Source organism: Meleagris gallopavo, chromosome 2, assembly GCF_000146605.3.
Source record: "Meleagris gallopavo isolate NT-WF06-2002-E0010 breed Aviagen turkey brand Nicholas breeding stock chromosome 2, Turkey_5.1, whole genome shotgun sequence".
Lineage (NCBI taxonomy): Eukaryota > Metazoa > Chordata > Aves > Galliformes > Phasianidae > Meleagris > Meleagris gallopavo.
This window is the reverse complement of record NC_015012.2, coordinates 58539724-58600342: the sequence shown is the minus strand read 5'-3', so window position 1 is coordinate 58600342 and position 60619 is coordinate 58539724. Positions and strand designations below refer to the sequence as shown.

Genomic DNA, 60619 nt, shown 5'->3' with positions numbered 1-60619 from the left:
AAAAAAAAAGAAGAACTAGAAAAGAACCATTTCTGAGTATCAATTTGGGCAAACAGGTACTACTAGTCCTTTAACAAGACTTTTGTTATAAGCATAATGCATGCTTAGAACAATCATTTCTTTTCATTTACAAATAAGTGTTCTTAGGTGGTTACCAGACTACCCTTGCCAATAAGAGAATGTTTAGATTCTGTCAAATCTAAGATGACCTTTTTCAGACTGTAAAGACCTTAGAACTTCACATATAAGATGAACAAACAGTTGGACAGACTTCATGTACAGGGAGGCTTGGCTAATAGTCTTTTCCAGTGTTCCATAGTTTTAGTTTGCCTGATTGTCCCCAAAATCCCTTTAATAATTCCTTCTCCTCTTTCAAATCAGTACATTCTCTACAGATCTCTCACAGTCCTCTATCTCTGTGATATCCAGCTTCCCCCATGCATGTTTTCACAAATTTGCCTACCATTGTCCTGTGAGGCTTGGAGGGTGTATTGGTCTAACTGTGCGCATACATGGTGATATGGGTGGCTACTAAACTAGGACTTCTAAGCTTGGTTCAGAACATTAGGTGTGAACCTGTTTGTTCTGTTTTTTAAGCCTTTCAGTAAAAACAAATATACAACGTAACAACAACAGAGACATCCTATGTAGAGATTATCCCCTCCTCCTTATGCCTCTGTTTTCCCCACCTAAGCCAAAAAATGTTAACCTTTAGCCGTATGTTCAGCTGGATATTTATCTTTAAAAAATTCCTATGCTGTCTATTTCCCAAGGTGCCCTTCTCAACTTTCTGACCTGCTTTTCTTCATCTTGCTATCCTTGATAGTCCAAATCCTCTACTGCCAAAGGATGAGGTAGATTCATATAGCTCTATAAATGGATTCTTGCCACATTACAATGGCAGTGAATCCAGCCTGTCAAGTCTAAAAATGTTCCAGGTTCACTATTTCAATTACAGTCTCCCCAGAGATGAACAATCTGGAAAAAGCTTCTTTCAGTTTTACTGCATGATGCCACAAATGATCGTCAACATTTCGGCAGCTTTTATGGAATTCATAGCATATAGAAAACTTGTGACTTGATGTCTAAGAGACATAGATATTTATAGAAATTTGCTGTATTCCCCAGAAATGCCTCACAAGTTTTTGCATAGGTTTTGAACTAGTTTTTAAATCCTATCTCCTTAAATATCTTAAGAAATCCCCTGACAATAGCCTGTCATAGTATCTTGAAGTGACAAATCAAAAAGAAAAATGCACTGCAAGACATGCTCTTCCAGATATGAGAGAATTCTTCTGTGAAACAATAGGAAACTCTTAAAAGGGCTGTTTTCTTTGATGAAGTAGGTATTTTTAATGCATTTTCTCTTGTACTGATAACCTACATTTAAATCCAGAAGCCATTTGAGATTGTCACATTATTCTTGCTCCTTTGTAAAGTTATATTCTTCATGGCATTGTGTCAAGCTGTAAGAGCTTTTTATTCTCTGATTCCTGGAGTAGGTAAGGGAGGGAGTTATCAGCTTGGATTTAATCAGTTTTTCTTTCAAGACATTAGAAACTTACAGTGAAAAATGCTGTAATATTTCTTAAAAATCATGGTGAATGGAGAAAGTAAGTTATGATTGAATAATGACAGTATACTGAGAAAATGTGCGTCCCCGCCTGTAAAACTAAAAGATAGCATTATATTTATTTATTTATTGCTGTGCTACTGTATTATAAAGGAATTTTAAACCATCTGTAATGAGACTGCCTGCTAATTAATTAGAAAAAGAACCACACTGAGCTCCCAGCTGGTTTCTTGCTCACTGGAATGGAAGAAGCTGAAAGCATTTACAGGGTGGTATATGTGTAACCCATGGGAGACATAAATAGGAAAGGAGAGTACAGTCTCACAAAAAGCAATTTAATTTGCCAGTAACTCTCTGAATCTCAAGGATTATTTATAAAATCTGTTTGCGTTTTAAACTAAGTTTTCTGTCTCTCATTGCTCACCTCAATGTGGCAGTGAAGCTGTTTTTTAGTGAAATTCCACAAAATTCCACTTTGTTGTCCTAGGTGAGATGTGATATCCCAAATTCAGTACTACATAATCTGCTGCACACAAAGTAGCAAGTACAAAATGACATTTGCTTGAAGTATATTTTTTTTTTTTTTTTTTTTTAGATGGCTTTGTGCAAAATGTTACTTGACATGAAATACTGCCAGAGGAGAGCTGAACATACCCATGTTGTGTGCTGGCCTCCTCTGCTACAAAGAGCAACCAGAGACCTCAGCTGCCTTGAAGGTAAGAAGAGAGAATAACGCTTGGCATCATATAAGGAGCTCTGACGTATCCCGGGTAAAATCAACAGTACATAGGAAAGCATGACAGCTAGGAGAAAGGGGCAGTTATCTTTATCATCTCAGTAGGTACAATCCCTTTTGCTCCTAAATCTCTCTTTCGGAAAGAAACAACAACAGCAACAACAACAAAAACGTTATAAAATCAACTGGGGTTTAAAATAGAAAGGAAACTGTGCAAGTTGAATGGAAAATATGTTCTACTGCATATTAGTAAGTTGAATAAGATCAAGGCAACTCTCTCTCCCAAAAAGCATGCTCTGCAAGCTAGGAACTGCTGCGGTATGTATCTAGATAGCTACCTATATGCTGCCTACAGCATAATAAAAGTTAATTTCTACAGTATGATCTGGGTATGAACTTAATAATTAAATCATAATAGAAATAGTTTTATTCAAATTAAAATTAAGTGGAAATAGTTTAATTCTGATAAGACTGGGAGATGAAAGCTGTTGCCTGTTCTAGCTAAAACAAGCCCTGCTTTGTCTCTCCTGGACTCTCCCAGACAAGGAAGCAATAAAGGAATCACACAGTGATTTTATTCTGAGGAAGTGGTGATAAGGTAGTTGCTTCCATCTGCCCAGCATGCCAGCCTTCCTCTTTCTGAAGTCATTCATTTACATTTTTAATGTTTCCTTTGCTTTTGGCTAAGAAGATGCATATTTAATTCAACAGAGCCTCTTAAAAATGTCAACAGTACAATTTAAATCTCCGAACTTCTAAAAGGACACTTCAACAAACATTTAATCAACCATGTCTACACCACTCTGCAACCTTCTAATTGTGCAATATCCAAAGTACATTATAATGAAGATTTTGTTTCTAAGGCAAGTATTTATAGTGTACTTAACTTTTTCTCTGTATATTAGAGCAACTACACTTGTTTTCACTGTTACAAAAACATACTTTGTACATTCAGCTGTCATGCATTTTTTAAATTAATGTATATAATCCAAATGTACAGTTTCTTCAGTTCAGAGCTCTTGTGATATATCAAAACACAGCATTTCCAAATTCTGCGTGTATATTAAAAATGTATATTATTCTGTCCTTATCAGGTGCATAGATGGCCAAGGAAATTTATGGGGCAGCCATATGGGGCAGCTTAGTGGCCACAGTCAGTTCCAGAGCTCCTCAGCATAGCCAAGAAGCAAAGAACAGCAGAGCCTCTCAACTGCACAGTGCACAGCCAGTACAGGTGTCACCAGTGACAGAAACATGAGGTCACCATTACTGCAGCAAGGACTTTAAACATATTTTGCTGGAGGAAATGCTACTCGTACAACAGTTGTTTAGGAAAAAAAATCGTGCTCCCATGTATATCGCATGTATATTGCATGTATACCACAGCTGTGGTAGCCTTGAATGTTTTCACAGGCAGTCTTGTGAGCAGTAAGATTTGGCTTAGGTACTGGAAGCAGGAGTTACCATTCTCTTCTGCCTTCTGCAGTAACATAAACTAAGGGAAAGTAGGTTTTAGAACAGTTATAATAATGACTACATATAAAAACCACAGCTCACCATTTAATGTTGGCACTGATGTGTTATACAGAAGAAAATGGTCCTCTATGACTGCTACCTCACATAGGTAATGCTCATATTGTCTTTTTCCACAGAAGCGTAGGATAAACAGGGAAGCAATTACAAATGTAACAAACACATTTGTACCTTTAAAAAATTTGCAGTGTGACTGAAAAAGCTTTACAATATTGAAATCTGTGTGCATAACATAAGCCAAGTGGGTAATAGGAAGAACCACATCTGATCATGGGGGATGTCTCAAATGGCAGTATGTGTAATTCTTGCTCAGTGGTCTGGAGGAACTTGTACTGAATTTCAGCATGACTTTTTTTTTTTTAAACAAGTCATGATGCTAAAAATTTTGCTTTCACACATGGGTAGTAAGTCATACTTTTTAGACATGTTAAATCACCTTATATTCACAGTTGTGAAACTTACAGTTGTCTTACAAACTACAGTTTCCACAGAAGTAAAAATTCAGTCTGGGAAAATACTTTTCCTAGTTTTGATATACAAACATACACTATGTTCATACCTATATTCTAAGTGAGTGCACGAAGCTCTTGGCTTGAGATTTGATAGCTGTTCCAGTAAATAGACAATTGTTTGTACATACAGTTAAGAGGCAGGGAGAGAGGAAAGCAAGACAGTAGACCTGCATAACTAATTCTTCTCTATGTTGGGCAGAGCAAAACCTTCAATTTTGTGTTTACAAAACAGCTGACTTAATAAGCAGTCTGAGTTTGGAACAGAATCCACATTTTTTTACAAGAATTAATATAAAAAATTGTCTTATTATTTCTAAATTTATTCCACTTCATGAAGGTTAGCACTTGCCATTACTTTGAAGAGCTTGGAGCCCAGGCTGTCCTCAGAGACATCTCAGACAATTCCTCCCAGTGTTCATCCCTGACAGGAGAAGGCAACTGACCAAGGGGATGTTGTGGTAAGCAGGGACAGCAAACATGCAGAGTGGAGAAATGAGGAGTAAGTAGACAACAGGACAAGAAGGAGCAAACAGAGATATGGGAAGGTGCTAGGGAGAAGTTGTAAGAGAAATGAGTGAGAGAAATTAGAAGATTTATCTGAAGTCTAAAGGTAGAGTACCATACACCTCAGAAACCACAATATTGGCTTGTATTTGACTTAGATGTTCTGAACAAAAATTTTAATCCACGTATTTCAGTCACATTTTGCAATTTTTTCAGAGTTAGGAATAATTTTTTTTTTTTTTTTTTAATTTCATTTCTAGATCCCATGTGCTGGAGTTTTATAAACACTGAGTACCCAGTACCACAAGAGATGATGACTCTGGTAGGTTGGTGACTTTAACGTGTTACTCAACAGCTCTCAAACATTTTCAGTTTCTCCGTAGTACTTCTGGTCCATAGACCAGGGCTGTGAATGAAAGATTTACTTGCCTAAGGGACAGGTAGGTGGCATATGGGATGTGGGTTTTTTTTCTTTTTCTTTTTGTTTTGTTTTGTTCTGTTCTGTTTCTGAAGTATCTACAAGCAGGGTATTCCCAGAGCCCAAGACAGTCACCAGTAACTAAATGCTTTAAAAAGTTCTAATCCTGGGTGATCCTTGGCATCCTAGGGCAAGCAGAGCAGATGGCTAGCTGCACATCCCCAGAGTTTCAGGTCAAGACTTCAATCCCTTTAGCCCTGAAGGCTCAATGCCAAAAAGACAGCTGTGAATGGAGAGTTAAAAATTGTGTTTGAGGAGAGCTTTTGCTTATTAGTTTGCGTACATATGCCCATAAAATGATGAGGCCATTCCTGAATATGTTATGAATAGTAGTGAATTGACTAAAATAACTTAGCACAACAGCTTTAGAAGGCATGGAAGTTCAGTGAGCCCTGCTCTGTGATCAGTGGTTCTCTCCAACCCTCCCTCCACCTCTTGGTTGTGGAGTCTTGTTTTCTGGGGACAGTCTGTCCACACAGGGCTATCATGCAGGCTGCTGGAGGCACCTATACCACGAGCACTTTGCAGGTGATGAGGAAAGGGGAAACCCACAGATGCACCCCCCCTTTGGCCAGCCTGTGCTGGCTCAGTCTGACTGAAGGATGCTGGTCATTTCTGGGGGTGCTGATGCTCCTGGGGGTGCTGATGCTCCTGGGGGTTCCTGCAGCGTGGGGATGAAGGAAGCAGCCTAGAAATCCCTGTCACAGCTGTCATTTTTTACTCCCCACTTACTTCTCTACTGAAAATCTCAGGATTAGTTTCCTCTGGTTCTATCAAAAAGCTTCTACAAGAGGCACAGAGCAGAAGTGGAAATTCTTAAACATGCTAGAAGCAGTAATTCGTCTATAAATAGCCCAATTCTGTATGAAGGGAGGAAAGAAGAGAATGAGGCCAGTGTTTTCACTGGGTTTTATTTATTGAATTTATGCCTCTTCAGCATCTGGGATAATATGGTCACACTGTCCCACCATTTAACCAACCAGGCTAATTTACTAAGCAAGACCTCCCCAGTGGCATGCATAAAGCCCAGCAGAGTTGCACACCCACTGCTCTGCTGCTGGTATGTGTGTGGATCTACACACATTCAACTTAGAGGTCACCACACCCCAGGGACCAGTGGATGGACATGGGCTTGTGCAATGGAACTGGCAGAGGAGATGCAATCCCCAGAAGGTACAAGGAGTTACATAAACTCCAGTTGCTATCTTCTCAGTATTCCTGAATCATGGTTTCATGATAAACAGCCAAAACCTCAAGTGGTTGTTTGAGCCACATGCTCATAAAATGGAAGCTCCATAATGGATAAAAAAAAATAATAAGAAGAAACAAAGGGAACTAAGTAGTATAAATTGGGTAGGTAGACAGACAGACAAACAGGCAGACAACATACAGGTGATGGGCAGCTTGCCCATTATACAGTGAATCTGATTCAAGAAGATAGGGACTTTCAGCTGCTGTTCCAGAATGTAACTTCCAGCCCAATGCATTATTTATATATTTAGTTTCATGCTAGAAACTCATAATGCATTTCTTCACACAGGAAAATTTTGGCAAAAATTCCAAGGAAGGTATTATTTACTTGTTTCACGCTCATTAGCTCTAACTCATTGATCTCCTGGTGTGTACTCAATATCTTTTCTTACATAGTGGTATACTTGGAAATTATTTATTTACTTTTAACTGTTATGAAAGCTTTGGGTAACTATACAGTTCAAGAGCATGTGCTTTAGCATAGGACAATATTGAAAGTAAACCACAGAAATCTGTGCCTTAGAACTTTTTCATGTGCAGTGTGATCTGGTGACTGTTTGCACCACCTATATTTACTTCAGTGGCATAGAGCTAACTTGTAGCATTTCACACTTTATCCTTGTTTTGAGCTTTGCTCGGTTTTAGACTTTCAGCATTTATTTTCTTAAGTTTCTTTCATAATGTAATGTGCTTTTATTTGTTTTAGATCTCTTATCTGCAAGTATCCCAGAAGTCTATCACCAGTCTCTATTTTTATCTACCTGTGAAGCAAGATTTTCTTTTCTGTTCCTCAAGAAGTTATAAAACAGTTGTAGGTTAAGTAAAAATGAACCCTTAGTATATAAGGGAGTATATGTAGTATATATAATTGCTGATAACAGTGGCAGTTAATTCTCACAGACATGCTTTACATCATCTCATGGCACACTCAGTGGCAACAACAAATACCCATTTGTTCACATGTTATTAGGATGGGTACCCATGGAAAAGAAATTCCCATAGACAAAAAATAGCACCAAATCAGAGAATAGCCAAAGTGAATGGAAAGTAACCCTAGATCTGCTTTATCTTAATTACAAGTCAAGTCTACATAGGACTCATGCTAGTAGTCCAGAGGAAGCAGCTGCGCAACAGTGATAAAGAAACTCCCCAGGATTTGGTGGGAGTTGCTCTCCTACTCCAAGTGCAGATTGCAGCATCAGGAGGATTTAGCGGGCCCTATGAGCCTGTCTTCAGAGATGATTTTAAACTCTCTTTATGCATACATTTCATAATGAGATTGCTATAGCTCTTAGAAATTTAATCTAACATTGATTAATTCTTTCATCTCTACTTCAGGCATTAGTATCTTCAATGCTTTTCTTCTAAGAAGACTTTCACACTAATTGTCATTTTGGCTATCCACAAATTAGCTTTCCCAGCTTTGTGATGCTTTCCTTCTCACTACTCAAACACAAAGAAGACAGATTCCAAATTCCCTCCTTATTTTCCTTCTGATATGACAGCTCTTTGCATCAGAATAGACTACTCTCATGAAGAAATTTAATTTCACAAACAAGTGCAGGTTTTAGTGGTTAACATCCCATGACCCAGAAAATCAGTTCACCCGAGTTCTTGATCTTCTATGGACTGAGGATACTGCAGCACAGTGCTCAGTGACATAGAATGTGCTTAACAAAATCTCTATGTAATAATGTCTACAGAGGTTAGTTGTAGTGCTGGTGCTGCAGTGGTTAGGGAAGCACCCTAAACATCCAAAAAAACTTATTTTCGTAGCTGAACTCCAGTAACATTTAGGCTGAACTGTGGAAAATGTATATAACTGAAGCTACAGCATGCCTATAGAAATGAGGGCTTAGGGATGAAGTTCTTTTCCAGTGTGTTGCATAATTTCATTGGGAAACTATTAATAATTAGGTATTTTTAGGAAGATTTCTCTGCTGAACAACATCTGAATAAAGAAAACACAGATTTTCACATTAAAAAAAAAAAAGTACATACACAAGGTGTGCGGTATGCAAAAAAATAAGCTCTTTATCAACAGTTTGGCATATCAGGATGCTTGGCATGTGCTAACAATAACTGCTGGCAGACTTGGACTCCCCTCTCTGTGCATACCAGTGCCTGGCATTGAGACTGATCTTCACCACTGCTGCTGTATCGAAGTTGTGTACAACAAGGATGTGCTAGCCTCACCAAAGCTCTACTTGGCCTACCCACTACCTTAAGAAAAAAGAAACACTGAACTGTCAGGGACTGAGGAAAAGATGAAGAGAAGAAAGGAGGAGAGAAACCCCTGGTTAGCCCGGGACTCCTTGTACAGGAATCTGTATGGGGAGGTTTGGGGTTTTGTCCCAATTTTCATGCATTTAAAAACTGTGGCAACTTGTTTCTCTTAGGAGGAGTGACCAGTTGCAATATATTGCTCCTAGAAATGTTCCCCTGAATAAATCCTCCCTGTGGCTTTACTGCAGGTGCCAGTCAGACATATCCAAATACATGTTTATAGCAATAACGTCTTACCCTGCACGTGTCAAGAACCAAGACAAAATAATACAGCATACTCCAGGTGGAATGTGGTTAACTAAGTTTCTTTTAGTTTATTAATTTCACCCATATACATAGTTGGTTTTGAAAACATGATGTGAAGAGCCAGGACAAAGTGTAACAAAATGGTATGTGAAAAGGTTTCAATATGCAACGTGCCAGTGTACCTACTGTGTTTTGTATATACTTTACATTGAAAACAAGTAAACGGCAGTTTTCAAAGGAAGTACACATTTTATTTTGAACTAGCAAATTTAGTTTATTAATATGTAAAAAAATAAATCTACAACAGCAACAGTGCAAACACATCAGAACTTGCATGGCATACAGAACACAAATGAATAAAAATTATTGTACAAAGGGCCCAAAGTTTCCTATGGTACTGGATGTGACATGTACCACAAACAACAGAGTGAAGGATAAACTGCAAGGTAAACAGGAAGATGAACTGCATATTACTGGTTCTGTCTTGTACGGTCTCTCTATTTCAGGAGGAAAAGCTGTCATGCCTTGGAACTGCAATTAAAATGAAAAATTATCAGTTTAATCATATGAGATTAGAAATCTGTCAGAGCTTGCATGAGAATCTGTTGTTAGTTTTGTATTGCAGTTGTGACTCTTACTGTGAAGACATCAAGTTCTGTAAAAATATATTACACGCCAAACGATCAGCCAGTGTGTGGATCCATTGTTTTCAGCTTGGGAACAGCTGCATACACTGGCATCCACTCCAATAAACAAGGTCAGGCTTTTGTTGATTGATCTGTATGACTTTGTTTTGTTTTGTGGGATTTTCTGGCTGGTTTGATTTTTGTTTTCATCTTTCTGGAAGATGCTACTGGGATACTGGATGATATCTGAAAGTATTCATTTGCACATACAAAGCTTTTACTTACATGTAGAAGGCAGTTGATGGGCACACATTTTATCACTTTAGTCCCAGAGAATCACAGGATGGTTGAGATTGGCAAGGACCTCTGGGGGCCATCTGGTTCAACTCTCGAGTCAAGCAGGGCCACCCAGAGCTGTGTCATGCTTCTATATATTGGGCATTTTTACTCTTCTCTTAGAACTCAGTGCAATTTTTATGGAGTATGGCATCTACCTGTCTGTCCTGGCTTTGGCATGGAATCAGAGAGATTTTGGTGCACTGCTTAGTTATGAATTTCCTAAATCTACTCCACGCTTACACGGTTTAATTCCTGAATTAAAAGAAACACTGTCAGGCTTATGTTGAAGAAAAGAAGTTCTGTGAAAAGTGAGCCCCTGGGCACAAACATTTTTGAAGGTTTGAATGTCCACCTGTACAATATTATGCGTGGCGTTTTTCTCCATGTTGCAATTATCCTGCACTACAGAGAAAGAATAATCCAAATACTGACTTATTCCTACTGAATACAACACAAAGCTAAAACTGATCATTAGGCTATCCCTACAGCAGGATGAAGGTATTTTCAATTCACTTCCTCAACTTCAAGTTTTACCTTCCTGTGACAACTCACCGATTGTTTAGCCTTTCAGGTTAAATCTGGTTCCGATTTTGATGAGTACAGCCAATTACATGTAATATCACCACTTAGGGAAGAAAAGAGTCCTAATCTCAGCTTTGAAGAATATGCCTGAGTCATTCAAAATAGGAAACTAATGATAAAGAGAGCTAAGTACTGCCGGTTCCAATGAACTCACTGTTTGACGATGTTAAGACCTAAGTACTGTTCCTTCATCCTGTAAGATAAAGTGGAACAGCATTTTCCTGAAAGCAAATCATTCAAAAAATAAAGAAGCCTATCCCCTCTTGATAAAAATTCTGAGTGTTTTCCATCTTCTTTATATGTTTTCTCACTAATAATCAGTGAAAAAGTGGCTAAGCAGTTGCTACTGGCTAGCAGTTTGTCAAGAATCTTACCCCAAACCAATGAAGTCACTTGTTCTATCACCACATGTATTCAATACCTACTTTTCACAGAAAGTCTGCAGTGGAGAAAATATTAAAAAAAACATATATCTGAATCTCTTTGATTACTTATAGCTCATAGTATTTCACTGACCTCCATTGGGCAGAACAGCTCAATGCTGGAGAGACCTGAGAACACTGCTGCTGGAAGGGAATTTCTCCACTACCTGAAACTACTGTGTGACAGCTCAGAAGCAACAGAAGCTTTTCTGCAGAGTGAGGATTTCCTAGGACCTATCTCATGAGTAGTATTTAGCATCAGCTCTGTTAAGGCAGCCTAAAATCAATTAGGAAACAAAGTAGCACAATGAGACAATTTCCCCTTCTCGGGAGAAAAAAGTCAAAAAAGTAAAATCAAATCTTGAATTTGGAATCTGTAAAGGAGTTCAAGGAGCAATGCATGTTTTCCAGTGGATGATACTTTATCATGCTAGTAGTTATGTATCAACATTAATTATAAGAGTTTTTCCCAGAGGTCTCGGTAATATACCAATAGTATTTAGAATAAATAATAAATTAATGGGAAATTATTTTTATCTTACAGTTTTTTTTCATCAAAAGTACAGGGAAAGGAAAATCATCGAAGTTAAAAATCTTCCAAGAATGTACAAAAAGACAGGCAATGCTTGATGCATTTTTGTGGCCCACTACTACAGATATCTCTAAGATACAATACCAACAGAAAAGTGAGAGATGTTGGAAGACTCTGTATAGATTTTAGTGGTTTAGATGTCTGAATTAAAAAATCAGATTCTTGAGGCTTCCTTATGTAGCCAATACAATTTCCCCTACAGAGTGATTAAGAGAAGAAATCTGATTTACAAACTTTGAATCTTCCATTACAAGACTCTAACATAAGTCCCTGACAGTGGAGGAAGCCAATGGAAACTTGATGCCAACATGGACGCCTTATCTGAGTACGTGGTTATTCTTTGATCTGAGTCCTAGATACAGTAGAAGAGACCATACTCTTATTATTAATCCTAAACCTGCTCAAAGCTCCAACTTTTCTATTCTTTATAAACATTTCCAGATCTTGAGTTCATGAAAACATTCTCATAATTTTTTACTGCAGATCTTCAGTGAACATGTAAACAGTTTGAGGCCAAGTACTTATTCATATTCAGTCAAATACTGTTTCATGGCATAGTTGCCTCCTTTTTAACATTTAGAAAACTTAGATGGGAATAGACTTACCGACCATTCTGCATTATCCGTTTTTGAACATCTCACATTCATTGGTAGTTTAAGCACAAGCTCGTTATAGGAGAGACCCTCTGATTTGGACCACTTAAACTTGTTCATTGCATCCATAAAAGATAGGTTTTTATATTGCTTAGGACTCTTGATAATAAAAGGCCAAGTCCTGAAGAAAAATCGATAAAAAGAATTTTAAAACATAAACAAACACCACCAAGTCAGAACTGATAAGGGAATTTACTTTTGGGAACTTACTAAGAAAACAAACATGCTATTAATATGCATACATACATATATATATATAAAACTCATTTGAAATCTCTGCTAGTGAAAACTGATACAATCAGTTGAAGTCACTGAGTTCAACAGAACTAAGAAAGTTTGTCATCAATTTAGGAGTTGCTGCCAGACGCTTTTAGAAGTGAAGGATTTTCAATTAAGAATTACATTGCTATTCTCTCATCTACAAACTGAATACACAGACAATCCAAAGCAAATTTTCTATTGTAAGTTCCCCTAATGCACTAATAAATACTTAAATACATAAATACATAAATAAATAAATAAATGTTAAATAAATCATGCCTTCTGCAAGACTTGACAGGCAGTGTTGTAAAAGCAGTTAGAAAGCTGTTTCCAAATTGCTCTGCCAAGTTCTGGCCATAACTCAGATAATAAACCTCAGCCTAGCATAAGGTTCCTAGGTTGACAATGCTGCCAGAAAATTGAATGAAAATATCCAGTGTTTTGGACGTTTTCTTTTGGCATGTCTCAGTGCTATGGCTGCAAGGGAACTTTTGGCAAGAGGTAGGTTAGAGATCTGCTGTGCTGCTGTAGGAGAGCTGACGTTTAGAAACCCTCTCCACGAACAAGTGGGCTTAGTCTCATTCCCCACCACCTCCCTGAGATGGAGGAGGGAAAGAAATGACATCTCATATCTTTCATTTAGTAGTAGAAAACTCAAACATAGTAATAACAAAAAATAAAATTTAATAATGAGCAAACAAAAAAATAGCTAAAGAAAAGCTTTTCTACTTTTTTTTTTTTCATTCTTTTCGTTTGAATCAAGTGAAATGAAAGGAAAAAGCATGGTGAATGGGGCAAGTTTTTAAAAACAAAGTCAGATACACCTTGTGCAAAAAATAGAGTGATAGAAACTTAATCTAACTAACCTAATATTTTGTTCTTCTTTTTTGGATGAAGTGTGTATTATACATTTAAAACATTTTAGGCAGGCCTGTATTTATCTTGTAGTACACTGTCTCCCATTTCTTTGGATAAAATGCTGCCTATGCCAATTTCAGCTTCATTCAATATCTACGCATGGAGGATGTGATTTTAATCAGACATCTATTTTACACAATTGTAGCCCAATCATTTTAATCTCAACTCCTCATTATTTATACCGCTGTCCATGCCACCAGACTGAGGGAAAAACTGAGTTTTGAAGTGTGCCACCACTGCCTTGATCCTGCATCCAGTTGCCTTTATGTCTAAGTCAAGAGACTTTAGAGGAGGCAGTGAAGCAATTCCAGTGTAAAACTGACACAAGAGAGATGAGCATCGGGTCATATAGCCTTAGGCTAACAGAGCTTAATGAAAAAGAATTGTGGATTAGGTCATAAATACTAGAGACATTAACAATCTCTTCTTCTAATTACTCTTACATTTGCAGCAGACAGTCTGCATACATACTCTATTCAAAACATCTTTATTTCCCCAGGCCAAATGTGCATTTTTTTTCTTAAATACAGTTATCATGAATGAACCCTCAAGACAGCATACATTCGTTAGAATATTTTCATTATAACCTCAGAAAGAGTCTTTTTCCTAGGATTATCTTAGAAACTGTGCTCTCCCTGTATTATGAGAGACTGTAAATAGCAGTAGCGTCAAAATGAAGTAGATACTGGCTGCATTCTGACTTTCTTTAAAATATCCAGTCTTGGATATAAACTACAGAACAAAGACCAATAAGTCTGTACATTAAATTGTTTTGCGATAAGTTTTATATGGTTTTATGCAGACATATTGCATAAGGAAAGCCAACTTATAAAAGTTAAATAAAAGGCCATGCTAGTCGTCTATCCATTTAATTTTAAAATCTGTTACCTTAGTTTATTGCAAGAAATTTTGCAAGTGCATTCCACCTTCACCACTAATAAAGCATTCCGCTTTATATTATTTGTTTTTCTGTATTTTGTTCATTTTGGAACTGATCTTTTAGTAGCTTTTTAGTAGCTTAGTGGTAGTAATGGTGATGGGAGGACGGTTGAAGTAGATGATCTTGTAGGTCCTTTCCAAACTTGTGATTCTATGATTTTTCAGACATCCTCAAACTATGATTACAGTTACTTACACCACTGATTCTCTGCTGTGATGCTTTCATTTTGAGCATTAAAAGGAACATTTAAATCTAAAATAATGCACTACTCATTGATTTTTAGATCTGTGGTCCTCTTCCCATCTACAAAAACCTAAACTTTTTATTAACTCAGAAAATCACCCTTGCTATAGAAAGTAACATCACTGTGCAGTTTAACCTAGTGACATCACAAGGCAGAAAGGTTAGATCCAACAACTCAGTGGGAAGTGTGCTGGTTTTGCCTTGGACTCCATGATGAAGGCCAGCAAGAGTTCTGCTGACTTGAATAAATTCTAATGCCTAATTTAACCTTCTCCCCATGCCATACCTTCTGCAAATTTGCAGGCCAGCAGCCAGATGCCAGCTGAACTGCATGAGTCTTCATAGGGCGTATTACAGATACTGAATTGCACAGTGGACACTGAATTAGTCAGATCCTGCAACAAAATGCAATCTGAGCAGCTGGGCAATATTGAGCATTTTGTGGGCTATTTCTGTTAGAAAGAAAAAATGATGATGGAGCTAAGGGGTTTTCTTTCTGATGGAATCCTGTTTACCTCTCAAAAATGTGCAGTGATCTGTTTCCCTCAAAAGTGGAAATCAAAGTCTCAGAAGACAGTGTTTGCTCAACTTCTGCAGTTAGTGGTTAACCAAAAGCCTCTTCTTCCTCTTGGCTAGATTTCTACTGCTTTATCTCCATTTTTTTCTCAACTTACTTTGCATACCATCTTCTGACTTGTAATTCTTTCAAAACTCCAGTTGCCTCTTTTTTCCCCATTCATGATGCTTAACTACCATTTTATCTCTTATCGTGAATTTAATATTCTCTCATCCCCTCCATTTTCTTTCTTACTTAGAACTTTTTCCCATTTTATGTGTTCTTGTCAGTGTCACTGAAACAGTGGTGAGCTCCAGATGTGAGCATCGGTTCTACAAGGGCTGCTCTGAAATATCTCCTATTTTATTATGCTGGCCCATGACTTCAGAGGCAGATGTTGGCTCTACGGCAGTAGAAGTTGAACCCTCCAGCCAATATTCCAATAAATTTTGTTGCCATGTGACAGATGGCAGCAGAGGACCAGTCTAACCAAATGGCATCTGACATGGAAGGGCGTATGAAGCAAAGGTGTATGAAGTATGAAGCACTGAATTTCTCCATCTGGAAAAACTGGCACCCTCTGACATTCATTGATTCTTGCTGAATATTTATGGATACCAAACAGTGGATGTGAGTGGTGCATTTCAGTGATGACACTGTCAGAACAGCTGTGAATCAACTTCAGCAGAATTAATGTCAGCAGATCTACATGGACTAATTCAATGCTAGTGCTCCTGAAGTCCAACTTTTTCAAAATTATCTATATATCTTTTAGTCATATCAGTGTTTCACTGATATGTCTTGATAAACTAATACATTTGAAGCATTAATATGATATTTATATGAAGTTTTATTTCTCTAGGTGGTTGGTGGTGAGGTACCTCCTGCAAGAAAAATAATTTTTTAACAGAAGAAAATGTTTCTCAAATAGTAAAAAAAAAACATAATAAAAAACAATTTGGCCAGAGAAACAAGTAGCTGCAGAGCACAGGTTATTCACCAAAATAAAGTGTCATGAGTGATCTTACAACAGGTTGCACATATTCACAAACATTTCACTTGCCTGACTGGTCTGTAGATTTCCTTAACACCAATGAACTGGAGTTGCTCCATGATGTCGGGAATACTTGCGCATCGGGTGAGGTTGATTCGTGGGTAATAGAGCAGATACGACAGGCACATTTCATTCCTGGTGCTCAGACCACCCTGAAAATGGGATTTTTCTTTAAATCAAGGTAGCAATGGAGCTCCACAGATAGAAACACTGGTTAGTATTTATATGCTAATGAAATGTGTAGCAGGAGGCCCAAATCAAAAGGTTTACTTTGCATGTTAGGTGATCAGGTAACAATAAATTATTATGTAATGAATTACAAAATACACTGCAAGCTCAAGCAACAACTCCTAAACTGAAGAGATGTCAGAAGGAACAACGCTCAATAAAACAAGCCACTGTTATGTTCAAGTTTGATCTGAGAAGTTCAGGTTTACTTTTGGCTGTCTCGAACATACTTATATCTACCATGATTCAGAACTGGTGTAGGAAAAATCTAATAGGATAATTAGTCCTCTTAATAAGAAATTGCATGAGCTCTGCCTAGTAAAATGGAAGCTGGGATGGAATATGTTTCTATATGGACTATATAGACTTAAGAACAAAGGAGCATTAACTTACTTATTATAAAATAATAAGTAAGATTTTTAGCTTTCAGAAGAAACATGCTCTGAAATAGTCTTCCACCGAGAATCTAATTTAAAATTAATATAGGTAAGTATGGACAAGTTTATGACCTTTATGTGTCCCTAAATCCTGTGGACACACTTCCATTAGTCTCACAGAACCACAAGTGATAGGAATGTAGAACATAAAATGCAAGAACTAAGGTGCAAGAACTAGTGCAGTCACCACACAGGATAACAGGACAAGTATGACAGGACTGGATAATTAAAACCCAACCACTTGCCTCCCACTAATAAACATTAGTAGCAGAGTTTATTCAGTGTAAGGATAAAAGTTTTGACAATCTTTTAGTTTGCTCCATTTTGTCATATTCTGCTTTGCTGAATTTTTTAAAACTTCATGCCAAGCATCATGAAATTCTTTCCCTACCAGTATTCTAATCTGTGCTCTTTCTGAAATATTTATTTCAGTGCCCTGCTACATGCTATTACACGTATCAGTTTGTGAGGTGTCATACAACTAAAATTACAGCATTCAGCTATTTCTCATCTCAAAAGTAAGCTAAGAGCTCAAACCACAGATTTACTAATGTGTTTACTTCCATATTAATAATATAATAATAATGTAATAATGATAATCTTTACTAAAAGATTTACTTCTATATGAAGAGTGCTTTAACATGGAAGCACATCAGTGTGGTGTGCTTCACCACTCACATCGTCTTGAGTGTGTTTAATTGTTTCTATGCTGGTATTTCACTCAACTAAGATGCAGCTAGCACAACAAAAACTAAAATGGCTTGATTCTTGCTATTTTGCTTTTCTTCATACATCTTCTACATATGCCCACAGCAAAGCCATGATTCAGCAAGAGCTATCCCTGTGCTCTCTGAGTGTCATAACGAGGTCTTCCTTACTGAACAGATCTCAACTCCTGGAGATCTGATCCAGGCTCTTCTGAGGATGAGGGATCAGCTCAGCACAGGATGATGCCTGCAGCTGTGCCCATCCCATACATGTTATGGGTCTGGCAACACTCCCTGGTTTCACTGTCAGCTGGCGCAGTCCATCTGCTGCATCAGCTGCAAATGCATTCAGGTAGAACACCCTCTCCTCCTGCCCTGCACAGGAACAGCAGCTGCCAGGGAGCCCCTTTGCAGCCCCTTGCCAGCATGCTCAAAGTAACAGTTTGAGCACTTTGCTGCTGTGTGAGAAAGGTAAAACAATGATGTGGCTGTTCCCAGCCACCTTATCTGTCATGCCTCAGTCCTACCTGAGGTACAAAAGCAAGTAGTCTGATCTTCGTCATGGCATAAGTGAAAATAAACTCATAATTACAACTTCAGTGAAAAACAGGTAGCAAGTCCATAAACATAATTCGTTAGAATATGCAGAATTTACATGTTAATGCATGTTATGAAGAAAGCACTCATTTTTCAGTATCTGTTATAAAATGGCTTGCTTATTTTTATAAACTAGTCATATGAATGCTTTATGCAAGAGATCAGACTTTAATCATAACAGTCCTTATGACTTTAAAACCTAAGAAATGGCATGTGATTGTGTAATTAAGTACACACATAAATTACCAAGTAATCTCACACTTTTTAACTGCATCTTATGAAAAAGATTTTCTTACCCATGTCATGCGTATTCGGTCCATAGTGCTGTAGTGACATTCTGTGATTAAATTATCCCCCTGAAACAGACAATTTAAGAAATTCAAGTTATCAATGCTAACTTCAAGTAACTACAGATGATGGCAAAAACTTAAGAAAAAAGGATCAGAGCAGTGGATATGAGCACTTAAAAGAGCAGAGAATTAGGCAATTTTTCTATGCCAAAATTTGGCACTTAACATTCATATTAGCCCAGAGCCTCAAAGGATCTCCCATGGGTTTAAACAGAGCCTTCTTATGAGGGTTTTTTTTTCAAACAGCAATGGAAGTGCACAGTTAAAAGCCTATTTTCAGGAAAAATATATAAGTAGACAATGCATACACATGATTCTTTCTCCAAAACTCTTCCAATGCTACTTTGCATATCTTTTCCCAGGCTAATTTATCCTGCCAACTTCTATAGAATTACTTGACAAATCAGGAAAATAAGGTTTTCCACATCACAATAACAGCTATTTATCTGCCAAGTCTGCGAGTAGAGGAGTGGCAGGCAAAGACTTAGCTGCATTGACAGATATGTATGGGAAGGGCTGAACACTTACCTTCTCAACTACGTGCAATTAACTTTTTGCTGTCTTGACAGTGTTTTTAAATAAAAAGGCAGGACCTTTGTTCCCTGTACCTAATCAAACACGTGTCTCAAAATCACTATGATGATCAACAGAAACAAAAATACTGAAGAATATAGAACATACTTCAAAAATCTGACATGCTGGGGCAACTTCATGTCACAAGGATGCCAGAGGCTTACTTGCTCTGGTTTCTTTCTGTTTGTTATCATCTTCCCTTATCACCCATTGTATCAGTCTTCCTGGAAGAAATCAGATTACCCCCAAAGGCTGAGAATTTCTCCTTCCCTTTGGGTTTTACTCCTGCCAGGTCACTACACTACTAATTGTAGTTCTGGGCTACCAGAAAAAGGTACGTCAACCTTGCATTGGTCAAATGAAGCCTGAGCCTTCTGAGGGATCTTGAACAGGCACAGCATCACTGCTCCTCATGGCGAGAAGCCAACTGGCATCAGTGAGAACTCTGGCTTCCCTAGTTGAAGCTGGATCATATTCACTAAAAGTTTTCCACTTGCAAGACTAGATCTTTTGGTTCTAAATTCAGAAGGTGGTACTAGTATACAAAGAAAAACAAATCATCTGGACTCCACAGCTTAAAGAAGAGATATCAGGAGAGAATAATAAGAACTTCTATGATTTTTTTTCTTATATTATTATTAGCATTATTAGTTAATCGATTAGTCTTGGTTAGAATTACACCAGAATGGTATATGAACAATAATACTGGTATTTTTTGCATGAGATGAAAACAATTGAAAGGCATGGAAAAGACTCACTTCAGAGAAAGAATTCTAGCTTCTACTTTAGCTGTCTGTTATGTTGATGATACTATCAAATACCTCATCTAGCCTTTTTGCTGTCTACTCCCTTTTGTTCTTGAATTTTAAGAGGCCTTCCTCTATAATCTACATGGATTTTCCTGAAAGTATTACGGTCTTTGTAAACCTGTCATCTTCTGCCAGCCCTCTTCCTAAACTCTTCAACATTTCTTTCCTGGAGGAGGTAACATCAGTTTGTCTTTGAAGTCCTCGTGGAGTACAAGCAGTTGGACTTCAAAGAATAGATGCTGCACCTGAGCATCGAGACATTACATTCTGAAGTTAACATTTTAGCTTATTGAGTTTCAGGGACAAATGTCAGAATATCCCACAGAGTAAGAAGAGGCTGAAAAAAACCCTAGAAGATCAAACCATGAGGATCCTGGCTACAATTGAAATTCAGTCATTCCAATGGCCTTTACAGCTCCAGTTATAACTAAAATGCAGTTGTCCGACATTTTGCATCCAACCAATTTCATGAAGTAATGGGCTTGTTCATGTGCACCACAACAAACACATCTCCACCTGCTCTGCTAGTTGGAACTGGAGTATCCAGCCCTTTGTAGTGATAAGCTTTCTGTCGTCAGGCCACAGCTTCAAAAATAGGTGCCTGCTTGAACTAAAAAGAGATGAATGAATAATTTTTAAGTTAATGACTCACTCAAAAAATAAAGATTGCTTTCATGAAATACCGGGGGATAACTACTGGTTTAATTTGAAGCTTTGTAATATAAATATATTTCGGACTTTTAAAAAAGTATATTACAATATCACAAAACAGCAGATAGACTCGCATGATTTCTTCTTCCCCAAAATTTTGTTTACTCAGTGAAATCTCATGCGGAACACAAGCTTATAATTTTATTCCTAACAATAAATTAAAATGTGAAACAAAGAAAAAACTTGGCTGATTCATAAACACACTTGCAAGAGTGAATACTTGCTGTGCACAAATGTTTGTGATGTGCTACTTAGTTCCAAGGGCTCATTAAAGCCCCATGGTGATGTTTCCATCCTTCATCTGGTTGGATGCACAACAAAGGCGCAACCAGGAACACCTGTGATTTTATTTTCTGCTTTGTTCAAGCATTTGTAATAGCAAAGCTCAAATCGAGCAATTGTGGACATCAAACACATCCAATGAATGAACCGATGGTCCAGGTCAGTTCTGTAATGAACCAGGTGGATACTCATGAGACACAACAACTTTAATGCATTCATCTATTTACAGTAACTGGAAAAAGGACCAAAACATCAAAGGAATTCTGTAGCAAAATTAATCCTAAGTGTGAGTAAACGTTAGGCAAGTGATCTCTTAAGCAATTTCAGGAAAAGAATTAAGAGTGCCATACCGGCATGATGGTTCTTTCTTCTTCCAGATACTGAAACTCTTGGAAGTTGAAGTCAAACTCATCATCATAAGCAAGCAGCTTCTGCTCCTCACCATTACGGAAGTGACGCATCCTGATGGCTCTGCCAGCAAGGTGAGCGTGAAGGAGGACCGCAAACACATGAATCCCACTAGGCCTCTCAGCACCTAGAGCCTGCCATGGGGAAATCAAGACCATCAGTATGCCTAGAGGTAAGGTAGTGTAATGCAGAGTGAAGATATATTCATTCGTGCACTTCATGTTTTACAGCAAAATGCAGCTTGGAGCAAAATTAAATCAGAATGGGAAATAATGGTTTAATATGCAAAAACGTTGATTTTGTCCTGGGGATGTTTTTTTATTTTATTTTAACAAAAACATGTTTTCACTCCTAATGCACTCAGCTTTTATGAAAATCAACTGAATTGCCAATAATTCTCAGTATATTAAGACTTTTAAGAGTATTATATCAAAACCAACACATTATGTTAGTGTTCTTGGCAAATGCTACTGAATATGGATGTCCATTATTATATACATATATGCAGCTGTGAATGAACAATGTGCCAAGAGAAGCCCCTTATATTAAGAGGCTACAATTACAATATGTCATACTTCCCATCTTCAAGCCAATGGGTAGTGAAATACTGTACGTTTACATCTGAAACTTTTTTTTGCTGGTTGGTCTAACTACACTTTTCAGACTTTCACTTTGCTATTAGAAGCCTTTTGCACACACATATATCTTAATTACTCTCTCTCAACAGTTCTCCTAGGTTAGTGATTTCAGGCTACCAACAGCTTTGCCATGGAAAGCAATGTATGTTTATATACTGAACACAGAACTAAATTATCACAAGCACTGCATCATCCAGTATTACTCAGATCAGTAAAGCAATACTGAGCATCCCAAACACCTTGATTAAAGACTCGAAATTCTGGAGGGCAGCATGTAGCAGATGCCTTGACCCAGTTCTTTAACCAGCAACTATCAATCTTCCCAAGGAGATAAAGAGGCTGTCCTAAAGTAATTCAAAGCATAAAAGCCACTGGTTTCAGACAGGACACGTACCTCTTCTAGACATTCCAACGTGCAGTGACCCTCTGACACAAATTCAGGCATGCCCGGTGGGATATTGTGGAAGAGGCTGACCCAAAGACCAGCTTCAATAACACCAGCATCGTATTTCCTTAAAACTGGAGTATAAAATAGCCTCAGACCAGAGTTATCTACCAAGCCTGCAACAAAATAACACAGTCAGTCATGGCAGTAAATACAGTATTTAAAAAAAAAAATCCAATCATTTCTCATTTTTCAAGGCTTGTCCTATGTTTTTTTTTACAATAAAATTGAAGAATCAACCTCAATGACCTGAAAATGAATCAAACCATATGTGGGAAGCAGTAAACAGTGGTAGCCCACAAGGGGGTTGTTAAAGATGGTATGTTGATATCTGCAGTGTTCAAACAGGAATGAAAAATGTGTGTTGCTTGGAGCCCTCATGATCCTTCTTTTAACTTACCCAGCATGGGTATCGGAGAAAACAAAGTAGATTACAGGCACAAGAAACAATACAAGGAAATGATAAAACCTCAGAAGTTGCCAAGTATGGTTTTAAAATGAAATATTTAAAGCAGAGCTTAAAGGTGTTGTATTTTTTTTCCTTGAAATATTTGACTCGTGTTACCTTCTCCTTGTGAATTTATCTATTCCTTCACCTTAAGCCCCAGCAATAATAATATTTTTTCCTTTGTTCTGGATTGCCTGTCACATCACAGCATACCTCAGATGACCAAACACATCCTTTTTGCAATCTTTCCAATTAAGAGATCATCAACTAAAGATATGAGAAAAAGCTTCTTAAATCACAAATTTAAATATAATATTACCACGCTGAATAAAGAAGGCAAGGGAACTGCATTGGAATTTAATCCTCTCCTCAAGGATTTCTCTTGATTACAAGAGTAGTTTAAAGAGCAAAGGACTGCTGTAAGAAGATTGAGCTTTAAAAGTAAGAATAGTATGAATCTACTTCATTCATCTAGAAGTTTGGCCGTACTCATTTGTTTGTGTATCTACTCAGAATTTATGTTGTCTCCATCCACTAAGGTATTATAATTATTTATCTTGTCTTAGCTATTTTTATGAGGCAAGATATAAGCAGAAACAAAGACAGCTTTGTGTTGCACAAGCCCTAAATTCTGTGTTATCTCATCTGTTACCTTCCTGTTTGTTGCACTTTTTCAAATTTCAGCTTTGAAATCAAGAATGCAAAAATGTTGCCAAGTCTCTCAGAGAAGGTAAGAGGCTTCCTCTATCAGTCTTCTAAAAAAAGTAACAGACATAGTAGTGGTTGAAACCAAATTTTACATCAGTACAAATTCAGCAGGCTATTTTAAGATACACAAATGAGAGAGGGATACAGGAGGTGCTAAGTTACCCAGCCACTGTAACACCTGAGACAGCATAGTTCATAAAAATTAAGGAACAAATGCTATGAGCTATGCACAATCACGAATGGTAGGGAACTACGAGACCATCTGTAATATACAAATCACTATATTTCAGTTAATATACGCTGTCTCAAATCTCAATGTTAATTCATTTGGGGATCTGTATTCATTCTCTTTCTGAAGCTATCTGTACTTTCATCAACTTGAATTTTTCCTTCGTGGTGCTCCCCCCTTAAGCCTCCTGCTAACGTCTAAATGCCAGAAATTTTTATGATATCTAAGAGTTTTTGATAAACAGACTCAAAAAAAGTCATCTTTCAAATTAAAAGTGGGTGTTGCTGAAAAAGAAGCATTCAGAATCTGCCAAGCTAGAACCAGTTCATACATTTTTGAGCTTGACCAGGAGCCAGCACTGATTATGAATCTGAGTCACTTAGACAAACATTGCTCCACATGCAGAGGTGAGGCTGCTGGCTTAACCACAAGACCCAAACTGGGAAAACACAGACCCTGAAATGGGAAAAGAATGGTGAAGGTGATTTGGTGACAGTGATGGGTGGGAGGACTCAGGAATCCCACCCACACTCAAGCAGCGCCTCTCCTGGAACAATCTTATACTGTGTGTTTTTCCAGGGAGAAGAGAAACCACCTGGATCACACACACCTTGCTCTCTGAATCTCTGAATTTTCCCAGATCTTCAGGGAGACTCTGTGTTCACTTGGGACTGTCTCAACATTGCAAAGCTGCACCCATTGCTTACAAAGGAAACAAAACTCCCGATTCCCAGATTTTGTACGTGTCACTTAAGCTAAGACAAAATCATACAGCACAATCGATTAAAATAAAAAAGTGAGTTTAGAACACAGTCCAATTTGAAAAGAGGTTTTCTGCACATGATGTGTTGAGCTTTCAGGTAATATTTGATGGGAAATCATGTTCTACCAAGGATAGAATCATAGAATCATTTGAGTTGGAAGGAATCTTTAAAGATCATCCAATCCAACTCTCATGCAATGAACAGGGACATCTACAGCCAGATCAGGTTGCCCAGAGCCCCTTCCAGCCTGATCCTGAGTGTCTCCAGGGACAAGGACGCAAAATAAGCTTACTGTATCACATAAGAATATGCATGTTGAAGGATGAAAGTCTGTCATTAAATAAAACAATTTTAAGAAAGTTCTTCCCAGACATCACGAAGAGGGGAAATAGCAGTAAGATGGAATGCCCCAGCCAACACAGAAGATTTTATTTAAATGCGTAGGGCTGTAAAGGATCAGTACACTGTGCAATGGATTTTACCCAGTTCATTTATTCCAGTAATCAGAATATCCATAGGCATAGAAGCTCAACAAATTTTTGTATAAAAACAGAAAACATTACTGAACTTTTCAAAAGTCAGCTTTGAAGTATTCTAGATTTACTGGGCGTCTCAGTTTCACGAAGGAAAAACAAAACTTCCTTTTGTTTCTTCTAGATATAAATTTTAGGGTGAAGATTAAAAAATAACATTATAAAAGTGAACCTTATAATTTAAGACAGACTGTTTTTACATAATGAATGGCCAACAATCTGAATTTTTATTTTACTTTCTGAAATTGCCCACAGTTGAAGCAGATGTATTAAAAAATACTTCAAAGCTTATAAAAAGCTTGTTCTCTGTGATGCTATCTTGCAGTCTGGTTGATGTGCTGCTGTCTCTCAGTCTGATTGGATTTCCGAGCAAAGAATACAGAGAGAGATAACACAAAGAATGTCTTGATCAAAGGTGTATTCACCAGGTCCACAATTCTTTGTATCTCTGAATCCCCCACTTTCTTCAGGCTATGTTTCTTAGTGCAGTGAGGAAAACACTGAGAGTCAGAAAACATCAAGAAGGGGAAAATGAGCCTCAGCTTTTCATCTGTTCTATTTGCAGTGTGATACAATGAGTACATTTTCCAGTATTGCTTATTTTACAGAACATGAGGGTACAAACCTTCAGTGTATGTCGGATTGTCGTAATGCACCTCCATAAGAACAAACTGAGGGTCAGCTGCTGTGCCAATGGATAATCCAACATGGGGAGGGTAGGTGAAGCCCTGGAATCAACACATGCACACTGAGAAAAGGAACTTTTCCCATGTTTAAGAGTTCATTTTTTATATATGAATACAATTACTGCTTTGCAATGATACAATCATGTAAATGATACAATTTATTAATGTCATTTATTTTAAAACTTTCTGAATGTGACATTGTAGCATAATATATTTATTAATACTGCATGCACTAAGTAACTCGGCTAGTATAAATTAATAGTTTTTGTGCTTGCTAGAGGATAAAGCCCTGAGCAACCTGGTCTGACCTCACGACTGACCCTGCTTCGAGTAGTAGGCTGGACTAGAGGCTTCCCAAAGTCCCTTTCACTCTGCATTATCTTATGATCTTGTGATTATTTATTCTTTCCTTATTGCTTGAGTGGAAAATGGAAATGCCATTTGAGATGTATAAACAGTGCATCATTAAATATTTAGTCCGACAATAAAATCCTTATGAAGAAGTGAGTCTGTTTTAAATGCTTCTAGTTTACAAAAGCAGTAATTTGCAGGGAATACAGTGGTCATTCATAATTAGATTATTTTTCCTGTACAAATCAATGTATTTTAAGCTAAATGATTTCAACAATAAAAATTGCCTTTGTGGCAACATTTACATTAGTGAGCCACATGGTGAGAAAGAAACAGAGCTGTACAGTGCAACAGGTTGTGCTGGACTCACTGTCCCCAGTCTACTTTCTTTGGACAATCTCTACAGTCAGCCTCTATGCACTGAATTCCGTTTTTCATTGAGAAGTGCTGGTTTCACTCCCAAACATTAAATTTAACTTCATCCTCTCCAAAAGGATGAAGTTACAAACAAAGGAGCTTAGTTAAAGGGGAATAACTGGGAGATTTGTTTCAGAAGCTCATGCCTGATTCAAAGCAAAACACCAGTATCTTATAGGTGAACTCATTTACCGTACTCATTTCATGAGGAATGAATCTCCCCATTTTATGTTACACAGATAGTATTTTAATATGCAATTTGAGATTCTAACTTTCTGATTCTTGATGGACATTCATGAATTAATCTTAGTATATAGTTATAAATATTATGATCTTCATGCTACATAAGCATAAATTGAAGCACTGAGTACTCCAGTAGACTCGAGTGTAACCCAGATCTTCCAGATTGCTCTGTGTGGATCTTTAACAAGAGGAGCATTCTCGCAAAAGCTTCCATAACAGTAGTCAAATGATAAGTTATTTATATAAATTTTTATTTCACTCAGATTAAGAAAGTTGAAAGTAGTAGGTCAGAACATAGCTGATGGCAAAAATGCACAAAGTGTACATCAGAGATAATGCTCGTAGTGGATTAAGCTTCTTTCAGTTTGTACATGTAGCAGCTCCAGCTTTCTCACACTGCAGCACTCAGAAACAGTTTCTGGACTGCGGGCTGGCAAGCGAAGACTCCATCATCTCCTCAGTCCCTCTCTTTTCCCATGTCAAGTCTGAGCTTGCAAACAGTGAAGCAAGGGGGTAAAGAAAGGTTGGGATGCTTCATCTGGCAGTAATGCTGTCTTACGTCAGCTGGAAGCATTAACAGTTTAACTTAGCATGTGAAATAAGCTGAAATCAGAGTCTGGGTTAATATGGCATCTACTATGTTTTCAGTAGATACATCCCACTGCTACAATCAAAGCACTCCTTGTGCTGGCTTTGCAGCAATACACAATCACTTTAAGACTGAAATGATGACTTTTAGGTCTGGGAAGGAAATTTCAGAATATTATGCCCCAGTTGGGCAGTACTACAATCAAGGTGCTCTTGGGGTGCAAAATGAAATAGATCTATGTCTAGCAAAGCCTTTGATGCAATCACCTACAGACAGTGCTTTTAATTCTGCCATTCTCCACAGATAACAGATATCTATTTTCATTGATGAAAGCAGTGCATTCCTTTATTGTATAGGACAAGATGATATGGTGACAGACTTCCATGCTCCCAGTCATCTTTCTTTACTTAAAACATAGATTTGGTCTATGCTTTTTTCATCACTTTAAGCTTGTCATTCAAAAAGTTCATTGTATCTAGCACTTAAAAAGCCAACAAGATGAGGACTTGGTGGTGAAGCATTTAGAGATTGATTGTATAACGTTAAAAAAAGACAGATAAAGAAATCACTACTAGAAGAAAGCTTCATTGTGATACACATCCTCCTCATGCCCACTTCATGCAGCATACTGATAGCTATTCCTACCTCTCCTCCAATGGCCCATGCAAAAATGACCGTCTCACATGTGAAAAAGGAGTCTGGCATGTTGGGGTGGTAGCACTCATGCCCGTAGTCCAGTACGCTGTCATTCAAGTTGCTGCTGCACTGATAGAGCAAGATATGGTGCACCAGGTTCTCATGGCCCTTCTGAATCAACGGCTCAACCTGTCAAAGGGAGAATGAAAAAGAAAAGAAAATGTATCTCAGATATGATTGTTTCAATACAAGTGTACAGATAGAACTACAAAGTACATTGTGCACTTATATTGAAAGAGAAGCCTCGAAGTTAGATTGTTGCTACATTGAGATGCTACTTCAGCACTCTCCAACTCCAAGCATTAAAAACATCTTCATTTAAGTGCATCAACAGGGAACAGAAAGGAAAACCTGTGTCCTGACTAAAGCTATGTTGCCATCTGTCTTTTCTCTCTTCTCCCACCCCTTGTACTGTCACTTGTCTGTCCAGCCCTGTTTAGCCACAGTCCAGCATGCCTGGGATATAAGCCAGCTGAATGTCTGCTCAGCTAAACCAGGTTGGTATCAGAACTGCGCAGAGCTTTTCAGCCCCATCTCAGCCTCTTTTGAACTACTTTGAACTAAAGTTGCCTATTAATTCTGTACATCTAGGGGGAGCCTGGAGGTATAACCCCACATTTCTCAGCAGCTCAAGATGGACTTTCAAATTTTTTAGACATCTATGAAAATGTAGAATTTATAATTTGCTCAATTGTAAAGACTTTGTTAAGACATTCCTCAGAGGCTGGATGCTCCAGTCTGCTTGTGGCAGTGAGGAGCTGGAGGGTTCTTGGGTGTGCAGGGGTGCCCCCAGTATAATTTGGCCACTGAACTTTAGGGTAGCCCAAAATTTCCATACACCAGCACAAATACCAGTGCTTGCTCTCTCTTTGGATGGATGATGTTAAATCATCTCTGTCAGTGATGACACCCCTGAGGCAACCATGAATACTTCTGAAAAAAGTTACTTTGCTTTTCAGAAAGATAATATTCCACAAAACATCAGCATATAGAAAACTATATTAAAATGAAAAGAGTTTTTCTCTTGTTCTATTTTCAAAGACTGCATCCCAATCTGTCATATCAACTTTCAAGTTGAGTAAGCTGAACATTCTCTGTAAATATTTTCACAAGAAATCTAAAGCTTAACAATGCAGCACTGAAGATGCGGGTACCTGTGCAGTATTGCATTTTAATACTGTTAGGATTAGCATTACTGTTAGCAAAGGCATTTTAAGCAGAGGGAAAAAAAAAAACAAAAAAAACATATATAAATCCTAAAATTGCGCCTATTTATTTTGAACACAAATCCCAGGTACAAGAGCAGGGTAAGAATTTCTTACCTTATTAAAACATTTTCAATATTGTCACAGAAATTTATCTCTGTATATTCTTCAAACCACTGAAGCAATTACAGAAGAGGAAGGACAGGCAGAAGTGCATATCAAGACCACCTTTGTTGATATAAATCCACAAAGTACCACTGAAGTCATGCACTTGGGGAGTCCAGCTGCTGCTGAGTATGTGTACGTCTTCCAAGAAGTGCATAACCCCAAACCACCCACTTCACTGCTCAGAAGTCAATGGAAGGGTGCCAACTTGCATTGACACACCAAAGTTTTGTTCTAATGGCAAAACTGAAATGTTTCACAAGAAATCTTCAGTACTGTTTTCAGTAATCCCTATTTTAGTTAACAATACAATTCTCATGAATTACTTTTCCACGAGAGTAAAAGTATTTTTGAAAAGATGTTAAGAGTCAGTTTTCCCATCAGATATAAGAATTAATACTCAACTATGTGAGGCTGACTGACAGAGATTCAGATGTCCATTCAGATTGATGTTGCTTCTTTCCTCTGCTTTTTCATATACATGCACATTCATCCAAATACTGAAGAATCATATCATGGCACCTTATACATTAAATAGCAGCATATATCACGGGAATTCAGAATTTCCACATAATGTATGGATTAGTCAGGGAGTTGATAATGGGAATGCTATCTCTGTATCTACCAAGAAAAAAAGAATATTTTTGTCCAAACACTTGATAGCTCTGTGTGCTGCTATAAGATCCCAACACCTGCTGTGCATACAGTCGCTGTTTAAAACTAACTTCCTCTCAGAACAATGGGACATCATCAAAATTAGAAACTCATATCCTGTCATTGATTTCTTAGTGTCAGATACCTAAATAAAAACAGAAGACAGTTTTGTTCAGCTTTCTTTAGTAAAGAAAAGAAAAACAAAAACCAAACAATCCCTGAGCATCTTTCCAGTGTATCTTGTAGGACATCTCATATTCTTCAGATGCATCAAGAAATAATGAAAAGCAGCAATGAAGTTAGACCTTTCATACATTTTATAATAACTTGGTTAGAGGAGTACCAGCTTCTCTCTTTTTCAACAAATAGAGAGGAGAAAAAAAATAAATAAATAGAAACTACTAGGAGTGGATCAAAAACCTTATAAAAAATGTAGGAAAATCTCATTAGTAGATACTGCTCACTTAGGTCACCTCCCTGAAGTTCACAAGCATTGTTTCTGACTGAAATGAGATCTGGAAGACGAGCAAATCCTGCTGTTGTGCTAAGTTCCCTTTCTCTGACCCAGTGAATAGATAGCTATGGTTAATTAGTGGAATAACTTCAGCAGAAAATAATATTAAAAGCATTTATCTTTCCCCCCTATTCTAGTGACTGGAAAAGGGATTTAAACATGCCACTTCTACACCCCAGGTGAGTGCTGCCCTACTTACTCAGCCATTTGTCACTGTAGCTTATAGTGTGAGAAGGTTCTTTAAATTGCCACCCTCTTTCTCTTTCTCTTTCCACAAGATCATCTGTACAGCTTAGTTTGCTCCAAGCAGAAAAGAAATTCCCAAATCTCACTTTTTTTTCAACAAACAGAATTCTTGTTTTCTGGCCTGCCTTATAAACAAGGATGATGAACAATGACAGAGTTCCTGAAACATGACGCCAAATCTAACAAACCACTAATGCATTTAAAAGTACACATAAGTAGTCCCAGATTTAAAATCAGCTACTAGAGTATGTATCTACAATTAAATATCTAGATGAGGGTGGCCTTCTTTCCAGAGTACTTGCAGCCCCAATGAATGATAACACAATTAGTTGGACTCATCTCTACAAAGCTACTACCAATACAAATGGCTCTATATCAGTCTCGAACAGGCATTCATTTATAAAATGTGTACTGTTTTATGCACACATTCAAAGTTTCCGTCTATTTGAATTTTTTAAGCATAAATTTTTTGGGGTTTTGGGAGTATTTTATCCCCAAACCACCGAACTGAAAACTAAGCTAAGGGTTACTTTTGCAGGTCTCCAGACGCAACAATGATGACCCCATGCTGTAAGTCACTATAACTATTTTGTACGCTTGTCTTGGGACATAATGCTACTTTTATAATATTCATGAAAAGACAGTAACTTACTATGGCAAATTAGGGCAGAGAGAAATACAGAAAAAAAATGTGATAAAAGTTGGAATATTATATAGTAGTCAATAAACTCTACAGATTTAAGGAATTCATTTTTATTGATATCTTGTTTATATACGGGCTTGGTTACTTTGTACTTGTAGTGTAAGGGGACACTCAAATGACACTTTTATCCATCAATACCTGAGTAAATCAGAATGTTGTAGTGAAAATGGAAGTCAGCCCTTCATTTTCACCTCCTGTTAGCCAAGGCAGTGAGGGAAAATATCTAAAAAGACTTAAAGTGAATATGCATATAATTATCTAAAACATTAGTTTTCCCATTTTACTCCATTCTTTTATGTTGATCTGTGGTGCCTTAATTGTAGCTGCAACACAAGGAAGAACCAGCTGTCAGGGTTCATCTCTTTGCCATGCCATGAATAAGCCTGCAGAGGCAGTGCACTACTGCCAAGGCACCTCAGTGACTTCTCCACCTGCAGGCAAAGTGCATTTTCTGCTTGACATTTCATAACTGCCAGGGGCTCAGTGAACAAAAGCCCTGTGTCCACCAATTGCTGAAAGCATTTGGAACTGTGAAAAATAAGCAGACACCCAAAAATCACCCTCCCCTGCTTTTCATGAAACCAGCAAAAAGAAGCTGCTCTTGTATTATTCATAACAATTCGCTTTTTAGATCTTTTCTACCTTTTCTGAAAGCTCGGATGAAACATCTTTCTAACTGAGTACACTGACATACATGAACAAACCTGACTCCCTCTGACAGAGGTAAAAAACAATAGATGTACTATACTCACCCACCACATCAAATCAGGGTCCCAAAGAAGGAGATGTCATGCAAAATAAAGACAATGCTTTTTACAATCAAAATTATGGGTTATGGTTATGGAGTTTGAGTAGCATGACTGATGGGGCAGGTCGAGAGGTTTTAAGGAGCTCCTTGTGTAATTACTATATCCCCCAGCACTTCTCAAAATACTGATTTTCAAAATACAAAATAAAAATTTTCAATTCATTATCAAGTTAAATTAGTCAAGACTTTTGTTTCCCACTGTTCACTTAACAGAAACCATATTCTAGTCAACATGTCTACAACACATGAACAAACAATGCCTGCATTACTCAACTTCAACTTTTAATTCCTCTCTTCTCTGTTCTCTATTATCCTTTCACCTATTATACAAGTTGAACATACAACATGTCTTTGTTTTTTTTTTTTAAAAAAAAGCAGGCAAAAATTCTAACAGAGGCTTGCATCTCAGGCTGCTGATAAGCAGGGTCAAGATTCTAATGTAAGACACATTGAACAGGATGAAAATGCAAACAGCATTCCCAAGAGCATAATCTAGTTACATTTCCTGCAAGGAAAAAATATCTCCAGAAAGTTGGAAGTCTTTTTTGCTTATTCTCTTCTTTTTCCCTTTTTTTATTTGTTTTGCTTACTTTGATGTTACAGCTGTGGTTTGTTCTTCGTGCCTGTTTGTGTGAATGATGAAAATCAGTAAACTATCTCCAAAATCTCTCCATAGTGTCCATTTTACAAAATATAGTTCACTGAACTTAAGAAAACAAAATGCTGTATTTATGAATATATGAAAAATGGCAACAGGTTTTTGGTCTTGTTCCAATGACAATTCTACACAGAAATGTCATTTAAAAAAGTAATTTTAGTTTTTCAGGTTCAAAAGCAAGTTTCAACTTATTTTTACATTTCAAATGTTCCTATAAATTCTGCTTCCATTAATCTATTACATAATCATATGGTGAATTCTAATCTCCTATAGCCGTATGTACGCTAATAAATACCAACCACAGACAATTCTTAGCATTGAATCTACCTGTGATGCCATGTTCATATATTCATAGAGCTAAACTCTTTAAAAATTGGTGATAGAGTTGCCTCAACCGTACCTGAGCATTAATTGTTCAGCAGTAGTAAAAACCATGCCAGGAAATGTGCCACAAATTAGAAGGTATGCAATCCTCAACTAAGGCTGAGATACTGAAAATGAGAGAGAACGGGCTTGAGAAAAGAGCAGATGCACTTCAGCCCAGAGTCTTCAACAAACTGACTTCAGCAACACAACTATCAAGCTACTAAGATTTCCTGTTCCCTCTGGAGAACATCATAAAGCACCAAGCATCCTACCGTCACCTCTACTAACTGAAAGACACTATGGCATGGCATATTGCCACTGTAAATGTCTGCCTTAGCCTTATATAACACCGTGTGAATGTAGCCTCTGGCAACACAGAGGAAAAACATTTTTCTATCATCTGAAAACTGAGAATAAAAATTTCACACAAGATTTTGTCCTGGCACTGTTATATCTAAGATTGTTTCTAGTCTGTGGTTGGTTATTTTATTGAGATTGCCATGTCCTTGATTAAACTCAGACCAAAAAGTGACGGTTTTGAAACTGAGGGCTGGCTGAGTTTGCTGTAGAGAAATTTTGAAACAGAGGCCAAGGTTTTTGCTCTCTGCTTTCTGTACTCAACCTTGGGAAGAACTATCACCTTTCTACTGATTACTCTGGAATTTGTACTTACACAAATATATACCATGTACATATATTTAAGTAATTGTCCTATTTAGAAAAGTTCAAAATGTCATCAAGATTTTTCCGAATTTTTTTCTTCAAAAATGCAGTCTTGGAAAAAACAAATATTTATCTAGGACATCTCATTGAAGGTTTATGATTTTTCTTCAGAAAAGCAAACATGTAGAAATACTTGGCTCAATAAAGTTGAGTCTTTTTCGGCAAAAAACTCTGTGTATTCCAGAAAAAAAAAAAAATCTCAATATTTGATTTTCATATACATTTTCTGATAGAAAAAAACACTAGTTGCCTTCTGCATAGCATTCATTCTTGCACACATCCTAAAAGGTGAGCTGAGCAAAAGCCCCAGAGCTGGAAATGTGCCCTAGAGCCAGGAGAGAAATCTAAGTCCACGACCAAGATTTTAACCCCAACAGCTATCTCATGTCAGGAGGAAAGCCTGTCTAGGTCAGCATCATATCTGCAGCACTAATCTGCTGCAGACTTTCAGCCGCAGTTCAGGAATCCTGAGGTCATGCAGGGACCACCCTCCCAGCCCCCAACCCCATCTGTCAGAAAGCATTAATTTAATGTCACAGAGCAGTTAGGGCTGAAAGAGATACCTCAAATGCTCAACAGGCTGCAATCAAGCATGGGCTAGCTGCCTAACCTTTACTGAGATCAGCCCTATCATCTGCAGCCAAGAGTCTGTTTGTTTTTCTCACTGTACAATTCAGATCTTAAATTCAGTAATTACTAACAAAATCCTTTAAATTCATCTTGATCTGAATTTAAACATGCTGTTTACATAAAAAGTTGTATGTTTTGGTGAATGACTTGCAGTAACCTTAGCAAAGCCACGGTTCCTGTTTCACTGGTAGTTCTCCATGTATGAGCATTATTGCTTATCTTGAATTGTTTTCCAAATGTAAAAATATTTATTCAAATTATTTTCACAGCTTTAAGCTGGAGAAAATATAATTAGTGATGCTACTGATATATCTGGCTTCTTGTATTTTAAGACAAAAGAGATACAAATGAGAAAAAAGCACAGGCAACAGCAACCATCCCCACCCCCACCTTAATAATGTGATTAGGTAAGGTTTCCTTGGAGGATGGAAATTTTCCAGACCAAAAATAGAGGTTCCATACAAGTTAAGGCATTTAAATTTGCATGATTTGTCCTTAATATATCTGTGTTGGTTTTTTTTCCCCCAAAGCAAGATTAAAATACAGGATATAATCCAAAATTGAAATAACAGTGCTGACTTGTTTATTTACTTATTTAAGTTATATTGTTGGCATTTTATTTTAGTTGGTTTAAAGCACATAAAAATTCTAGCATCAGTGTGGAGAAACAAGTCCTTACCACATGAATGGAAAATCTTATTCAGAAAACAGATATTTCCTGTTCTTGGTGTAAAGAAGAAAGGATTTATTTACTCAGTGTCTGTGTTGTTCAGTGAAGGCTCTTATTTAAGTTTTATTAGTATACCACATAAAGAACTGATTACCATACTGCAGTTTTAAGCTGCAGAATATTTATAGAAAGAGAATAAGACCTTCACGACAAAAGTTACTGTTCCTGTTAGTTGGAGAGGAGGCTGTACCTTTGAATTCACACAATTCCTGCCATTCTCACATATTACCATGATTAAAGACATGCTAATGATTGCACTGTACAGCTGGAATTTCTATAGGTTAGTATGCAGAATAACTTAAATATTCTAATTAGGAGAAAGGAATCAAACAACACAATAACCATGAAAAACAAAGCATTTCAAAATGAGAATTAGGGATGGATTTAGGGCTCCTTGTTCTCTCTGCCATTAAGTTTATTCCTAAATTCTTATTCCTAATGAATTGCCTGGAATTTTGCCACTCACAAAGAGTTCAGATCTGAAAGACACAGTAATTTAGACTAAATCCAAAAGAAATATGCCTCAAAAGAAATATTCATTAAAAAACTGTTTCCGCCTGAGGAATGTCTGAAGATTTAAGATAACACGTTTAGCAACAATTAAAAATTATAACCCTGAGGAGCAATCTGATAAAAAGCTTGGGTCAAGAAAAAACACGTTTCATTCAATTACGCTTTCCAGCAATACATTCATTGCACACCTAAGCAACAGGAACACGGGCAGAGTGGCTGTGGTATTCAGTACGATCAGACTCTCTCAACAAAGCTGATATACACCAAACAGAACAGCAATTAATCAATTAATCAGTAACATCACCACTTTTTTGGGAAAACAGTATAATAATAAAGTAATATGTAACCAAATACTTTTCAGATCTAAAGCCAAGGTGAATAGTCTATAAAGTATTTGTATTTATCCCAGATAAACATATAAGTAATGCTTGTATTCCCTTTTCTGATGAAATCACTATTAATACACAGCGATGTCTAGTTGTTTCTTTGAGATTAGCAATGGAAAAAAGATTTAATTCTACTGTACAACTGCAAAAATTTCCCTTTGATCACAACTTAATAACATCAAACTTTTTCTCTTCCTCCTTGGGAAACAACAAGAAACTTTACTGAACAAAGAATGCATGAGAATTTCCAGCATGTCTGCTTTGTGTTTTACAAATACAGACATATACAGACATAGGTAAACGTGTTTTCTGTGAACAAAATTCTGATTTCTATTCAGAAGAAGTGAAGAAAAGGAACGCACACGGGAAAGACTTTAAGCATGTGGATACAGAATGAGTTCAGCAGTCGCCAGCCTGCACTCTCTGGAACCTCAAGTCTACTGAAATGAAAGAAGGGGATAAACTATGCATGTCTCCCGACATTGACTTGGCACAGCTTCCTGAGTCAGCACAACACATCTCAGGAACTGTTGCTCATACTGTCTAAATTTTGTATTTAGAGGTTTTACATACATACAGACAGACATGAGATGATTTGTAAAATATATCTTGTTGAGTACTGTGAGAGGTTAAGTTATGTCTCCATTAATATCATGAGTTCCACATTTTCTGACCCTAATCCAAGTCCTGATAAAGTCACGAAACAAGTGCAATTTTCTGATGACATGGTCTTTGAAAGTTAAGTAAGAATATTATATTAAAATTATACTCTCATAATTCTCTAAAAACCACAACTGTAACTGGCAGTTTACAAAACAGAAAGACACAGTTTCAGTCTAAGGAACTTTGGAGATAGCAAAGGCAAGGTCACTGAAATGAGGGGAAAGAGAAAGAAGACTGAAGAGCACTCACTTACAATAACTCACTTATAACGTATTATTTTCTCAGGTTAGGGTTGTGTATTTGTTTGTTTGTTAAATTTTAATTAGGCCAAGATACCACTTATTTCTATACCATCTAAAATTTCTTAAGCCATGGTGCAAATAGAAACTGTTAATTTATCTACTGCAATTCAGTTGTCATCTTTGTCAACTGACATGCTATGTGGGGACACGGTGGAGTGCTACTGTCTGACTAACTTATTTTTCCACTGTTATTATTTATTTTTAATTAATTTAATTATAATTATTTATATAATTATATATGTAAGATATAATTATTTAATTGTAATTATTATTTTGCCCCCAGGAGTCCATGAATCTGTGCTCTTGACATAACTGCAACTGCTGCGTATAGATGTGGAAGCAGAAATGGAGGGGATATCCCAGCATTATTCTTTGAAAACTGAACCAGTAACTAAATCTACGTTTGGAGAGAGAGAGGTGGGACCTGAAAAGATAACACTTCCTATTGTTAGAATGAAATTTCTTCTCCATATAAATTACATTGGCTCCATTCAGTATGGCCATACTGAAAATCTGGTTTGGATACTGCTACTACATGACTCACCTGAATTAGAAAGTTAATCATAAGAGACAATGTCAAGAGGCTAATAGGACAGAAGTAGATGTGCTTTGTGATCCACCCAGATGCTCACTTCATACTGCGTAAGCTCCACCAAATCAGATTTTGATGCCTGTGAACCCGGTGTTCTACCATTTGCACAGAAGATCGTTTACAACTATTCATCTGAGGCTCAGTTTTTCTTGGAAATATTTTATTAGCTGCTACTATAAGAAGTGTGGAAAGGATGACTGCAGACATTTGCTAGACAAGATTTTCTTATCTTGTGTGTGCTACCTAACATTACTTTAAAACCAAAGCTAAAGATGAGGAAGGAAAAAAGACACTGTACAAAACATAGTGGGATAAATCAATAGCAATTCTCTACTAAGCACCTCAGAAACGGAGGTGGATCTCAGAGAGATTTCACAAAATCAGCACTTTCCTGTTCTCCATTCTCACCTTTAGTCATACTTAAGGTTCCTTTCATCTAACGCTTATATGCAACCAGAACTTCCATAAATTCTAACTTTCATTTAACAGAAAATACATGCCTAGTGAACACACTGGCCTGATGGATGGACAGATATAGTTTTAATTAAGGAAGAAAAAAAAAAAAAGAAAATGAAAAAACTATATTAAATTAACTAGATGTTCATGTTTGTTGATGCCAGAAATGAAATAGATTATTTTTGCATACCAAATATGAAATAACTAATGCAGCAATAGCTGCATAGCTTAAGTTTTCCTGTTGTAAAGATATACAAGGCAAATGAAAGAAGAATACCACAAAACAAGAATACATTCCACTAAGAAATAATAAGTTTGGTCTGACAGTAAAATCTGTGGTAATATGTAATTTCATCTTTGATCACAGTATTAATGTATGAAATAATTTTACATATGAAATAATTCAGCAGAATATGAGAGAAGACAGCAGTTCTTTTATTTCCTGAGAGAGATGCTTGGGAAAATTGCATTTTCTAATCAGTTCAGTCATATGTGAGTCTGTAACACTACAAACCCAACTTAGGCTTGAAGAGAGCCCTCCAGACCAAAGGACAGAGAGCTTGCAAGCTCTGCAGCATAAGATATCATTTCATTCTCAATCTCATTTACCAAGGCTGAAATTGCTTTGCAGGGGGACATATGGGACAACACAGAACATTTGTTTGTTTCAGGCTGCATGATGCAATTTGCTTGAATTATCTATCACATTTAGCAAAACGTAGAAGTTCAAGCCAGAGGACAACAAGCAGTTACTGTCTGGTATCACTCAAGTTAAAAATCAGTGCCCTCATTTAGGTACGAAGGCTACAAGCTGCCCTTCTGGCTTTCAATCAATCAGTCTCTTAAACTGGAGTCCCTTTGTATTTCCACACTGGGGTCTTTGGTATTACTAGAGCATTCCACTGTCAAAAAGCAAAGTTACCCTTGGCAACAAGTTTTTTTGGAGTTTTTACTTCCTTATCAGAGATTGCTCTGAAACGGAAGATTGCTCTGAACATGAAGATTAACTGGCAGCTGCTGGTGTGCTCTAATACAGTCCCTTCTTTAACTGAAAAGAAAGTCCCTTTTCTGAAGGGATCAGAGATGGGAAACTTTGGTGCTTGTATAAAAATATGCCCAATGTTACACTTCTAAACTCATGCTTAATAATCAAGGTTTTTTTCTGGTTATATGTTTGGCCTGTTTTCGCTATTCATATATACTCAGCTCAGTGTCAAAAAATTACACAGAGTTGTGGCTGAGAAAAATCATTTTTTTCCTAAGGGCAAATTGAAAAAAAAGGTCTTTTTTTTTTTTTTTTTCTTCTCATCACAACCCTGACCATTTTGGTGGGACACATCTCTGATTCAACCATCTGAGAGCTACGTATGTAATACAGGCTGGTTCTCTCTTCTTAGTCAATGCAGAGAGACTGAGTCATAAAGGGGATGTCTGAGCTCATCTATTTCAGACATTTACTCTGGGATGACATAAACAGCTATTTTTGCCACTGACTACTAAGGGCATTCAGCAGCTAGCTCAGACCAGTAGATTGGTCAACTTAGATGAAAGGCAGCCCATCTTCATCACTGGAAATCTTCTGTCTTTAATAACTTGGCTGATTTTAATTTAATATGCATGAGGCATACTGAAAAGATACCATCAAATCCCCAACATGGAATTCAATAGTTTAAATGCTTACAAAATGCAACCTACTGTCCTCACAGCCAGTTCTGAATGCCCTCTAAATCTGGGCTTTCCATTAAAAATTCTCCTACAGAATCTGAAGTATTTTGTGCTCTTGAGCCTTTTGCCAGTGTTCCTCTACTCCTAATGCTGATTTAAAAAAAAAATAAATCAGAGAGTTCAGAACTATAGGGAAATAAGCCGTTCTAAGGGAAAAGGTATGTAGATACACCTAAATGACCCAAGTACTCTATAGCATTTGTTACTTTACATAAAGTGTTTTTCCTGTTCTTAATAGTGAAATTCAATGTCAGGCATGCTTTGTCTATGAGATTATCACTCCTCAAGCCTTGGGAACTACTTTCCCTGAGGAAAACATAGTCTGTTTCAAAGAAGAAAGTAAAGTGGGAAAACAAAAAGTGCTGAAACTAGCATGGGCATGCTGTACATTGCAGCTGAAAAACTTGACGTAAATTGATTACAGCTCATTTGGCAGGTAGATTATACGCACTTTTCCCTTACCAGTGAGTAACGGGCGTTTTCAGAACTTCACACATCCCATTACACAATATGTCAGGTGCAGAGAAAGACTACAGGAGAACTTGCAGAAAATCTAGCAACAGTAGAGGATTGCCACATTTTAAGCTTATTTAAATTGCATTGGGAAAAACAGCAATGCACACCAGACACCTGAGATAACAAAAAGCAAAAGCAACAAATCTTAGCAGAGGCAGTAATATTAATAAGTAATACGATTAAATGAAGCAAATGGAAGACATAGAGTATTGGCACCAAAGGTAAAGATTGCAACAAAAGAGCTGTATCTTTAGAATTACGAGCAGAAACAGCACTAAACGCAAGTTTCAAAAATATAGCAAGAGCTGTATTTACTGAAATACTGAGAAGTGTTTCTTATGAATGTAAAACAAATTTTCACTTTCATGACATTGGTAAACATCTACATGATGCCAGCTCACGGTTAAGCAAAACACAGATTCAGCAAATAGGCAGAAAAAAGCAATCACAGATGTGTCAATGCATACATCAAAAATCATGAAAAACAGACAAAAATTAAAGCATTTCAGAAGTGAGTGTGCTGCTACTGACTTTTTTTTTTCTTTTTTTTTGGACTGGAAGGAAAATGCTAACGATACTCAAAATGGACCATTGCAGTGCATGCCCCACGGTTAAGTGCCTCTCCCTCCCTAGGTCTCTGCTCCCAGCCCTGCACAGCACTGTTTGTCTGTCTGTCTGTAGGGCTAACCACACCCACAGGAGCTGCTCTCTATGCAGCTTGTGCAGGGAGATAGACAGCTTTTCATGGGGAGGCCGGTACATGGGCATGCCTGTCTGTGTGTCTGTCTGTATGCCTGTCTCACTCATGAATCCCTCCCTCCCTCCCTCTGAGAAGTCCTCTTGGAGCCGAAGGCCTTCTCCAGATGCAGTCACTGAATCCAGAAAGCTTCAGCAATATGATTAAGAGGCACACTCAGGACCAAGCAAAACAACGTTTACAGAGCACGGCAAAGATCCCAGCAAGAGCTATCCTAAAGCCCATCTCCAAAAAGTGTGGACTAATAAACAGAATGCTTTTCTTCTAAGAAAGCTGCTTCTGAGAAAGCTCACAGCTAACTCCCATCTGTGAGGAAAATGAAATCCCTGTAGGATAGTAAGCCTGACGTGCATACCACAGCCTGGAGCTCAAAGTAGCCGAACAGGCCAATGCACAAGTAGCTGCAGGGGGATTCTGTAGCAGGAAGCAGAGCATACTGCTACACAAAATCACAGAATCACAGAATTGTAGGGGTTGGAAGGGACCTCTAGAGATCATCGAGACCAACCCCCCTGCCAAAGCAGGTTCCCTACACCAGGTCGCACAAAGGGCTGCCAGTGTCTGCACCTTGGGACTGCTCTGGTGCCATCCTGCAAGGAGCTAATGTGAAGGAAGATGGCTGTCAGCTACTACATCCAAGCAACCCCTTTCATTTCTTCTGTATGTCATTGTTTTCAATACTGATCTGTTACCCTGATAACTGGTTCTGCTAACACAAACACATACGAAGAGCGAAAACTTTTGGAAGTTTAAGAACTTCCCAAGTAGCCACCTCTCCACCAGGTATGCTGCTTGAATATGAGGAGTAATGTGTTCCATCAGACTCATAAAAACAGCTTGGTAGCTGGTATCAGTTGCAATCTGAACAACCCTTATCACTGTTATGTCCAGCTATTGAGAAATCATCTTAATTCACTTTATTTCTTAGGAGACATAAAGTCCTTACAACCAGCTTTGTGAGTTGTTTCTCCAAGAGTTCCTGAAGGCACCAGATCTCATAGCAGAAGGCACTGCAGAGACACGTAGGAAGATGCAGTCTCTTCCCTAGGGAAGAAATTGCAGAGCTATGAAACAAAGGAAGATTTAAAAGAGCCATCCTAAACCTGGCTGAGTGCCCCATTATCATACTGAGGCTGTTCTCCATTGGAAAATGCAGCAGAAGGAGAAGTTACTCAGCCACGTCCTCATTCCACCTATGAGATGAATGTAAGATTACAATCTTATCTCCTGCAGAATTTACATGTCATGTAGTGCTTGATCAAGAACAGTCAATGAAAATATTCTGTTTCACATTACCTGAGGTTCTTGGAAAGTAGCGTGAATATTATGTAGAGAAAAAAAAAAACATGTAAGAACTTACATAATTTATTTTCTATTGATTTCGAGATATTGTGCTAGTTATTTATTTATCTTCTGCTAAGGGGAAAGCCCAGTCCTTCAAAACCCACTCCAACAAGCCCTTTGATGCAATCATAGCTCACCCCTGTGGGCACTCGGGTAGAGGACTGTGCCAAGGCTCCCTGGAGAGCAAAGGCAGCACTTTGGGAAATCTGCAAGCAGCTTCTCACTGCTCAGAGAGTCACTCTGCTCAGTGTTTGCTTTTTTTTTCTTCTTTTTACTTTTTTTCCCCCCCATCAACACCAAAAATGTGAAGGAGGAAAAGGACAGAAGAGGAAAACAATGTGATCGTGGCATCCACACTATCCAGAATCAGAAGTTTCTCATGGGTTCTGCCTGGAGTGCTTTCATTGTCCTCCTGGTACATGCTTTACTATTCAGTTTCATGATCTCCGCAATTGTTTAATGACAGCAACCATGCCAAAGTGAGGAATAACAAATTGAAGATTTTCACTTGAAAAAGTGAAAGCTCCCAATCCAAACCACTGTAGATACATCCTAAGACCAAGCATCATCACTTCATCTAGCTAGTATACCATTAGCTCGTAGACATTTTGAAATGCTTTGAAGATGTTCTGCCTAACAACAGAAGGGAAGTTAAAAATACTTTTTAATTCAGAATCTGGCATTCATTAACTAGAGACAACTGCCCTCTTGGCTTGAAGTCTTAGCCTCTATCCTGGCTGCTAAGTCTAACTTTTTCCTAAAATATGTGCCATCATTAAAATCTTGTGCTTTCCTGAGGAAACTGTCATTTAAAAAAATACATTACTATGAAAAACAAAGAAATTTGCAAGACCAAAGGAATGAGAGAGAACAGTTGAACAAGATGAAAAAAAAAAGAAGTCTGATTGTGGTTGTTAAACCTATTTGACAATCCAGTAGATTTATACATAAGCTGCTGCTGACATGCATTGCTCAGCAAAAGCTGAACTGCAAGGTGTTCCACAAAATCATAATGGAGCATAGAAATGGCTAAAGCCACTTGTACAAGACTTCTGTAGACTGAATTATATCAGAGATGAATTTGTACTATTTTAACTTTTTTTCTGCCTATAAGATGTGTAGATTTGTATGAAAGTGATATTACAGACAAAATGGAACCAAGTATCAGCATCTACATAGGTATTTAGAGTCAAATAATTCATCTGCCTTTTCCTTTGTGAAATTCAATCTTTGTTGCACAGATAATGTAAGTACCCATAAGCCCAATCCTTAGTCTATCAGTAGGCTTTAGAAAATGTTTAGTTAGATTGCACATAAATACAATTTCACAAAAACCCTTTGTTTAAGATCTACAGAAGTTGCATATATATGTATATATATATAAATGTATCTATTTTTATATATGTTTATATATATGTATATATATAAAAGTCACAAAATACAAGCTGTCTTTTCAATAGCTGAAAAGATATGCTAAGAAATGTTTCTACATTAATGCTTCTCTTTTCTATAATCATTTTTCTCTTTCTAACCATATCTGCTGGCTTTTCTGTAGTTGGAAAATTGCTGGGGATTCTAATCTCGTTTTCACTTTAAAACAAACAAATTGCTTATTTCAAAATGTGATTCTTATAAATTATGCATTATACATTATAGTAAAAAAATATTAAACTCTTCTTAAAAATTAATCAAGTTATCATCTGTGAATTAAAAGGATGATTTGTCTTCAAGCATTGTTTTTTTTTAAAGAGTGCCTGCATGCATGTGTAGTCAGGCAATACATTTAAAAATACAATCAGTAAATATAAATAATAAATAATTCCAGAAAACATATTAACACAACAGCTTGCATGTATATAGTCCACCAAATATAACATGGAAATAATGACTCCAATATTTCTGACTTCAAAGCTCTGTCACATGAGAGCAGAAAACAAGGACTTACATCATGTATACCTGATTACAAGTAAAATCTGTTCTTCATTCATACTGATCTGTTGAAACTACCTATCAGTTTTCAAATGAAATTAATGTATCTGAAGGTGGAAATTTTAACCTTTATTCTGATAAACTGAGGAAACCCACAATATTTCAGAATGAGTACTTCTCAGACATACGCTAATGATCACACATCAAATTATCTGAGTTAAATTGAAATCTCAGTTCTACTCAATTCATTAGAGAAGCATGACAGACAATAACAAATAATAAAATTGAATACATTAATGAGTTCAAAGAAACATAAAAATGAGGGCCATGATTAAACAGCCAGGTTCACACAATTAGTTACACAAATGCACTAATTGCACTGTCCACCTCTGAGATGGTCTTTTCTTCTTCATTTTCCCCATGCAAGCCTAAAATAACACTTGTCTCTATTCTTTTGACCTTTATTGATATATATGCAACAATTTTAAGGCTACTGTCTACAAAGCATTCAATTAATGTTGAATGAATAGAAAAAGCACCTTAAGGCTTGTACATTTATTTTAATTACTTATATCACTGTGCTATCTCAAGCAATCTTGAAGAATAAGAAGTTGTTCCTTGATTAGGTTTCTAGTATATTGCTCCTTGGGAGGAATGCGAGAACCATTTACATTAATTTTTGAATAAACTATAAAATGCATTTCTTTTTTCTTTTTGTAATATTTGACTTTTATGCACCTGAAGATAATGAACTCCATGCTCAGATGATGTAACATGGTCCTTTATTTTAACAAAATTCTGCATTTTATTTTTTTTAATCTAAAATTACTCTCCTTTAAAAGATATCCATAACATTCTTATGTATAGGAAAAACTTGATGGAACAAGATTTATAGACAAGCATGTTTTTGCCAAACACTTCTATGAACAGTGGTAAAACTTTCAACAGTATTTTCTTAAGGGAGAGAGGACATGAAAAAGTGAAAGAAAGCATCTCTGCCACTCTCTGTGCTGATTTTTAAGGGTGCATCAGAACCAGGTCCTGGGAGCACACGTATACTTTTTCCCCATGTTTGTTAAGACTATAAGAGGTCTTGTTTAACCCATGAGTGGTGAAACAAATTTTCAAAGTCCAATCAATTACTGAATCTGAAGAGTCATCGTTCTTACCCGAACTCCTCTAAACACAAAAGCACAAATATATAACCTGGATTCACACAGTCAGAATCCCTCACCTTTGTCACATGGTGCTTCTCGTGTTGTACAGGGATCTTAAACATTTGACACCAATATGTTGTATCCTTGTCTGGTACGGGTACCTGTCTTAATGAAAAGGGAAAGAAAACAATATTATAAAAGTCATACTGTCCTGCTGTGTAAGCTCAGATGTTGGGCTGCCACCTTAGCCCACACAAACCCAAAACACAGAGTAACTTACGTCTTTGTTGGTCAGGTCAAAGTATGACAAAGAGGCAGGTGAGACTTCTGCTTTCTCAGGGTTCAGTAAACGTAGACTCTTTGTACCACGGGTAGACCCATGGTAATTCTGACCTGCTTCTCCCAAGTCTTTGTGGTGGTAGGCCCATATTACCCGCACTGTGCTCTCCTGGAAAAAAAAAAAAAAAAACACATAAGGAATGGGAACAATATGCTCTTGCATAGTTCATACAATTCCTAAGATATATATGATGCGTTTGAACAACAATAATGAGAAGAAAACAGCTACTGACACAATTGCAAAGAACTTAGAAAAAATAAATCATTTTGAATTTGAGAGGTATGCGGATTTTGTCTTTGTACTTTTGAGAATGAGAAAGTATGTTAGCAAGCTCTTATGGGCTGACACGTCATCTTGGAGATGGACTTGATGATCCTTACAGGTCTCTTCCAACTCAGGATATTCTATGATTCTGTGATACAAATTTTTATCAAAAATTAATCACGCTTATATTCAATGTGGATCTACAAAATTTGAATCTGTTTCATAACTTCCATCAGAATTGTGGCAAATTTGAATCATATCTGAAAACAGCAGAACAGACTCATAAAGAGGCAACCAACTAAGCACACGGAACATTTTTTCTAGACATGGCACTCGTCTGACTTGCGGTCAGAAGCTGTCCTCCCAAAACAGCTTCCCGGCTCGCTTGTGTAAAGGTCTGGGCACCTTCTGTGAACTGCTGGCCCTATACACTAGGAAAGATAGACATTCAGCTATAGAGCAGATTTACATCTTAAAAATCAGTTTGCAGCTACAGTGCAGATCAGTTCTCTGTAAACCATTCTCAAATTGCAATAATCACCCAGTGAGACAAAATAATAAATGCTGAAGGGTCTCAGAAAGTTAAATTATGCTGAGACAATTTGGAGCAGATGCAAAAACCACAGAACCATTGACAGATGGAAATCTGGCAGTTTATACAGCTGTCCATTTGCTCTATCTTTTAGCTCATGCTGTTGTTATTGCATGTATCGTGAAAACACAGAAAATGACAATCATGTTAAACTACTACTGCAATGCTTCCAAAATGAATAGTAGTAAACAAGCCAAAGCATGAAAAGTCTTTCAAATCATGACAGCCTGTCATTTCCAATATGAAAATAATCAACTTCATATAATTTAAAATTATGCTTATAAAGCACAGCAGTCATTAGGACAATAGAAGAATTTCCTATGAAAAATATTTACCATGCATAGAAAGAGCTGTATCACAAAGCTGTATCACAAGATTATTCAACCTCTTCATTTTTAATATGGAAATGAAACAAAAAATACATTCTAACTATACATGTTCAAACTTTTCTAAAAGTCCAGCTTTAACATCATTTACAAATTAGTCTAAGACCTAAAAAGTATTTCACAAGCTGACATCTCCTGAATGATTGCAAACATGGGATATGGGAGTTGAGGGAACAGGGGTTCCTGTTTCAGTCTTGGGTTCACATGGTGTGTGACTTATTAGAGAACGTTATGCACTGAAGTGGAAGAACAAAGAAAGTTGAAAATAAAATATAAGAACTCAGTAAATCTAGACAAGTATTTTATCCAGCTATTTGATAGAATAGATGCTTTGGAAAGTGCATTGAGAGCTGAATAAGCACGTATCCTAAGAGAATTTCTCCAATGAGATTTTAGTAGCCAGCATCATAACCAGCTATACACTCATTCTGTGTTAAATATATCATCTCTTCACATATAGGCAGTGTGTCTCACCGTTATGCTCTTATCATTTGGATCACAAGTGTGCAGTTCTCTGCTAAAAGCCAGTATGGTGTGAGTACTGTTTTCCATGGCATATTCCAGGCGATAATCCTGTTGTGGGTCTTTTTTCAGTACTCTGTTTTCGTCTGTATGATAATCCTGTTGAAAATAAAAGGTATGCCATTATTAAAATCTAATATTCAAGCAATAACCTTTTCCTCAAATACTGAATACCCTTAAGCGTTGTCTTTATGTAAAACACTGAAGGATCATAGTTTTGGCGACATTAAAAACATTTTTGATTAAAAATCTTAAGGAAAGCAGGTCTCCTTAACAAGCAGCTTAAAAAATGGTTTGAATAACTTTAACCATACACTGCCTGTACATAACTACAGAAATAAAGGTTGTAGTCAGTCCTAAATTATCATAACTGGGATGTTGTGGACTTTGTAGAAATTACTGAGAGAAATAAGTTCACTTAATACTCTAACCAACAGAATTGCCCTTCTCTTTTCTCCCAACTTTTTGTTTGTTTTTCCTTCCCCATGAACAGCAAATCTCCCAGAGTAAAATCAATCACAACCAGGAATCCTACAGCTGAACTAGAAGGAACAGCACTTGGCACACACAGAATTTGCCTGGAGGGTTTTGGGGCTTGTTTGGTGGTTTGGGATTGGGTGGCTGCTCTTGGAGGCAACGCTCAGAAAGATGATCCTTGGATCAGCAGAAGTACAGTAAAATGGAGGAACGGTGCAGCAGTGCCAGGTCATTAACTTCCTCACCCCAAATTCCTGCCACACCGCCAGCTGTGCCGTGTCCCAGTGTCATCCTCTTCCCTCTCCTCCGGCCTGTTCCACCGCCATGCCAAGGCACAGCTTTTTGCTATTTCTGCACTGCTTGGGGTAAGAGGAAGTTTGAGAGCGCTGCTCTGCGCAGCCAAGTCTAGAGCAGAACCTCTAAGCTTGGTTAGACACCTTTCTTTTCCAGAACATGCCACCTTCCTCCCTGATGGCAGGCAGTTACTGGTGGGCACCATGAATTGTGTTGCATCTTTAGCAAAACATACCAACACCTGTTTTTTGAAGGCATTTACCTCTGAAGCTACTTGAACCTCCATTTAATTTTAGAGAGGTTTTTAGTTTTCATATCCATTTGCTCAAGTAGAGGCAACAAAGCTGAAAAATCACAAAATGTTACGTTCAAATACCGTGACACTGGTAAAAGTGGCTGACATCATTTTAATTCACAAAAGGATCAATTGGAAGTCATAATCTTGAACTTAATCGCAGTTGAGAAATCTTTCTGTGTACAAGAGACTACAAGCACACCTGTTACAGGTGTGAGAATAACTTCATGCTCAAACACCTCACTAAGATATTTTATTTTAGATTATGAAAATTATGAAATTATCTCAGTCGGGACACAATTTCAAGGAAGAAAAGGGTAAACACAGAGCATTTATATCAGGATAAAAATATTCTGTCTTGCCAAAACTACTGAAACAGTTCTGATTTTTACACTTCCAAAACAAATCCAAATTTTAAAGGTACTGAAAAGAGTAATGCTTTTCCTGTCAGCACTTTTTGCAACTAGAAGTGAATGAATACTTATATGAAGGAACACATACCTGGGAAAACTACCACCAAAAACAGAAAAGGGAGGCATGGAAGGTGAAGCTATGTGCTGAAAAAAAGAGTAGTGATGAGCTATGTTTGTTCATAGAAAGAACTTTGGATTTCCTTTTCCAGATGGAAATACTGGACCTGTTCTGGGATGGTATTCTAAGGTGGATATTTTGTGGGAACAAAGTGCTCCACTTCTCCTCTACGTTAGAGCTCAGACAGAGACAAGGTATGTCTTTACAAAAAACCATCCCTCCTCTGAAAACACCTTTATATAAGTAGAACATCTATTTTCATCTTAAAAATAGTAAATGCCTCTCTTGCAACTTTTTGACCATCAACTTTGACCAAGGTGTGGTATCTTTTTTGAGATATTACATTAAATTGGAGGAAAGCATCCTTGTATTAAAATAAGCAACCAGATAGTGAAGTACTGCAGAACAGAAATGGAAGAGAAGCTTCTCCTTGTGGAATTAGGTTGGGAGTCTTTGCCTGAAACACCTAGGAAGGACAGTTCAGAAATGAGAAGCCAAATCGGATGTGTGCACTCCAGTATTTTCTGGGTGATCTGCAAGTATAAAAACCATGTGTAGAACAGCCCTAGCTTCTATGAGCCTGCAGGGAGTGGGCAAGAACAACTGGAAGAAGTGATGTAAAGAAGGGTACTTGCTTGGGTATGCCTTGAAACGGTGACTGTTGGTGGAACTCTTTGTTCACTTGGGTGATAGCTGTGCCGCAGTCCCACTCGCTGTGGGCTCACCCCGTGCCCTGGGGAAGGGGCTCCCAGGCCCTGCGATGCCAGGGGCTCACTGCCTGCCCACCACCAGCCCCCAGCAGCACCTCACTCCCCGACTCGCCCAAGAGCATCCTGCGGGCAGATCTTAATCTGACTGACTAATGCTAATCTTTCCCATGTGAAAATTTCTGCAGAGTAATGACGTCGCTGGCTCTGCTTGCTTCCTCTGCCTGATATACAGCCCCATGAAACATCTCTCAAATATCAGGGTGCTGAGAATATCTGGGAAGCAAATTCACGTTGTTTCTGGGAGCTAGAGGTATTCCTTTGCATCCCAAACCCTACAAGTCCATTGAGTGCAATCGGACTGCACTAGAGGAATCAAGTGTGAATACATTTCCCAAAAGCTGTTTACAAGTTAACAACTGCCTCTATCACTATTTTTTATTCCTTCTGCTGAAAATTATCCAGCTGTTCATCACAAAAAATAAAATCAAAGAATATAGCAAGAACATTTCTGAACAGCTCAGGATTAGATTGCTCAACCTCTGACATGAAAACTGTTTGTTTGCCAAACTGAGAACAAATGAAGGACACGTCATCAAGGAAACATTCTGATCTCTTTCTGTTCACAGAACAGATTTTAAGTCGAACTAAGCAAGCTTTGGTCAATTTATCCATCTGAGCTGAAAAACCCTTAAGAAACACATAGAGGTCTGTGCAAAAATGACAGAACATTATCAAAAAAGGAAAAGTAACAAGAAGTGGCTGGAAGTTTCACTCATCTTTTCTCATGCTCACTAAGCTAAACCTACGTAAAGCACATTATTTTTAAAGAAATATTACTTTCACGAGAATAGAAGACACATATACTTCAGATAACTTTTTTGTAACACAGTGAGGCTCCCTTAAATCCCTACTAATTTGGGTCAGTACCATCACAGATATTATGGACATATAAAGATGCGTCTCTAGAGATGTTTCTTTTCAGAGGAAAAAAAAGTCATAACAAGGGAAATTCCTGTTTCTGTGGTACAAATCCAATCAAAACACCATATTTGGGCAGCCACACTCCACTCAGATCTTTGTTAGGAGAAAGCTGGGTACCTCTGTAGGCTTTGAATGTCATTTACAAAGCCTAGGGACAGCACAGAGGATGCACCCACGAAAAGTCAAACAGGGGATGTCTGGGCTTTAGCAGCATGGGGGGCATCTAAATATCACAGTATCACAGTATCACCAAGGTTGGAAAAGACCTACAAGATCACCCAGTCCAACCATCCACTGACCATCAATAGTTCTAACTAAACCATGTCCCTCAACACAAAATTCAACTGTTCCTTGAAGACCTCCAGGGTCGGTGACTCCACCACCTCCCTGGGCAGTGCTTGACCACTCTTTCAGAGAAGTAGTATTTCCTAACGTCCAGCCTAAATCTCCTCTGGCGCAGCTTGAAGCCATTCTCCCTAGTCCTATTACCAGTTACACAAGAGAAGAGGCCGACCCCCAGCTCACTACAACCTCCCTTCAGGTAGTTATAGAGAGCAATAAGGTCTGCCCTGAGCCTCCTCTTCTCCACACTGAACAATCCCAGATCCTTCAGCCGCTCCTCATAAGCCCTGTGCTCCAGACCCCTCACCAGCTTTGTCGCCCTTCTTTGAACACGTTCCAGGGCCTCAATGTCTTTCTTGCAGTGAGGGGCCCAAAACTGGACACAGTACTCAAGGTGCAGCCCCACCAGAGGTGAGTACAGGGAGACAATCACTTCCCTGTTCCTGCTGGCAACACTGTTCCTGATGCAAGCCAGGATGCCATTGGCCTTCTTGGCCACCCAGGCATGCTGCTGGCTCATGTTCAGCCGAGCGTCAATCAATACCCCCAGGTCCATTTCCTCTACTCAGTCTTCCAGCCACTCCAACCCAAGCCTGTAGCGTTGACTGAGGTTGTTGTGGCCAAAGTGCAGGACCCAGCATTTGGTCCTGTTGAAACTCATCCCACTGGCTTCAGCCCAGCTATCCAGCCTCTCCAGATCCCTTTGTTGGGCCTCGCTACCCCCACGCAGATCGACACTTGCAGCCAACTTGGTGTTATCCGCAAACTTACTGAGGGTGCACTCAATGCCCTCATCCAGGTCAACAGTAAAGACACAGGCCCCAGCACTAACCCCTGGGGAACACCATTCTTGAGAGGTCACCAGTTGGATTTAGCTCCATTCACCAAATATGGTTCCAAATACCCCCAGTGAGAGCCTGCCATAATACAGACCTCACCTAAACTTACAAGCTTCACACATGTAATTCTGTTGAGAAGGAAGGGTGACATTTCCATCAACAGAATGACAGTACTTCAGTAACTATTGCAGATGGTCTGAAATTTGCCTTATTTTAGAGCAACTTACTATTCCAACCAAATTAAAAAAAGACTCTAACATGGACACCTCTTTTACACAGATTTAGTTTTAACACCCCATGCAGTCAGAAAACCTGTTTCTTTCGTAGGCAGGATTAAACTGGTGCAAGACATTCTGAATTTCATGGAGTTCCAGCACAGATCTGCAGTAACTATCAACTCCTTAATACTGAATTTCTTAAATACTTAGCAAGAACCTGAAAACGTGATTTATTTACTGATTTTGCCTTTGAATTCAGGTCCTTCAACTTCTTATATACACAAAATATATGTTATATGGTTAAATGAAGATAAAGTTGCTAAGTTTTTCATGAACTTGACAGAAGCATTAGTAGTTACAGAGAGAAGATAAGGGGGAAATGACTATTCTTCTGACAGGAACATCTTATTTTGGTTATTGTATAAAACAGACTTGACAGTGTTGTCATGCTATATAATAACAAAGTGTTGCTTCAAAATTTACTTACGTTTACATTAGAAGCATTTACAGTTTCTGCACTCCTATTAATTCTATTGCATAAACTGGCATTTAGAACTCTGGGCTACGTTGTGCAATCATCCCTAATGGTACCTAGGAGTTGAATCAACAGATTGAAAAGAGAAATCTTCCTGATATTGCACATTGTTTGCTCTTTTCCAGAAGTGTGGCTGATCACATCACACAGTTTTCAGATCCTATGAATCGCTCACTTTCTTAGGAAAATGTTTTGTGGCATAGATGGTTTCTGTTTGCTGCTCAGCAAAAGACAGTCAGGGTAATTTCACAAGGATGTAAAAAATAGGCGCAACTGGGCTTTTTTATCCTCAGAGAATGTAAGCACAGCTGCAGAAGGAAGCCTCACGAGAAAAGCACTACCAGCTGTCATCGCATACTTGAACAGGTGTTTATAAGGCTTCCTCCCCACATTTTTACAATGTACAAGCTCGTTTTGTTTATGGTATCCATTTCCCATGCTAAATTATATACAGCACCTTTCAACCTAAAGGAGCCGCCAACAGCTCCCAGGCTGCGACCCCATCACCTACAGCTGGGCTCTGGCACAGCTCTGTCTCTGGGATCTCTGTGAGCTGCCCTTCAGCCAGGAGCTCCTGACCATCCTGGCTGTGGGAACAGCCAGAAGCAAGCCAAGGGACAAACCAGGAAGGGGAAACGGGGGAAAAATGAGCTAAGTCTCAACCAGTCCCAACCTATGGTCTACAGCCGACTCACACTGAACATTCCCAGAGTGCCCAAACCTGTGTCTAAGAACAGGGTTGAAGAGTATAGCAAAGGAATTGGGAAGCTGCAACCAAGAAAAAAGTTGGTGCAGGAGAAGATCTATCTTAGTCTAAATAGGATGGATAAATTGCTACAGGATGCAAAAGAATCGACCAAAACTTCTGAATGAAATCAGCACGAAGCTATGCCTTTCTGGGTTTCCAGAAGAATAGCTGTGGTTAGCATTTCTCTTTTTTATTGTTGCGTTTAATTCAGATGGAATCCTGCTGCTTGTGGTTCCAGCACACACTGGATATAACCACCAAAAAATATATTTTAAAAAGCTGTTTTTACATTGTATTTGGCAAGAAGCAAACAGAGCATGGGTTTACAAATAAGAAAACCAACCTTTTTTCAACCTCAAATAAATTTCAGCTTGAGTTTAAGGTAAAGATGCTACCATACTCCCATGTCAGGGAAAAGCAGAGCCCACCTACAGAAAACTAACACAAAGTGAGAGTCTGAAAGCATCACTGATGCATCACTATAAGAATATAAGAACACCTTGAGAGCATTCCAGTTGACTGATCTGATTTTGGGATTGGTCTGCAAATGGAAAAATATCCTCAGCAAAAGGTTTGGTGGCAGCAATCAATCAGTTGCAAGAAGTTCCTAAAGTAAGTGGGATCAGCAAGTTCAGCCACGGCCCTAAGAACTGACTGCTCCTAGTTAAGTTACTGATTGATTGGGTACTTTTTGTTGCTGTCGTCTTTGTTTTTTTTTTTTAACCTACACACCAGATGAGTATGAGATGATTCACTGCCTGCTGAGAAGCCCAGCTCTCTGTCACATGGAAGCTGCATCAACTGGCTGAGTTACACTGGAATCAGCATGGCAATGTGCTTAATGCAACTATACTACTAACTTTAACAAGGACTGAACATTTTTATCTACAACAAATAACTGGGGTGCATCTGTTTTGAAATGCACACACAGATAGACAAAGATTCCCATTTTCCACTTGTGTATTTGCACAGATACCCCATCTGTGTGTACACGTACCTACACTGTCTTTGAGAAAATAAAGCATTTTTTACAGATGAAACAATTCTTTACTGAGAGACACATCTTTGTTCCTCAAGCTGTAAGTCATCTGAACATGCTTGGGTGTATTTCTTGTATTCGACTCTTCTGTCTGCCCAGAGCTGCTCCCCAGCAGCCTATACTCTGCGGTGACACTCCCTGGTTCCTGTGGCTCTCCTGGGGGATACAAAAACATAATTTTCTATACACAGAAATGAAAAACACTGAAGCATCATAAGCTCTCCAGCTTGACACACACAGGTGTAAGAAGCATTAGCAGTTGCGAAGTTGGCATCGCTTGTCAGCATGGAGAATTTGACTTTGCAGAGGAGTCCCAAAGACCTGGACATTATTACAATAAATGTTGATTTTAGAAGTGTTTTTCCAGTTGTATCAGAAGCTATAGAGCTAGATTAAAGACTATCCTTACACAAACAGACTAGACTAAACATGTAGCTATGTGTTTAAGGGGAAGAAAGCCTGTAACTAGGAGATGCTGCACGATCCGATCTCACAACTGCACTTTATCACAAGGAACATTCCTTATACAGGAGCTCATTCAAACAGCACAATTTTTCTTGTTTTAATTACTTTAATTGCTTCAATTATTAGAAGTTTTCTAAACACTGCAGGGATTTTGGAGCACAACTATTAATGATACTTGTTCCCAAAGTTGCTATCTGTGCCACAGAACATCTCTCCTAGTCCTTCTCCTGCTTATATATTTGCTTATAAGGAGAACGAAACCATTCCCCTGTTACTTTAAGCCTTTGCTTTGCCCACGGTGGCTGCATTTCCATCCAGCCCAGGCTGTGAAGCTCTGACACTTACTCTAGTGGAAAAATTAACTTTCTTGGAGTTGCCAAAATCCAAACTGAAAGCGAAAATACCACAAGCACGAGAAAAAAACAACTTGCGAACCAGACCCCCGACCCTTGCCAAAGACGGGAGCTCCAGAGTGGTCTCCATCTTTTGTTCGCCGGTTGTCGCTGCCCTGTCCTCCCCACCATCCCTCTGAAGGGCAGCACAAAGCGCCCGGCCCGAGGGGACGTTCGTAACGCGTCCCTTTGAGCCCCGCACCGAGGCCAAGAGGACTCATTAGTCATCGGGAAATCTCGCCACAATGCCCGAAGGCTTGAAATACCTCCAACAAAGCGCCGACTGAGATATGTCAGCGTGGCACTCGCTTTGCATCTCTCTTTTGGTGCCTTTCAAGTTGTTTTCTAAACACTTCTTTTGTTGCCGCTGGCATGAGTGCACTTAAAAGCAGCATATCGTTAAGTACAGAGAATGCTCACTGTTTTCTGTCCCTTAAAACCTCTTCCAAGTACTTCCCTACGAGCAATTAAGCTAACTCCATGGGATACATTTGATAACAGATATTCTTTAGTTCGGGTGATGGTTAACAAGCGGGGCAGTAATGAATAATAAAGTACTTTTTAGTGACACACAGTCCCTATTCACCCTGAGGAGGGACTATTTTTGTGCAAGTTCAACAGAAGACTCCAACAATGCCACTCTCTTGTGTAACTTGCACAAAATAGCCATTCATCAAGGAGGATTACTCGCCCCAAAATGGGGCTCTCTGCAGCTACGTGCTGTGGGTGGGGATGCACAATTCCAGACAGGGGTGGAGACCAAGGAAAAGGCATGGCGATGAAAATGCACGCTGTGTCAATTCATAAGCACAAAGGACAATTAAAAAAAAAAAAAAAAAGTAGAAAAAGAAGAAGGAAGGAACACTCGATGCCATAGCTGAAGCTGTCCAAAAACATTCATGAAGAGCAGCACACGCTGCAAGTGGCCACAGTCATGCTGCAGGAAAACTTTTGCAGAGTACAAACTGCCCACCCAAGCCAACCCCGGCAGAGTTAAAGGCAGGTCATGGCTGTCTGACATCAGATCCCAACGGTACCTTCTACTTCTTCTCATTAAGTTTGCTCCAAACCTGCATAGCCCTCAGCCACACACAGCACGAGGCTCTTGGCAGTGTGGTCTGCTAATTCGCTCCTCCACCTCCCTCTTTCCCTCCCTAAACTCAGTACAGGCAGCTCCCTCAAAATACACCAATGCTATGGACGTATGCACACATGCATGCTGTATCCTCTACACTTTCCCAAAGTAAGTCTGTGTTCCTGTCCCAAATACGAAGCTTCAGAAAGACTGAGATAATCAAGGTGTAATTCATGTATCATTCAGAAGTTCTTCAAAAAACCACTCTGGTGCTTGTACCACTTCTTACCTCGATGTATTTAGAGAAAAGTGAAGTTAAGTCTTTCAAATCTTTCTGCTTTTTATTCATTATCCCAGACCTCCTATTCCTTACATGCAGCTCCAAAATGGAAAAGCAAAACAAAACAGGTACACTTTGCACCTAAGTTCACCAAACATATTAAAAAACGAGAAATAAAATCCCATCTCAGATGTCCAGAACTTTCAGTCATCCAATTTTCTGAAGGAGACATAGCTTGCTGATGGTGGGAATGGCACCAACTTGCTGTGAGAGGATGAAGAACAAATGCTGGAGGAAACATCTCTCTAAAAGCTCTCTGGAATTCTCCTTCTACCTCAGTACACCGCTGCACAAAGCGGTGCACCTGCCATAGCTCTGCTAAGGGCTGCAGTCTGACTGCACTCGTTTGTTTGCTCCCAGGAGAGGACTCTTCCCCTCAAGAACACTTCCTATTTTGAAAGGAGAAGAGAGTTTAAGGAGGTTGGGGGAAAGAGGTTCAGTTTTCCTCAGAGAGCAGCACATTAATGCTCGCTTGAAAGGCTGTAAAGGTGTTTCAGAAGGGCTTCTGAAAATCAGGCCATAAACAAGCATCTCAGAATGTTCAAAGAAATAAAAAAAAACCCTCCTAAGAGTTTAGACACGACGCACATTTCCCAATGGATGACCATGGATTAAAAACATATTTCTGAAACCAAAAAGTAAGTTCTTTCATTTACAGTGCACGTACTTCATGGAGTGCAGCTAGGCACGAACCTACGTACTCCTAAGGCCATTATTTATGAGAAATTCCTTCTCATAATAAATAATGTAAACAATGATGATATGCAACTAATAAATGAAGTGTTTTTAAAATGTTTACTCTGTGACCAGTAAAGGGAAGAGTCAGACGTTACTAAAGTAGGGCTCTAGGACAAGGTACTCATTTTGTATCAGTCTGTGATGCCTGTCCAGAAAACACTCCGGACGGATTTTGTTTCTTCAGGGGGTTGCTCCATCCTCTTCATATGTCACCCCTCCTTCTTCCAGGGCAAGCATAGAAGTGTTTTAGCAGTCTGCCCTTCATAAAAGACCTCTTCCCACTTTACCAATAAACCTTACTGCCTAGCACTGAAGAATTGAGGATGGTGAAAGCCACAGGTTACCAGCAAGCTTCAGGGATAGAAGGGATTTCTTCTGCACTCTATCTGCTCAAGAGTGTAACATAATAACTCATAGCACTTTGCCTAGCAGATGTTTACGCGTTAAATCAGTGTTTCAGAACAAATATCAGCTGTTCCGTGACAGGAGGCAATCACTGCAGTCCTTCCTTTTCTTTTTCTGTTCTATTTGTCATATGGTGACAGTAAATTAAATCTTTAAAAGAGCCACTTTTAAAGATGCTGAAAACCAGAGAGGGGTGCTGAAAAGAGCCAAAAGTTGCTTGAGTGCTGAAAAAAATGCCATAGAATCATAGAATGACTTGGGAAGGAAGGGATCTCAATGCCCAACCAGCCCCAACCCCGTGCCATGGGCAGGGCTGCCCTCCACCAGCTCAGGCTGCCCAGGGCCCATCCAACCTGGATTTGAGCATCTCCAGGGATGAGGCATCCGCAGCTTCTCCAGGCAGAAGAGCTAGTGCCTCATCACCATGAGTAAAGCATTGCCTCCTGACATCTAATTTAGGAGACTACATTTCCCCTCTTTTAATTTAAAACTACCCCCCTTGTCCTGTCACTGTTGGAAAGTGTCAAAAATCAGTCTCCTTCCTGCTCATAAGCCTAGTCATGCAGTGGACTACTTACAGAGCTGCATCTATTTATTTTATGTAAAAGAAAATTGAGGAGTGACCTGATTACAGCATATAAATAACTTTATGGGGGCAGGATTTGGGGAGTAGGCTTTTAAATCTAATAGAGAAATTACATAGCTGGAATTTGGGCCCAGCCAAATGTATACTGGAAATAAGGAACAGCAAAGTCTCACCATTGCTGTGCGCTACCAAAAAATGTGATGGATTCTCCATCACTGGGTGCCTTTACATCAGCTCTGGATGCCTTTCCACAAGGCTTGCCTTACATGAACATGTCCATGAATCAGCCAGACAGAAAGTCTGGGTTTCTTTAAATAGGTGCATGTACTGTGATGCAGGGCTCCGGTGAGCGCACACCCTGCACCTCTGAGAGCTGTGCTGCTCACCGGCCAGAATGGGGGTTTTATTATTGGTGTTTTATTTAGACTGAGGTTTTCAAAAAAATTAAAAAAATCGATCTTCACTTTGAAATATGAGAAGAATTACTATGAAAAACTTTGAACTTAAATAAGACAAATATTTGCCTAAGCATGATATAGCAAACTAATAAGGAATATATATATATATATACTAAAAAGACACCCTTTTTCTAGAAAAAAGCTTGATTTCATAAAACCTTGACAAACAGCAAAGAGAGGTTATGAAGCATTTCGTTTCCTCATCGGGAAAAGTTAGTAAAAATCCATGCTACTATGCTACTGAGGAGAAAAAAAAAACAAAACAAACAAAACAAAACAAAACAAAACCCCTCTTGAAATAGAAGCGGCAGTTTCAATGCCCTAACACATCTCCCAGCCTGTCCTCTTAACAATAGGAGCAGAGTGGGATCCAATCTCAGAGAGCTGTCATTAGGGGTGACAAGCCGCCACGCCGAGCCCAGCTCCCCCGCAGCCGATCCCGCTGCCCGGCCCCACGCAGCCCCCAGGATGGGGCCCGGGGCGCTGGGAGAGGACCAAAGGCTCCCATCCCCCCACTGACTCCGCCAGGAGCGGGTGAGCCGCTGTCCCGCACGCTCGTCCCAGCCACGGCGATACGTAGACAAGCGCTGAAAAATACCCAGAGAATTACGCTCGTGGGGTTGGGCTCCCGCGAGCTTGTTTTACCAAAGAGTAAGCGGTGAGTTCCAGCGGTTACCCGTGAGCCCTTTTCAGTAACGAGGGCAGAACACCACTAGGTGAGGAGGAGAGGAACACGGCAGAGAGGTAGGTTAGCAGCCCGGGAGGGCAGCGGGACCGTCCGCCCGTGTCGGCTGGTCACAGGGACGGAGCCGGGCCGGCGCCTCGGACGCCCCGACGGTATCCGTTCAGGCCAACCGCTCCCGTCCCGTCCGGGTCCAGGCTCGCAGCACCCGCGGAAAGAGCGCCCAAGGCGACGGGCGAAGGCTGAGGCGCTTTAGGATGAAGGAAATCCGACACCTCCGACAACACCGTGCAGAAGTTTGGAAGGAAGGTTGGCGGGGCGCGGACCGAAAGGAGGGGAGAGGCGCGCAACAATGGGAAAAACCGAAGGGAGGAAGGAGCGGTGCGCCGGTAGAAGAAGCGGGGCCGGGGAAGGGGACGTCAGCGCGGGGAGAAAGAGGAGCGGGGACGGCCGGGAGACAAAGGGCGCG

The 60619-nt window shown here is 38.6% G+C and overlaps 1 protein-coding gene across 1 annotated transcript; it reads right to left on the bottom strand.

Annotated features, from left to right (window-relative positions):
• Positions 1-9162: 9162 nt before the first annotated feature.
• On the bottom strand, positions 9163-48114 carry MOXD1 (monooxygenase DBH like 1; the record flags this gene model as incomplete). The annotated part of the gene is made up of 11 exons (XM_031552220.1): positions 9163-9650; positions 12286-12454; positions 16315-16457; positions 18571-18630; positions 21350-21541; positions 22440-22606; positions 25798-25900; positions 28104-28283; positions 45974-46057; positions 46177-46344; positions 47953-48114. Coding segments are annotated over 11 exons (1596 nt in total), but the record flags the coding sequence as incomplete, so codon positions are not given.
• Positions 48115-60619: the final 12505 nt, after the last annotated feature.